The 72,089-nt window shown below is 41.2% G+C and overlaps 1 protein-coding gene and 2 pseudogenes across 1 annotated transcript; 2 read left to right on the top strand and 1 right to left on the bottom strand.

Moving 5' to 3' along the window:
* The first annotated feature begins 22,744 nt into the window (after positions 1-22,744).
* On the top strand, positions 22,745-23,489 carry LOC130134983 (protein FAR1-RELATED SEQUENCE 5-like; annotated as a pseudogene).
* Positions 23,490-23,918: 429 nt separating this feature from the next.
* LOC115682655 (protein FAR-RED IMPAIRED RESPONSE 1-like) lies at positions 23,919-25,795 on the top strand (annotated as a pseudogene).
* Positions 25,796-35,411: 9,616 nt separating this feature from the next.
* LOC115682634 (pentatricopeptide repeat-containing protein At5g14080-like) lies at positions 35,412-37,535 on the bottom strand. The gene is made up of 2 exons (XM_030606914.2): positions 35,792-37,535; positions 35,412-35,683 (listed from the first exon to the last, which is right to left on the bottom strand). Exons 1-2 carry the CDS (start codon positions 37,533-37,535, stop codon positions 35,412-35,414), a joined length of 2,016 nt encoding a protein of 671 aa, XP_030462774.2.
* Positions 37,536-72,089: the final 34,554 nt, after the last annotated feature.

Genomic DNA, 72,089 nt, shown 5'->3' on the forward strand with positions numbered 1-72,089 from the left:
GAAACTGGCTTGATCACATAACAACAAACATATTCATACACTTGGCGTACTTACAACATTTAATTACACAACCTTACACTAGGCCACTAACATCGAACCACATTCATAAAAAAAGGGCAGTGGTTGGTTAGCGTAGCTTCTCTACCATAATGGGTACTCCAAAAGACGGGATCACTAAACCTACTAATCATCTCCATGGTACCCTACCAGCATCCTCGGATCTTCCACATCATCATAAGGCTCGGGGTTCTGAAATGTTTGTAATTCAACAATGAGAACGAATCTCAATAAGTGAACAACCTAAGCCCCACATATGCCAACATGTACTCTCAGACAAGTCTAAACACGAGATTTAAACAATCAACATGCCGTGACAAACATAGACATCCTTACCTCATCTCGGAACATACACAAGCCCTACATGTTAGTCAAATCCCAATAATGCAGCAATAACTCACGGACACATATAATCCCGAATATGACTTACACATGCATGTATGCCAGCAATAATCTGAACATGATCACATCTCAATCTCGATACACTGCATACACCAATGCACAACACACACCCGCTCTTCCATTCAGATTATTCACGACCCGCGTAACACACATCAGGCCCTGTGGCACAACCCGCGTAAAACACATCAGGCTGGCAGTGTTTGGGCTTAACTAGGCATCGTCCTGCGTAACACGCCTCAGGATGGGTTCAATGCCCGCGTAAAGACGCATCAGGGCTTAAGTGATCACACGTACACTCCGTCACATAATTTATTATCGTTTCCCACCGTAAAGACGCATTAGGGCACTTAGGTGATCACACATGCCACATGACTCATTCAATTCCATGTCATTCACGCGCTTGAACATCACTCGAATGTGCTCAATCACCAGCAATGCAAATCAATTTACAGGCCCACCAAATCAACCACGGTTCCACCATTTAAAGCCATGAATACACATTCACAATCAGTCACCTATGCCAACAACAACCAGCCATCAATTCGTCACATCTAACACACAAATCGAGCATTAAATCAGTCCACTAAGCAAGCAACAACCACATCGAAAAGTTCCTGAGAGAGAGAAATTAAATTTGCACAAAATCAGGCTTAAAATTGACAATTACACAGTAATCGGAACTCTTTTGAAATAAATAGTAATTCAACTCCAAAAATTCTGAATTTTGGATATGTTATTGAAAATATCTTGATAAACATTTTTTTATGAAGGACACCAAATCCAATTCCAATTGTAAACACCCCTTTTTATCACCAAAAGTCAGATCGAAATTAATCCACCAGGACAGACAGTTCAGTCTTCAAAATCTATTTGAATCAATACCCAAATTTCCTTGGAAAACCTTGAAATTTTTATATGTCATATACACAAGTGTCATTGACAACTTTCATGAAGGAAGATTGTTGAAAAGAGGTCTGGAAAAATTTATAAAAATTCAGAAAGACACGCTGGTCAAGTGAACAGTAATTCCGGCAGAGTGGTGATGGTCCGAAAATGGACTCCTAAATACCCCAAAACGATCTCCAAAAATTCCAGATTTAATATATGACATATTTTAAGATGTTAGGGTCAACTTCCATGAGAACACTCCGTCAAATTCGGTCCACGTTGATCTCTACAAAAAAAGAAAAACACAGATGCATGGCAGCACGAATCCGAGAATCAACCAACATGAACCATTCGGCAATTCAAGCTCATCTAACTACTAAACCAACTATCCACAGCTATGAATCAGCCCCTAACATATCCATTAGTAACCCCTTAGCCTAGTTAAGGATTAAGAAGCCACTTACTCAAAGCTTAAGCAAGCAAGACCAAGCATTAAAGGGCAGCACAAGGTCTGTAGAACAGCAGCAGCAGAGCAGAAGCAGAAGTCAATGGAAGAAGCATAAGCAGATGCTAGCGGAAGAAGCAGCAACAGAAGCCAACGGAAGAAGCAGAAGCAGAAGCCATTGGAAGAAGCAGAAGCAAAGCCAGTGGAAGAAGCAGCAGCAGATGCTAGCGGAAGAAGCAGCAGCAGAAGCCAGCGAAAGAAGCAGAAGCAGAAGCCAGCGAAAGAAGCAGAAGCAGAAGTTAGCGGAAGAAGCAAAAGCGGAAGTCAGCGGAAGAGGCAGAAGGAAAAGAAGAAGAAAAATAAGAAGAAGAAGAAGAAGAAGAAGAAGAGAAGAGAAGATAGTCAATCATGAGGGTTGGTGGGGAGTTGGTGGTGTCAGCCGAAGGGGGAGTCAACGGGGGATGGGGGAAAGAGAGAGAGGAGAGAGAGAAGAGAAAGTTGGGTCAATCATGATCCCACATAAATATCTTCCAATTTTTCTCTTTTCCTTTGTAATTTTCTCCAAATTTTGTCCCCCAAATTATCACTTTGTCCTCGGCCCGGGTGCCGAATTACAGGTCGACTTGTTCTTATCAGGCCTTGATGGCTGGCCTTTCTCGGGCGCAAGGCCCAACGGCTTTGCTCGGCTCACTTCCGTTTTTCACGTCAAATTTCAGATTTTGAAATTCTTTTTCCGAGATTGAAAATTTCTATGGCCAATTCGTAAAAATTACGTGGTGACATCCTGTGGTTCGGGTGTGAAACCCTTGAGCATTCGACACTCAAAATCTTATCATACTTCGTGGCTGAAATCGATCAATCGCAGCTATAGTACATCTCGAACTAACGGGCAGCTGTTAAAAATAAATTCTTCGATAACCTTTCCCCTTTGGTTAGTATTCCATGAGTGATCAGGTCGGGGTGAGAATTAACTAATAGAGCGTTGACGAAATCGTCATTTCATAAAATCACCAAATTGAGTCGAATTTTCAGGATATCACATTTAGCTTCCATTGTTGAGAGAGCACCTGTATGTTGCTTCTTTGAGAACCAATAGATTAGCATATTTCCTAATAACTGATACGTACCAAATGTACTTTTTCGATCAACCTTACATCCTGTATAGTCAGCATTCGAGTATCCAAGCAGTGTAAAGTCTGAATTCTTGAGATACTAGATACCTAACTTTGGATATGAGCCAATGTATCGAATGATACGTTTACCAGCTAATAAATGATATTCTTTTGGGTTAGACTGAAAACGTGCGCATAGACAAGCTCCAAACAATATATATGGTCTAGATGCTATTAGATATAATAAGGAACCAATCATACTTCTATATAGCTTGGAGTCAACATATTTACCTTTCTTATCCTTGTCCAGCTTAATAGTAGCAAACATTGGTGTTTCTATCTTTTTGCTTCCTTCTAGACCAAATTTCTTTACAATTTCTACGGCGTACTTCTCTTGATGGATGAAATTGCCATTTTTTGTTTGCTTTATTTGGAGACCGAGAAAGTAATTGAGTGATCCAATCAAGCTAATCTCGAACTCGCTTTTCATGATGTTTGCAAACTCCTTGCATAGTTCTTCGTTAGTGGATTCGAAAATGATATCATCAACATATATTTGTATGATAAGAAGATCTTTATCTTCCTTTTTGATGAATAGTATAGTATCCACATTATCTTTCTCAAAATTATGTTCTTCCAAAAATATACTTAATCTTTCATACCTGGCTCTCAGTGCTTGCTTAAGTCCATACAGGGCCTTTTTCAAGTGGTAGACATCCTTTGGTTTGCTTGGATCTTCAAATCCTGGAGGTTGCTCAACAAAGACTTTTTACCTAATATAACCATTAAGAAAAGCACTCTTGACATCCATTTGATATAAATGGATATTGTAGAAACATGCATAGGTAGTTAAAAGTCGTATAGCTTCCAGTCTAGCAATAAGAGCATAAGTTTCGTCAAAGACAATACCTTCCTGTGACATTCCGAATTTCAGCCCATTTTTGGGATTTATAAAACGTGTATTTCGTTAGTGCGTTTATAGTTAAATCTTGCCCAGAACTGATCACTCTCGAGTTATTTTAAATTTGAGATTTCGCTAAAATCGCATTTGATCGAATTTGGCCAATATTTAAAGCCCGAATTTTGGTGTCGAATTTCTCGGAATTTCGTGACAAATTTAAATGGACGGTGTCGATATTATTGTGGCCAGCGTCAATATTACCCGGATTGGTGAAAAGTAAAATTTGGACTGGGTGCAGATTTGGACTAGTAGACCTCCCTATTAGTGTATTTTATTTATTGTCTTTTGGCCAAATCCTAATTTATAATTATGATTTTTCGTGGACTGTTGGATCGATTTCAAGTTCAAACGTGGGCCGTTGGATCGCACTCATTACTTTGATTCTCTCTCTCTCTCTCTCTGTGTCTCTCTCCTTTGCCGTGCCCCAGCTACACGCGCGTCCCCCCCTCCAGCTATGCACGTCCACTCCCCCGCCTTCCTATGCAAACTCCTCTCTCTCTCTCCTCCTTTTTCTTCTTCTTCTTCTTCTTCTTCTTCTTCTTCTTCTTCTTCTCCTTCCATACCGCTGCATCTGCTTCTTCTTCTTCTACTCACTTGACCAACCGACCACTACTCGTCGTCCACCTTGTGCCGCCGCTGGCTCGACCAGCCACCACCTCAGCCGTCACTGCCGCCCAGCCATTGGACGTCATCACCGTTGTTGGCTCCCTCGCCCAGCAGCTCGTCCCTACGACCCCAGTTCCCTGTCTGCCTACTCACAGCTTGCCAGGCCGAGCTCGTCGCCGCCCAGCATCCACTCACTCATCGTGTCGCCATCGCCAGCTCACCAGGACCAACCCAGCCGCCGCGACCGTCCGCCTCAGCCGCCACGAGTCTCGCCGCCCCTGTTGTGTGCCGACTGAGCTCCTGATAGCTCAGCTCGCCACCAGCTGTTGCTATGTACGTCGCTTGGCCGAGACCATTGCCACCGCCATGTCGCCTAGCTAGCCGGCCGGCTTGCTCACCAGTCAGCTCAGCCGCTCGCCCAACTCGCCGATCGCTTGCTCAGGACGTGGCCGAGCATGCCTGGCCGTCTCGACCGTGGCTGAGCCCGTCGCCAAAGCACCTGGCCACCATCCCGGCCGTGGCCAAGTAGCCCAGCCACTCGCCCATCGTTGTTCAGCCGCTCGCCATCGTGCCCAAAAGTCGCCTGTCCGCCTAGGCCGCTCGGCCGGCCATGGCCAAGGGCTGTGTCGAGCCGTGGCTGGCCACCGTGCCCGTTGCGCAAGTGCCGCGCCGAGCCCGTCACTGTTCTACCGGGCCATTTTGGCTCGTTGCCGGTTTCCCTTGAGCCAAACTTAGGTAAGTGACTCCCTAAACCCTACTTAGCATAATGGATATTATTAGACTTGTTTAGGGGTTGATTAGTATCGGTTTAGTGGCTAAGTTAAGGTTATTATTGATGTTTGAATGTGGCCCGTTGCTAGACTAAATTGCAATGATATTGTAGCTTAATTAGTGGCTGAATTACGATGGGTTCAATGGCTAGTTTGTTGTGGTATTTGTGGGTGAAAATGGATGCTTGATTGTGGCCAACTTGAACGTCGAATTGGTGAGCTTATGACTGGAGTTTGGATGTTATGATGTGCTAGAATGGTGATAATGTAAGTATGGCAAATTATGTTGTGGCGCTTGTGCTTGATAAATGTCCTGAGGCATGGTTAAGCAGGACTAAATCCGAATTGATCGGAGAGCTGCCAACCTGAGACGTGGTTACACGGATCGAGGGAAAATGTCCTGAGGCGTAGTTACGTAGGACTAAGCCTGGATTGATCGGAGGGCTGCCAACCTGAGGCGTGATTACGCGAGACTAAGCCCAGATTGATCGGAGGGCTGCCAACCTAAGGTGTGGTTATGCGGGTGTGACGAGAAAGGCTAGAAATGACCTAAGGCATGGTTACGCGGGTCAAGAGAAATGTCTTGAGGCGTGGTTACGCAGGACTGAGCCCAGATTGATCGGGGGGCTGAACCTGAGGCGTGTTGACGCGGATCGTGAATAGTTGCTTGACCACGCGTGCGAAATGTGTTTGGTTAAATTGAGTGAATGTACGTGATTATGGTGCTTGAGTGTTTATGTTACGTTCTTGAGTTATTATCGCATTATGGTGATTTAACTAATATGCAGAGTTGGCACTTGTTTTAAGGCGAGGTAAGTATGTTTGTGTGGATTCAAATGTGTTGGCTGTTAGATCGCATGTTAGACTCATCTGGGTACGCATTGGTCTAGGTGGGGTATAGGTTATCTGCTTATTGAGATTTATTCTCATTGCTATAGTGCAAACAATTTCAGATCCCCGACCCCGACCTTGATTATGCCGCTGCCTCAGTGTTTTGGGGTCCCTATGCATACTGTGCATGAGGAGACCAAGCATCCGGTAGATCCCAATCAGACTTACACATTACTTCAGTCTGGATAGATGTGGGCTTGGCGGACTTGCAGCGTCACACTTACTTGGCCTGGTTTCATCGTGTCGGGTTAAAGACTACTAGGCCAATCCATGGTTTTGAGGGGCTACAGTATGGTAGTGAGGATGCGGTGAATTGGGAGCCCTGGGACAAGTATGCCCCCGATGGCGAGGTGACGGACCTCGATGATCCACCGGAGAACCCCAACCCCGAGCCCGTACCAAAACCTATAGCACCCGCGGACCTCGAGCTCGAGGAGGTATTTGAAGAGCCCGAGCCTATGCCAAAGCCCGTGCTAGAGCCCTTGGAGTCCGAGCACGAGGATGAGCCGATCGAGATCAACTTTGACATGGAGTCGGAGTCTTTAGGGCCCGATTCAGATATGGCACCATAGGAGCGTTTGGGTGCCGGGCTTAGAAGCTTTTTGGTAGAGTCCTTTTTGTGCAGCTAGCTAGCTTACCTCTTTTTTTTATGATGATGGTCGATGTAACCCTAGGGGCCTAATGTCTGACTGATTTCCATTGTTATGAAATTATTGTTTTGTGCTGTTCCTCTGTCATTTTCTTTTGTCTGGGTTGTTTTATTTCGCTTCCACTTGCGTATGTCTTCGCGTGTGTCGTTTAGGTCGACAACGCATCCTGGGACGTTGCGTTCAATGCAACCGTCGTGGGGGTGTCGCGAGCCTGTTAGCGTAGAGTGCATGTTCCCTTAAAGTCTGTAGAACCTTTTCCAAATGTAACTCGTGCTCGGCGGAACTCTGTGAGTATACCAAGATATCGTCTATGAATACGATTATAAACTGATCTAGAAATTCTTTAAATACCCTATTCATCAAATCCATGAAGGCTGCAGGGGCATTAATCAATCCAAACGGCATCACCGTAAACTCATAGTGCCCGTATCTCGTCCTGAATGCCGTCATCGGCACGTCCTCCTTCTTAATCCTCAGTTGGTGATAACCTGTCCTCAAGTCGATCTTAGAAAATATCGATGCTCCTTGCAGTTGGTCAAACAGGTCGTCTATCCTTGGTAGTGGGTACTTATTATTAATGGTCACTTGATTTAACTATCTGTAGTCAATGCACAACCTCAAAGACCCATCCTTCTTTCTCACAAATAACACTGGCGCTCCCCATGGAGACGCACCCGGGCGAATAAAGCCCTTATCCAGTAACTCTTACATCTGAACTTTCAATTCCTTCAATTCTGATAACGACATCCTACAGCACTTTATCATTCAACGGAGTAGTCACACACAGCATAACTTTAAGTGGTTTCGGCTTAATTCCAGTCAATTTAACGAACTGCTTAGATATAAACGAATGCGACGCCCCCGGATCAAATAAAGCATATGCAGTATGATCACATAGAGAGACCGTACCTATTACCACGCCAGGCGTGTCCTCAGCTTCCCTTCTCACCATTGCATATACTCGTCCTTGGGCCGGCGGCCTATTCTGATTAGCTGGCTGGATAGCTCCAAACTGATTTCTATACTGGGACGGCAGTTGTAGTAGTGCAGGTGACCTAGCCTGCCTGTCGTTGGGACAGTCCTTCATCTGATAGCCCCTTCCGCCACATCGAAAGCATGCTCCGCCCCTATTTGGGCAAGGTACATTCCTATGTCTCCCTCCATATAACCTACATGGGCCATTCTGAAAGCAATTCGGCTTCCTGATATTTCTCAGAACAGGGGGAACAAAACGATTATTTCCCATCATACGTCTCATTCCAAAACGACGGTTGTCCCAAGTCAAGGCCTACCGCAATCCAGAGGCGGTAGCCCGATCCATCAAATCACGCTCAATTGCCTGAGCCCGGTCATAAATCTCATGATAGCCTCTCAAGTTCAGTGAGATCATCTAACTGCGGAGGTCCGGCTTTAGTCCATCTCGGAACCTCCTGGCTTTGTCCACTGGGTCCTCTACCATTCTTGGGGCAAACTTGGACATCCTTGCAAACTCGACCTCATATTGGTCTACCGACATCTAACCCTGGCAATGTCTCATGAATTTGACCAACTTCTACTCTTGGACACTTTCCGAGAAATGATTACCATTAAACGTCTCAGTAAAAATGGTCCAAGTCGGAGCAATACCAACAGGGAACACTTGGCCTCTTGTGGCTCTCCACCAGTCGCTTACATTTTCCTAAAGCTGGTTTACTGCTAGGGTTACTTTTTCCTCTTCAGTGCATCCCAGCACCTCGAAAGCCTTTTCTAGCTCTTCCACCCATCGAGGTGCAGCCTCAGTATCACCTCTACCACAAACCTCGGAGGCTTCAGCTTCAAGAACTGTTCAACCAGTTTAGCTATCGGCCTATTTGCATTTACTTGGCCTTGAGCGGGATGCCCACCATTCCCGTCGTTCCCATTGTTTCCATTATTTCCATTGGCCCCATTAGCGGCGGCTACAGAGGCCTCAGCAGCAGCAGCAATAGTAGCATTCCGCTCTTCGGTCTATCTACCCATTAAAATCCCGACTTCTTGTAGTACTCTCAGAATTCCATCTACCCAGGGATCCTTTGCAACTCTAGCTTGCGGGGCCACACGACCTCGACCTCGACCTCTTTCTCGACTGCTCATTCTCATTAGGTTCTTACATTCGTCTACCTGCTATAATTCTATTTAGGAATTAGAGACCTAGGCCAACTATACCAATCTAAAGCCCTAGGCAATGAATCACAACAACAATTCACTAAGCAAGTAGCCAATCACATACAGCACTTAATCGCAGCCAACATGCTTCGTGCACTTACAGCAAGTCCTGATGCATCTGTACTTCACATATTAATGCATAAGGCTACTCAGCAATCACAATCACACAGTCTGGAGTACGCATGGCACACGAGTCTTCCTAATTGGCTACCCCAAAGTCATCGTTCCTTATCACTCTAGGTTTCGATCAACTTGGATCGAGCTAACCTAGCTCTGATACCAAATGAACTGGGGTGTCACGCCTCGGACCCTAATGGGCTCGCTACAACCCCACGACGATCGTATTGAATGCGACGTCCCAGGACGCGTCACTGACCCAAACAACACGCGCAAAGACATATGCAAGCGGAAGCAAAATAAAACAACCCAGACAAAAGACAATGACAGAGGGATAGCACAAAACAATAATTTCATAACAATGTAAATCAGTCAGACATTAGACCCCTAGGGTTACATCCACCATCATCATCAAAAAGGGACAGGTGGTAGGGTAAGCTAGCTAGCTGCACAAAAGGGACTCTACCAAAAAGCTTCTAAGCTTGGCACCCAAACGCTCCTACGATGCCCAATCTAAATCGAACCCTGAAGACTTCGACTCCGTGTCAGAGTTGATCTCGATCGGTTCATCCTCGTGCTCGGACTCCAAGGGCTCTGGCACGAGCTCTGGCATAGGCTCGGGCTCTTCAAATTCCTCCTCGAACTCGAGGTCCGTAGGCGCTATGGGTTCTGGTACGGGCTCGGGGCTGGGGTTCTCCGGTGGATTGTCGGAGTCTGTCACCTCACCATCGGGGGCATACTTGTCCCAGGGCTTCCAATTCACCGTATCCTCACTACCATGCTGCAGCCCCTCAAAACCACGGATTGGCCCAGTAGTCTCCAACCCGACACAATGAAACCAGGCCAAGTAGGTGTGACGCTGCAAGTCCGCCAAGCCCACATCTACCCAGACTGAAGTAAGGTGCCTAATTTAAGTCTGATTGGGACCTACCGAATACTCAATCTCCTCATGCACAGTATGCATAGGGACCCCAAAACGCCGAGGCAGCGGCATAATCAAGGTCGGGGTCAGGGATCTGAAATTGTTTGCACTATGGCAATGATAATAAATCTCAATAAGCAAACAATCTATACCCCACCTAGGCCAATGCGTACCCAGACGAGTCTAACAAGCGATTTAACAGCCAACACATTCGAATCCACATAAACATACTTACCTCGCCTTAAAACAAGTGCCAACTCTGCATATTAGTTAAATCACCATAATGCGATAATAACTCAAGAACGTAACATAAACACTCAAGCACTATAACCACGTACATTCACTCAATTTAACCAAACACATTTCGCATGCATGGTCAAGCAACTATCCACGACCCGCGTCAACATGCCTCAAGTCCATTCTCACAGCCCGCGTCAACACACCTCAGGCTTAGCCCTCCGATCAATCCGGGCTCAGTCCTGGGTAACCACGCCTCAGGTCATTTCTTGCCTTTCTCGCCACACCCGCGTAACCACGCCTCAGGTTGGCAGCCCTCCGATCAATCCGAGTTTAGTCTTGTGTAACCACACCTCAGGACATTTTCCCTCGACCCGCGTAACCACCCCTCAGGTCTATTCTTGCCTTTCTCGCCACACCCACGTAACCACGCCTCAGGTTGGCAGCCCTCCGATCAATCCGGACTTAGTCCCGTATAACCACGCCTCAGGACATTTCTCAAGCACAAGCGCCACAACACAATTTGCCATACTTACATTATCTCCATTCTAGCACATCATAACATCCAAACTCCAGTCATAAGCTCACCAATCCGACATTCAAGTCATCCACAATCAAGCATCCATTTTCACCCACAAATACCACAACAAACTAGCCATTGAACCCACTGTAATTCAGCCACTAATTAAGCCACAGTATCATTATAATTTAGTCTACCAACGGGCCACATTCAAACATCAATAATAACCTTAACTTAATTACTAAATCGATACCAATCAACCCTTAAACAAGTCTAATAATACCCATTATACTAAGTAGGATTTAGGGAGTCACTTACCTAAGTTTGGCCTGGAGGAAACTGGCAAGGGGCCTCAATGGCCAGGTGGAACAGTGACGGGCTCGGTGCGGCACGGGCGCAACGGCCACGATGGTCGGCCATGGCTCGGCACAGCCCTCGGCCATGGTCGGGCGAGCGGCCTAGGCGGATAGGCGACGGCTGGGCACAATAGCGAGCGGTTGGGCAATGACGGGCGAGTGACTGGGCAACGACGGGCGAGCGGGTGAGCTACTCGGCCATGGCCGGGACGGCGGCCAGGCACTCGAGCAACAGGCTCAGCCACGGCCGGGACGGCCAGGCGTGAACGGCCACGGCCCAGGCAGGTGGCCAGCGAGCTGGGCGAGCGACCGGGCTGGCTGGTGAGCGAGCCGGCCGGCTAGCTGGGTGGCATGCGGCGGCGACGACAGCAATGGGCTCGACCAGGCAACGCACACGGCGACGATTGGTGGCGGGTTGAGCTATCGGGAGCTTAGCCAGTACATAGCAGGGGCGACGAGACTCGCGGCAGCTTAAGCGGACGGTCGCGGCGGCTGGGCTAGTCCCGGCGAGCTAGCAACGGCGACGTGAAGGTCGAGCGGATGCTAGGCGGCGACGAGCTCGGCTCGACGAGCTGCGAGTTGGCGAACGGCATACTAGGGTCGCGGTGACGAGCTACTGGGTTAGGGAGCCGACGACGGCGACAGCTGCGACGGCTGGGCAGCTGCGACGGCTAAGGTGGTGGCTGGTCGAACGAGCGGCGACGTAAGGCGGACGGCGAGTGGTGGTCGGCTAGTCGAGGGAGCGGAAGAAGAAGAAGCAGAAGTAGCAGCGTGGAAGGAAAAGAAGAAGAAGAAGAAGAAGAAGAAGAAGAAGAAGAAAAAGGAGGAGAGAGAGAGGAGTTTGCATGGGGAGGCGGGGGAGTAGATGTTTGTAGCTAGGGGGAGGGGACGCGCACGTAGCTGGGGCGTGGCAAAGGAGATAGGAGAGAGAGAGAGAGAGAGAGAGAGAGAGAAAGTCAAACGTAATGAGTGCGATCCAACGGCCCACGTTTGAACTCGAAATCGATCCAACGGTCCACGAAAAATCCTAATAATAATTTAGGATTTGGCCAAAAGATACTAAATAAAATACACTAAGAGTCTACTAGTCCAAATCCACATCCCGTCCAAATTTCACTTTTCACCAATCCCGGACAATATCGACGCTGGCCACAATAATATTGACACCGTCCAATTAAATTCGTCACGAAATTCCGAGAAATTCGACATAAAGTTCGGGCTCTAAATAATGGTCAAATTCGATCAAATGCGATTTTAGCAAAATCTCAAATTTAAAATAACTCAAGAGTGATCAGTTTTAGGCGAGATTTAACTATAAGCACACTGACGAAATACACGTTTATAAATCTCAAAAATGGGCCGAAATTCGGAATGTCACACTTCCTCCTATGAGTAACCTTCTCGCAACTAATCTTGCTTTGTTACGAGTGACTTTACCTTTGTCATCAAGTTTGTTTCGGAATACCTACTTTGTTCCGATGACAGGATGATCTGAGGGTCTTTGCACTAATTCCCAAACTTCATTAAGTTTGAATTGCTGCAATTCTTCTTGCATGACCTTTATCCGGCTTTCGTCAAACATAGCTTCTTCAATCCTTTTGGGTTCTTGTTGAGATATGAGAGCCAAAGAATTCATCAGATTTTTTAGTGAAGATTTGGTCTTGATTCCTTCATTTATGCTTCCAATGATTTGTTCTTTAGGATGCTCGATTTTGTATCTCCAATCTTTGGGCAATGCTTTTTGTTCAAAAACAATAGCATTTTGATGCTGTTGTTGTTGCTTATTGATGGGAGAAGGCAAGAGCATGACTTCATCACAATCATTTGCTTATATTCCCTTTTGATGATCCTTGAACTTCATATTTATAGATTCCTCAACTACTTGTGAGTCTTTATAAACACACAATAAGCTTTACTAGTAGTTGAGTATCCTAGAAAAATATCTTCACTTGCACGAGCATGAAATTTCCCAATGTTTTCATTCATTCTTTAATGTTTTCATTCTTATTTTTAAGAATGAAACATTTGCAACCAAATACATAGAAATATGATATATTGAGTTTTCTGCCTTTGAAAACTTCGTAGGGAGTCTTTTCTATCAATGGTCTCGGTAGTACCCTATTCAATGTGTAACAAGCGGTAGCAACTGCTTCAGCCCAGAAATATGCAGACATACTGCTTTCAATCATTATAGTTCTGGCCATTTCTTGTAGAGTGCGATTTCTCTTTTCAGCAACTCCATTTTGTTGAGGGGTATATGATGTGGAGAAATTATGTTCTATTCCATTCTCATCGCAATAGTCAGCAAACATTTGAATTTCGAATTCTCCTCCATGGTCTGTTCTGGTTGTTGAGATGTTATATCCTTTTTCATACTGGATCTTTCGGGCAAATTTCTCAAATGAATGAAATGCTTCATTCTTGTGAGATAGCAACATTACCTAGGTAAATCTTGAGTAATCATCAACAATCACCAAACAGTATCTTCTTCCTCCTAGACTCATGGTCCTTGTAGGTCCAAATAGATCCATGTGCATAAGCTACAAAGATCGGTTAGTAGCAATTGTATTTATTGACTTGAAAGATGATCTAACTTGCTTTTCTAGAGTATAGGCATTGCATGAATCACTTTTGCTGAAGTTGATTTTTGGGAGACCACACACTAGATCCTTTGATGAGACTTTAGAGATTTGCTCAGCATTGATGTGTCCCAATTTTTTGTGCCATAGATCACATTCATCCTTGATAGACATTAGACATTGAACATCATCAAAAGTCACATTTAGTAGATAGATGTTGCCATACATTTTACCCGTCAATGATTGGGATCTATCTTGACTTATACCGGTACATTTACCTTCTTCAAAGCTAACCTTATATCCTTTATCATAGAGTTGGTTTATACTTACAAGATTGTGACCTAGTCCTTTGACTAGTGAAACATCTTCAATAATCAGATTTCCTAACGTAATGTCTCCTTTACCGATGATCCTTGCTTTGTCTTTTCCTCCGAATGTGATAGTGCCTCCGTCTAAGGTGACAAGATTTATAAACTTGGAACTATCTCCTGTCATGTGCCGTGAGCATCCGCTGTCTAAGTACCACTTGTTTTTCTTCAAAATTACCTACTTAGAGAGAGATGCTCATCTTTTTTTTGGTACCCACTTAACCTTGGGTTCATTAGCGTCAGATTTAGAAACATCATCAAATCTTTTGTGTACCTTTTTTAGCATCATCTGCTTGTTTGGGCATTTTTAATTTAAAATGACCATATTGATTGCAGATTGAGCAATCAGGAAATTGCTTGTCAAAGGCTGTGGTGAAGTGTCTTGCATAATGACTCTTATAAAGACATGCGGGAGGTCGTTTAGCCAATTTTTCTTTGAATTTGGGAAAATGATTCTTCTCATCTTCATTTTCCTTATGTCTTAAACCACATTTATTGTAGTGAGGAATTTGAATCAAGAGAATGTGCTCCAAGATTTCTGAACCGAGAGAAAACCTGGTACTGATTTTTGAAATTTCTTCTTTGATAGAGTCATTTTCAACTTGATAAAGTTTAACTTTCTTTTCTTGGAGGTCATAGTCCTTTTTCAAGTTGTCAAATGCAGTTTTGCAAGTAAGCTTTACTGTGGTAAGATCAAGTACTTCATTTTTCAAAATAGAAATTCTTTTTAAAGCCTTTTTGTGTTCATCAAACATTTCCTTTAAAAAATCCAGCAATTCTTCATAAGAAAGTTCAGGCTGAATTACCTCATCTTCTTCTTCATGATCGGCAAAAGGACACCAGAAGTACCATAACTTGTGTACGGAGATCACTTTGGTGCCATAACTTTTTTTCAGATCACTTTGGTGCCAAGTCAGAGGAAAATAGATCACTTTAGTGACTCCGGCCAAAAAGCTGACCTGGCATTTATATTTAAAAAAATGGTCTGACTTGTAAACGTGGAAATTAGGTGGCTTTTTTCAAATTTTTTAATTTTTTGATTAAAAAAAAAGTTGCAGCAGCTGCGAAGGAGCCCTCGCCATTGCTGTCGCCAACCCACCACCGCCGGGAAGGGCCGGTGGTGATGGGCGGAGTAGTTAGCGAGGGTCGCCGGGCCCCGGCCGAATCCGGCGAGGCGAGACCTCGTTGTCACGACCCAGGCGTTGGCGAGGTCTGGCCTCGCCTTGGTTAGGCGAGGCGAGCGAGGTGAGACCTCGCCGTCGCGACCCAGGCGATGGCGAGGTCTCGCCTCGCCCAACCAAGGTGAGGCCAGACCTCGCCGTTGCCTGGGTCGCGACGGCGAGGTCTCGCCTCACCGGATCGGGCCCTCGTTGGGTCTCAGCGAGGGTCGCCAGGCCCCGGCCAAGGGCCGGCGACCATCGCCGACCACTCCGCCCACCACCGCCGGCCCTTCCTGGAGGTGGTGGGTTGGCGGCAGTAGCAGCGAGGGCTCCCTCGCCGCTGCTGCAAATTTTTTTTTATAAATTTTAAATTTTTTTTCTAAAAAAGTACACGTGAGCGAGCTAAACGACGTCGTTTTTGGTTTTTAATGCTGACTGGACTTCTCCGGCGAGCCATGTCAGTGCCACATCGGATTTTCGGCGAGCCATGTCAGCATTGGCACTAAAATGATCGTTTTTCAAAAAAGTTGGTACCAAAGTATTCCGAAAAAAAGTTATGGCACCAAAGTGATCTCCGTACATAAGTTGTGGCATTTCTGGTGTCCTTTTGTCCTTAAAGTTGTGATTTTTTCTTCTTTTTTTTTTGGTAACTGACTTACAGTTGGGAACTTCATAAGCCAAATTTTAAGACTTGAACTTAAAAATTTCTCCAGTGCTTACATTGTGCCTCTACCTGATGGTCCAAGTTCTTGAATGATAGATGAATCGATTGCTATCACAATACAGTTTATCTTGAGTCATTGGATTGAATGTTTTTCACATGCTAAAGTGGTCGTGCCGACATTTTCTCATGATTTGTATGTCATAACTAGACAGTGTTTAGTTCGGCTACTATTCAGTAATTGCTTTCTTGTGATACTTCATTGAAGATTGAGCTTGTTGAATCACTTGGTGAGAGGTGTTGTTATATTCTGGAGGATGAAAATGGGCAAAAAAACACCATAAGTGCCACAACTTGTGTACAGAGATCACTTTGGTGCCATAACTTTTTTTCGGATCACTTTAGTGTCAAGTCGGAGGAAAATAGATCACTTTAGTGACTCCGGCCAAAATTTCGACCAAAAAGATGACCTGGCATTTATATTAAAAAAAATGGTCTAACTTGTACACGTGGAAATTATGTGGCTTTTTTTTCGAATTTTTTAATTTTTAAAGAAAAAAAAAGGTTACAGTAGTGACGAGGGAGCCCTTACTGCTGCTGTCGCCAACCCACCACCGCTGGGAAGGGCCGGCGGTGGTGGGCACAGTGGTCGGCGAGGGTCGGATCCGGCGAGGGCGAGAACTCGCCGTCGCGACCCAAGCGACGGCGAGGTCTCGCCTTGCCCAGCGAAGGCGAGGCCGACCTCGCCGTCACCTAGGTCGCGACGGTGAGGTCGGCCTCGCCGTCACCCCCTTGGTCGTGACAGCGAGCTCTTGCCTCGCCCAGCGAAGGCGAGGCTGACCTCGCCGTCGCGACCCAGGCGACGGCGAGGTCTCGCCTCGCCGGATCCGGCCCTCGCTGGGCGAGGCGAGGGTCGCCGGGCCTCGACCAAGGGCCAGCGACCCTCGCTGACCACTGCGCCCACCACCGCCGGCCCTTCCCAGTGGTGGTGGGTCGGTGGCAGCAGCGGCGAGGGCTCCCTCGCCGCTGCTGCAGCCTCTTTTTTTAAAATTTAATTTAATTTTTTTTTAAAAAAAGTACATGTTAGCGGGCTAAACGGCATCATTTTTTTGTTTTTAATGCTGACTGGACCTCTCCGGCGAGCTGTGTCAACGCCACATCGGATTTCCGGCGAGTTACGTCAGCATTGGCACTAAAATGATCGTTTTTCAAAAAAGTTGACATCAAAGTGATCTGAAAAAAAGTTGTGGCATCAAAGTGATCTCCGTACACAAGTTGTGGCACTTCTGGTGTACTTTTGCCCTTCATGATCCGAGTCAGCCATCAAATAGAGGTTTGCTTCTTCTTCGTCCCTAGTTTCGCATTCTGATTCACTCCATATTTCAGCATTCAGTGATTTCTTCTTTTTCTCATACTTTCCTCTCTTCTTTTTGAGTAATAGGCAATCTGGCTTTATGTGACCTGATTTTCTGCATTCATAACAAACAAGATCTCTACCTTTGAGTTCTTCCTTGCTCTTGTAGAATCTTCTTTCCTCAGGAGCCTTCACTTGTCGTTTGCTTTTGAATTTTTCTCCCTTTTTCATAAGACTATTAAACCTTCGAGTGAACAACGCCATGTCTTCATCATCACCTTGATCCTCAGATGACAATTGATCACCTGTATCATTGTTGTTAACTTTAAAGGCTATGACTTTCTTAACTTTTGAGCTACCTTCCTCAATTTGTTGTTCTACTTCATAGGATGTGAATGTTCCAATCAATTCTTCCAGCGTGATTGATTGAATCCTCGTTGTTTCTTGAACTAAGGTTTTCACATTGTTTTATTCTTTTGGTAAGGCTCTCAGTAGATTGTTCACCTTTTCTCCATTGGTGAATATTTTTCCTTGATACGCAAGTCCATTCACTATGTTCGTGAACCTGTTGAACATTTGAGCTACTATTTCATGTGATTTCATCTTGAAGATCTCGTACTGTCCAAGAAGGATGTTTAGCTTTGTCTCCTTTACTCGGTTAGTCTCTTCGTATGTGAGTTCCATTAGATCCCAAATTTCTTTAGCTATGACACGTGCAAATTTTGTTATACTCAGTCATAGATAAAGAGCAATATAGAAGATGTTTAGCATTAGCATTATGTGCTACTCTTCTTCTTCGTGTTTCCTCTGCGTTATGTGCTACGGGAACATTAGCAGCATTCTCTGCTGGAACTTCTTGATCAATTCTTTGAGCAGCAGCAGGTACAGGTACTTCCACGCCATGTTGGATCACGTCCCATATTTCAAGATCAATTGACTCAAGATAGGCTTGCATTATGTTATTGTAGTAGCTGTAATTGCTTCCATCAAAGTACAGAGGCTTGTTAGGCGCAAGAGCATCACTAGTGATAAAACCACCAAAATTAGCCATAAGAGAAGATCTTTATACTTAGAAGAAATACTCTTCACAAGATGAGCAACTTGGCTCTGATACCAATTGTTGGGACTAACTATGCAACCTAAAGGGGGTGAATAGGTTGCTTTGGAAGAATTTAAATTTTTTTGCGGAAAACAGCGTGTAACAAAGAGATATTGAAAAACACCAGATATATGAGAGACAATGTATCACTTGTATGCTAGAGATGATAAACAGAAGTATAAGCAGCTGCACACAAGGATATATAGTGGTTCAGCTTTGATTCCACGCCTACATCCACTCTCACCATTAATAGCCACAAGTTGGGCTGAATTGCACCAGTAATTTGCTAATCAAGTTACACTCAGCAACCATCACTCCTATCAGTTTGTAGATCACACTACCAGGAGGTGGATGCTGCTATCACTTGGTACACTTGAAACTTCAACACAATTATAATGCAGCAAGTGCTATCGACAACAGAAGCTTTTTTCTTAGTACACAGCAAGTAAGAGATTTCAAAAATATTGTAAGCACACACTTTCTCTCTCTCTAACCTGTTGGCTTCAAAGACTTTCTCTTTTATAGGTATCTTCAAACTAGTCGTTGCTGATATCTTGGAAGGGCATAGTAGCCATTAAAGTCATTGGAGCTGCTATCCTCGAAACTGACTACCTATACAGCCTATTCCTGAACTTTTGTAGATTTTCCTGAAATAGTTTTTGCTGCTTTACTATAGCTACGATCCTGACTACTTGTCAGACCATCAATTCTCCTTTCTGCCGGATCTTTTATTGTGCCTGTCCAGTCCCGACGGCTATTTTAGTGACATAAACGGTCATATTAAATGAACTATTACCTAAACATCACCAATTACTAGATCTCTTCAGCTTGAATAAGACATCGTCATTTAGCTGATCTTTGAGATCGATGGTGCTTTTTATATGATCCTTCAAGGACAGTCTTGTGATCTTTTCTTTAATGAATAACATTATGAGTATCACTCAGTCCTTTGAATATATATGCACTTTAGACAATGTAGATATTATACCAAGGATAGTTTGGGTATCATCAAAATTCATTTCAAGATGTTTCTCCAACAGTATCTACTTAGGTGACCCAAATGACGTATAGATGATACCAAAGAACCTTCAACTCGGTTCACATCGAACTTGGGCAGCACGCTACTCGTCGATATCCCGGCAAATATAAGACACATACATGCAAGAATTGGATCAAATGCGGTTTGTTCTTAGATGACATGCAAACCACGTTGAACATTCCTCATTAAGATCAAAAGTCGAATCTGGACAGCAAGCCTCTCTATCATATTCAACATGTATACAATCTCAAAATGTGACAATTTGACTAGAAACGAACACTGCTACCACTACGACACTTTCCTACATGAATTTACATGTTCAAGTTATATAAAAAAAAATGTAAATACAGTCAAATGTTGATGGTTTGAGCAAGGAATGAGCGCGGACAGCAAGGATCAACATCACCGTGCATCACATAGACATGACAAAACGAAATTAAATCATCGTGGAATTCACACCCAAATTTTACATCACCATGGGTGGTCAAAGCAACACAGTAACAAAGCTAGAATCTCCATACTTGAAGCTCAACACATCGTGACCAGCAAACCTTTGAAGCAAACCAGTGAGTAGACAACAGTAAACAACGAATTTAGGGGCATAAAAGCAAACGCGAGAACTACTAAACGCACATAGACGAAAACTAAAGGTTATTCCTACAGTTTATTGGCGAGTAAACAAACACACCAAAAAGACACTGATACTAAGGTAGGCATGAACACGACGAAGTGAAATAGAGGTCCTTGGAGTGCTCATTCTCAAACTCAACCGGTCCTGCACCGGCGGAAACAAAGCCTCCCATCTCCTACCTCAAGAACATCAAGATGCAGCAAATCCTACCTTTTTAAGACTTTTTCCAGCAAAATAAAATGAAGTGAAGGTCTCCTTTTTTTCTCTCGTTCGGCCCCCCGTTTGCTTCGTGGCTTGTGTGTATATAGAGACATCCTTGCGAAGGAGTCTGAAGTCGTTTCTTTGTTCCTCCATGGATCTCTCTCCAAATCTGAGCATTTAAGAATGACGATCTTCTTTGCTTTGACAAAGCGATCCAATCCAAAAATCGCCGCCCCAGAGTTAATGAATTGCCCGTGCGAATGCTGATCCACGGAAGCATGGTCATGAATCTTGATTGAATCTTCTTAGTATGACAACCATGATTTCTACCTTTGCTCTGCATTTCTCTCCCCTTTTTCTGCTGACATCTTGCTGGAGACTGTCATTTATGAGAGAAAATATTGGCTGAGTGGAATACTCCACGTAGGCTGTGCATAACACCATTGAGCACGTGACACGTGGCCAGCGAGCCCACAGGTCAGATTTTTTAAAAAATCTGACTCTTTCCCTTCTCTCTCCCAATCTCCGTTAGCCTCCCGTTAACCCTCACCGCTACTGTACTGCTCAAAAGTTTTCACTTTTCACCTGGTCTCTCTCTCCCTCGCTTCTCCCGCTCAAAATTTCTCCAGCTCCCGACCTCCTCTTCCTTCCTCCGCGACTTCGCCTTTGGTCATGAACCCGCCGCGCCTACGCTGGTTGCCTCCGCCGTCCCTTTCCGAGAAAACCCATATGCTCTCTCTCTCTCTCTCTCTCTCTCTCTCTCTCTCTCTCTCTCTCTCTCTCTCTCTCTTCTCTCTCTCTCTCTCTCTCTCTCTCTCTCTCTCTCTCTCTTTCCTCCGCAGCCCATCGATGGCCTCGCCTCCGTGCCCACCGGCCGCCACGCCGGATCGACTCCGGCCGCCCCGCCATTGGCGATTCAAGCCCCATTGGCGTCGTCTCCCCCTCTCTCTCTGTCCCGAGAAACGGCTCCGCTAGGCTCTCTATGACAAACCGCACCTCCCGAAGCCCTTTTGGCGATCTCGGGCTCCGACTTGCCCTCTGCGTTGCCTTCCGAAGCCCTATTCTCAAGTTAGGATTTTGTAGGACTTGAACTTATTCCAGTTGCTTTTGCCTAACGTAAATATCGGTGGCTTAGATCCCAATCATGCGACCGCCTATGCCGTCACCTCCAAAGCCCACCATTGGCGATTCGTCCTCTGCCCCTCTCTCTCTGTCCCGAGAAATGGCTCCGCTCGGTTCTCTGTGATGAACCGCACCACCAACATGTCCGCAAAAATGACTGTGGCAGAGACTACTCTATTGGATTGCAAACAGACTAGAAGAGATATTAGATAATGCAGGTCAGGAGCACACCAGAGGAGTGGAAGTCACAAGGTTTTAAGGTTCACTATTCTTCTGTTTTTTCCTTTTTTTGTTTGTTTTGTCTTCACGGAATTGTTTTTTTGGCCTCATTTGGAGTCAACGTGATATGTGAATGTTAGGGATTTTGGAATGACAATGGCGACCATAAAAGGGCAAAAAGACACTATAAGTGCCATAACTTGTGTACGGCGCTCACTTTGGTGCCATAACTTTTTTCGGATCACTTTGGTGCCAAGTCGGAGGAAAAACGATCACTTAAGTGTCATAACTTTTTTTTGGATCACTTTAGTGCCAAGTCGGAGGAAAAATGATCACTTAAGTGTCATAACTTTTTTTTGGGTTACTTTAGTGCTAAAATTTTTGAAAAACGATCACTTAAGTGCTAAAATTTTTGAAAAACGAACATTTAAGTGCTAAAATTTTTGAAAAACGATCACTTAAGTGTCAATCTCCGGCGAGACTCCGGCGAGCCACGTCAGCTTCAGAAATTAATAAAAAAAATGCCACATCAAATTTCCGGCGAAAAATTGTGTACAGCACCGGAGTTGGCACTTAAGTGATCGTTTTTCAAAAATTTTAGCACTAAAGTGATCCAAAAAAAAGTTATGGCACTAAAGTGAGCGTCATACACAAGCTATGGCACTTGTAGTGTTCTTTTGCCACCATAAAATTATAGCTAATCCTGAAAATTGTGTATAGAATGTGGGCATTCTGTGGTACACATGGTGATCGATTTGCCAAATTTATTGGTATTTTAATAGCTTGTTTGCATACTTCATTTAGACACAATGAATTAATGCATAAGATATGAACTTTCCTTGAATCTTTTTTTCTCTAGACATGAAACTGTCTAAGGAAAAGTAGGTGTGGCTCCAATGAGGGAAAGACATAAGTCCATGATACCCATTGAGATGATTTTTCCTGTTTGGCAGTAAGAGATTAAACACCAATAACGTTAATTTGGATTTCCCGTTCGTTATTGATGATGATGTGGAGTTTAATAATTACATTGGGTCCCTAAATAAATCTCGTGCTTGTACATTCTTTTGATTGGGATCCAAAAATGTTTGTGTGAGTGATTGTGTTTTAAAAATGTTTGTTTTGTATTTCATTAGGAGGGAACTTTATAGTCTCTCATCACCTCAGTTATTTTACACTTGTAAAGATATCAAATGGCTGACTTAGAGGTAATTCTTTACTCATAAAACATAATTTGCTTTCTTAAGTAAAGGATGAGATGTTGTTTTTCTTGAATTATTTTTTGTTCATTTGGTTGCAGCATGAAACTTCCAATCTTGCACATATAATGCGTGATATGGAAAAAGATTTTGAGTTTGTAGTAGGGATGGTTTTCTCAAATGAACTTGAAGTATATCATAAGTATGTGGCTTATGCAATCGGCAAAGGATTTCGAGTGAGAAAGGATAATATGGTTAAAAATAGAAAAGGTGAAATAACCCGACGGACTTTTTTGTGTAATTGTGAGGGGCATTGGTTGGGTCATCTGATCAAGAAAAGAAATATGAGAGATTTGAAGTTAGATGTGGGTTTCTTGCTCATATCAAATTTAAGGTTGATAATGGTGTCTATAAAGTCATGGACTATGTTTCTGAGCATAATCATGCATTTGTACCGGAAGATCAAAAGCATTTGATAAGATGTGGAAGAATGATATCTGACACATGCAAGGGTGTTTTGGTTGACATGATTAAAGCGGGCATTGGGGGGACTGTGGCATATAAGTTTTTAGCAAATGAAGCTGGAGAAAGCAAAAACTTGGGTTTCATCCTAGGTGATTGTCAAAAAATTTTGCAAACGAAAAGATCCAAGGTTATAAGTGGCGGAGATTGTCAAAGTCTTTCGAACCATTTTCATTGCATTCAAATGCAAAACCCAATGTTTTTCTATGTTGTTTAGGTAGATCAGGATGGTAGATTGACCAAGTTATTTTGGAGAGATAGCTTGTCCAAATTTGATTACGATTGTTTTGGTGGTGTGCTAGTATTTGATACCACATATCGTACCAACAAATATAATATGATATGTGGACCTTTTGTTGGGGTTAATCACCATTGGAAGAATACTCTGTTTGGTTATGCATTTTTGCTGGATGAGGCTGCAGAATCATTTATTTGGTTATTTAAGGTGTTTTTGAAGTCTATGGGAAATAAGGCTCCGAAAATCATATTTACTGATCAAGACCAAGCCATGGCAAAAGCCATTAGAATGGTGTTTCCGAATACACAGCACCGTTTATGCACTTGGCACATCGGGAAAAATGCCAATCAAAACATTCAACATCTTCATCATAAGTCGGGTTTTAAGAATAAATATTTCTTAGCGCTTATGTATAGATGCAAATTAGAGGACGAATTTGAAGCTACATGGAGGGAAATAGAAGAGGTGTGGGGTACTGAGAACAATAATGGGCTTCGGAGATTATATGACCTTAGACATAAATGGAGTTTAGCTTTTGGTTGTAACTCTTTTACATGTGGTATAAGGTCAAGTCAAAGGAGTGAGAGCACCAATAATGTCTTCCAACATATGTTGACGAAGACATTGTCCCTTGCAGAATTTGTCTACCATTATGAAGAACAACTGAAGCATATGAGAGAAGTTAAAAGTCAAGATGATTACAATTCTTGTGGGATAGCCAAATTGCAGGTTTTAAATAATGGGATCTTGATGCATGCTGCTTCGGTATATACATGTACCATTTTTCAAAGGTTTAATGAAGAATTTTTGCAAAGCCTCTCTGAACATATTTCAAGTACTGCATTTGATGAATTGGTTTCTTTATGTACTCTCAAGTGTATGGGGATTGGGATTCAAGGTGAATATGTTGTTAGATTTGACCATGCAAACTTTTTAGTTTCTTGTGAATGCAAATTATTTGAATCAAAAGGGTGGTTGTGTCGCCATGCCTTACGCATGTTGAATGTGAACATATCGATGGTTACGGTCATTCCATCTTCCTATATTTTGAAAATATGAACTAAGGATGCCAAAGTGGGGATTGTGAATGATGAATCCCATCAAATGTCACCGGGGTCCATCTAAATTTAATCGATTTTCCATGTTAATGCATGAATCCTTTGAACTGAAGAGTTTGGGCGCCGAAGATGTACATACTATGAGAATATTGAGGAAGCCCATGGTTAAAGCAAAGGCTGAAATTTCATCATACAAATCAAGTATGGTTGTGTCTGATGATGCTGGTGATGATGAGGATAATGAGGCTTCTTTGTACGATATTTCAGTAGCGGACCCCCGTTTGAAGGAAACGAAAGGGAATAAGTTATGGAAGGCTTAAAAGCTCAAGTGAGAAAAAGAAGAAAAAATCTAAGAAAGGAACTCCCCCAACGCAAATAACAAGTCGAGGTGAGTGACATATTATTCTAGTTAATATAATTAGTTAAATTTTTCGCTTATGTTACATGATACCAATTAACATATTTATTACTTTGTAATGTAGAGTTGGTTGTCCAAGCGACACATAATGAAACTCATTTCCCAGATTATTCGAGTAATTCAAATCAGTTTCGAAGGGCCTTTTATTCTAGCAACATTAGTGGTCCTACCGTAAATCTAAATTTTCATAATTAGGTACGTTGCTCTTTGTCCTCAATTTGTATTTTTGTTTTATTAATTGATCATTTTTTATATGGATGCAGCAGCCACCATACATCATGCCGTCGGGGATTATGAGTGGATTTTGCCCATTCCCTAGTCGAGTATTTAATAGTTTGGTGATCAATCAGTTTGTTTGTATGCTATTCAAGTTATTGTGCCTATTTATGCTAATGAGGTAATTTATTTTATGTAGATGCAATCACCATATATCATGCCGCCAAGGAGTGGATTTTCCCCATTCACTAGTCAGGTACTTATTATGAAATCATTTTGGATTCTAGTGTTATTTGAACTTTTTATTACTATTGTAATATTTATTATTAATGGTTTCTTCTGGATAGATGTTGGAGTACCATAATCAATCCCATGGAATCATTTTGAGTCAGGTACAACTTACCTTTTGTTGATGTGGGATTACTTGAAACATATTGATCTAGGCATATTGTTTAGTAAAATGTAAGTATATTTGTTATTCTCTTATATAGGGGTCATCAAACTCTTTTCGGCATCCTAGGATGAATGAATCCGAAGCCCCTTTGACAGCATAGACAATGCACGGTCGCAACATAAATAGTCGAGAGGAACCCTCGTAATAAGTCACTTCATCGAAAAAAAATATTTTTTGCGTCCTTCTCTGATATGGTAACTATTGTAGTATGATTTCACTGTGACTTGGGATTTGCATTTGTGCCTTTTATATGAAAAGATCTTCCTTTGTATTTTCTTGGCTGTTACTTGGAAGAAATGTTTTTATATTTCCAATTTTGTTAGTTGGGCTATAAATCTAGCAGAAACCAAGTTTGATATTCATTTGACATGATGTAGTGATTTACCGGGGGCATAGTTTCGATAGACATTAGAAAAGGATTGTTAGAGTAGTAAAGATTTAGTTCTATGTAAGTTATGATCTTATCAAACTTGCTGAGAGCTTCACCCATATGCAGAGATTCATTCTTCTTCTGAGTATTCACTATGTTTTCTCATTTCTGCAGTTATGGGTATTCCAAAGAAAGATTTGTTTGGACTTTGATATATGCTATTGGCATTTTTTTTTATCTTGGATCTGGTGCTACAATTGTTAATGGAATTCAAAGCTTGTGGATTGCACACGTATTCTTCTTTTTTTTTCTTATCCTTTACCATTCTTCTCAAGTTTTAGCCAGTTCATAAAATGGGCAAAGTTGTTAGATATTCAGTAGGAACCAAGTTCGATATTCATTTGACATGATGTAGTGATTAACTGGGGGCATAGTTTCGATAGACATTAGAAAAGGATTGCTAGAGTAGTAAAGACTTAGTTCTATGTAAGTTATGATCTTATCAAACTTGCTGAGAGCTTCACCCATATGCAGAGATTCATTCTTCTTTTGAGTATTCACTATGTTCTCTCATTTTCTGCAGTTATGGGTATTCCAAAGAAAGATTTGTTTGGGCTCTGATATCTGTTGTTGGCATTTTTTTTTATCTTGGATCTAATGCTACAATTGTTAATGGAATTCAAAGCTTGTGGATTACACATGTATTCTTCTTTTTTTGTCTTATCCTTTACCATTCTTCTCAAGTTTTAGCTAGTTCATAAAATGGGCAAAGTTGTTCTTCATATATAAGTTCATTGTCTTCTTTAGCCTTCGGAAAATATCCAATATGCAGCTTTAGTGATCGGAGGCTCATTCATGATTGAAGGTATTTCGACTTACCATTTGTTTTGGGCTGCTTCTTATAATGAAGGGTTAATACCACGAAAAACCCCAAACTAGTACACCTGTGACAAATTTACCCCAAATTATTTTTTTGACCATAAAAAACCCTAAACTGGTACACCTGTGACAATTTTACCCCGAACTATTTTTTTGACCATCAAAAACCCCACACTGGTATACCTATGACAATTTTACCCCCGAACTAATTTTTTAGCAACCAAAAACCCCAAATTGGTACACTTGTGACAAATTTACCATCCGTTAGTTTCCGTTAAATTTTACTGTCAAATTGCTAAGTTTAATGACACGTGGAAATTGACATGTGTACCAATTTTGGTTTTACCCCTCTGCTTCACAAGTTTATTAATTTTGTGATTTTTTGTGATATTAATATAATTTAACGGACACTAACAGAGGGTAAATTTGTCACAAATATACCAATTTGGGGTTTTTAGTGGTAAAAAAATTAGTTCGGGGGTAAAATTGTCACAAGTGTACCAGTATGAGGTTTTTTATGGTCAAAGAAATAGTTCGGAGTAAAATTGTCACAAGTGTACCAGTTTGGGGTTTTTGGTGGTCAAAAAAATAGTTCGGGGTAAATTTGTCACAGATGTACCAGTTTGGGGTTTTTTGTGGTCAAAAAAATAGTTTGGGGTAAAATTGTCACAAGTGTACCAGTTTAGGGTTTTTCGTGGTATTAACCCTATAATGAAATCATTGGTATTTCAACTTACCATTTAGTGATTGGAGGCTCATTTACCTGTAATATTTGTTCAGTGATGTGCAGATCAAGAATGATATGAAGCTGCCAACTGGTATGAAGTATTAGTGTGAAGTTTCAAGAATGATCTAAAGGAACAAGTTCATATGGCGTTGTCTCACAATTTAGTATTTGGGTCCAGAATGCGTGAACTCATAAACACCATGCTAGAAAGCCGCCAACTGGTATGGAGAGCATCAATGTGAAGTTTCAAGAATGATATGAAGGAACAAGTTCATATGGCGTCATCTCGCAATTTAGTATTTGGGTCCAGAATGTGTGAACTTCCTGAGTCTGGAATTCATGCATTTCAATTCCTCTTCTGCTATAGTAGATATCCCGGTCATCTCATGGTTAAGCTATATGAGTGTATTTATTGGTTTGTTTCCATCTTTGTAACTCAATGTCTTATCTCTCTGGAAAAGGATTGGAAGACTTAAAGTTGTATATATTACAATTATTTTTAGTGCCATAGTTTGAGTTCAGAGATGTTTGATACGTTGAAGGAGTGAAAGCAATGCAAAATTGGCTATCATTTGAAGTAAATGATTATGGCAAAGCTATGCTTTTGGACTTGAAGAGGAAGTGATCAATAGCTTCTCTATCTCTTGTTCTCTTTTCCACCCCCCAATGCAGATTAATATGTGTTTGAAGGACAATTATGAATCCTCCAACAAAGGCAAAAAGAGGAAGAGAAGTAGAATAACCAAATCTTGAAAGTTCTCTGCTCCAATCTTTGACATGCTAAAGTCAGGCATTAATGTTTGTTATTGATTCCGTTAGAAAAGAGGAGGATATAGGCATCGATTTTGGTTGAAAATTCAAAGGGTAAGATATTGAAACTTGATTCAATCATGAGAACTGTAAGGTAACTCTAGATAATGCCCATTCAATTATAATGGAGTCAAGATGAAAACCGGTAAATACGAACTTAGATAATGCGATTGTGTTCATTAGAGCCAACGCAACATAATGTTTGATTCAAGCTTGCAAAATTACAAGTTCCAACCATCTAGTTTTTCTGGACAAGTAGTCCTAATAAAACATAATATACATAATAGACAAACAAAAAAAATACACCTAACTTGCAAGACACTTAAATTGTGCACATTATGACTCAATCCCCACAGCTTCTCATCAATCTTCTTGTGTTCATCTTTCAAATGCTCAAGCAAATACTTAATGCTTCTCATGTTATCTTCAAATATTGCAGGTGGAGCCTTCGTGAAAGAATAAGCCACATCGTTTGTAGGAAAACACCAAGAAAAGAAGTTACACATCTTATCCTCACAAGTATAGTAGAGCTAGTGTTTTTTTTTATATAGATTCTGAAATTCTCACGGCAGCACGCTTACCACACTTGCACATTCTATTTTAAAAGGTCAATCTGCTCCAAATATCTTCATTCACACTGGATGAAGACATCATGTACCTGCAAGACATCACCATTTACAACTTTCTTTCACTTCTGCTCAATTCAATGAGCACTAGCAGTAAGTAGTCCACAAACACCCACAACTTCTTATCTCGGAAAACTTACGGGAGGTTTCAAGCTACCTACGAGAATCCTGAGATCGGTATCCTTGTCTTCAAACTTTTTTATGGAAGGATGACTCTAAAATGACGAAAGCATTCATTGTCAAATACCCATCAGGCAGAACGTTAGATTTGAAATAGACAGTTAACAATTACATATCACTTACCAAAAGGTCCAAAGAAGAAGATCTTTCTTGACGGTCCTTTTGTATGTTGAGAACCACAGGAAAGTGCACGTCAAAAAACAATGTTGAGCTTTAATACTACAAGGAGAAGATGAGGAGAAAGTTGAGGGAAGTATCATGATTTATCTTTTGCATTTGTTTTGGCTCATGCCCAGCCTCAACAAGCACCATGGGTCACTTCCAAATTGATAGATCTAATTTATACCGAAAAGGAAGAGTGGAGAGTTCAAATAATAGCGCAATCTTTTTATGAGTTGAACCTAACTTGTTTCTTTAGGGTAAAGGCAAATCAATTTGTCCCTCCACCTCAAAGAAGATCATAAAATTGTCCCAAAACAAACATTTTTAAAACACAATCACTCACATAAACATTTTTAGAGCACAATCAAACACAATCAGCAGAATGTACAAGTACAGGATTTATTTAGGGACCCAATGTAATCACTAAACTCCACATCGTCATCAATAACGAACTCGAAATCCAAATTAACGTTATTGGGGTTTAATCTCTTACTTACTGCCAAATAGGAAAAATCATCTCAATGGCGTATCATGGACTTATTTCTTTCCTTCATTGGAGCTACACCTACTTTTCCTTAGACAATTTCATGTCTAGAGAAAAAAAGATTCAAGGAAAGTTCATATCTTATGCATTAATCCGTTGTGTCAAAATGAAGTATCTGGACAAGCTATTATAAAACCAATAAATTTGCCAAATCAATCACCATGTGTACCACAGAATGTCCACATTCTATACACAATTTTCAGGATCAGCTATACTTTTACAGTTGCCGTTGTCATTCCAAAATCCCTAACATTCACATATCACGTTGACTCCAAATGAGGCCAAAAAAACAATTCCATGAAGACGAAACAAACCAAAAAAGGAAAAAACAGAAGAATAGCGAACCTTAAAACCTTGTGACTTCCACTCCTCTGGCGTGCTCCTGACCAGCATTATCTAATTTCTCTTCTAGTATGTTTGCAATCCAACAGAGTAGTCTCTGCCACATTCATTATTGCAGACATGTTGGTGGCGCTGTTCGTCACAGAGAGCCAAGCGGAGCCATTTCTCGAGACAGAGAGAGAGGGGCAGAGGACGAATTGCCAATGGGGGGCTTTGGAGGCGACGACGTAGGCAGAGGCTGCCGCATGGTCGGGATCTGAGCTACCGATCTTTCCGTTAGGGGTAAAACGACTGGAATAAGTTCAAGTCCTACAAAACCCTAATTTGAGAATGGGGTTTCAAGAGGCAACGGAAAGGGCGAGTCGGAGCCCGAAATCGCCATAAGGGCTTCAGGAGGCGACGATGGAGGCGCAATTTGTCACATAGAGCCGAGCGAAGCCATTTCTCGAGACAAAGAGAGAGGGGCAAAGGACGAATCGCCAATGGGGGGCTGTGGAGGCAACAACGTAGGTGGCCGCGTGGTCAGGATCTGAGCCACCAATGGGCTCCGGGAGGCGATGGCAGAGGTGGAGGCGCGGTTCACAAAAAGAGCCACGCTTCGCAGAGGAAAGAGAGGGAGAGCAGATGGGTTTTCTCGGAAGGGGACAACGGAGGCAACCGGCATAGGCCCAGCGGGTTCATGACCAAAGGAGGCGAAGTCACGGAGGAAGGAAGAGGAGGTCGGGAGCGGGAGAAATTTTGAGCGGGAGGAGTGAAGGAGAGAGAGACCAAGTGAAAAGTGAAAATTTTTTAGCAATAGCGGTGAGGGTTAACGGGAGGCTAACGGAGATTGGGAGAGAGAAGGGAAGGAGTCAGATTTTTTAATAAATCTGACCTGTGGGCCCTCTGGCCATGTGTCACGCGCTCAATGGTATTATGCAGCCTACGTGGAGTATTCCACTCGGCCAATTTTTTCTCCATTTATGATGGTGTACCGGCTGCGCCAATGTCTTCTCTTCAGCCGTGAGAATTGACAATACACAGCCATATCTCCATGCTTCAACGAGAATTCCCGATTTGTAGCTGAACAAATATTGACTCTGCCCTCTGATTTATTTTGTCTGACACATGCTTTCTTTTTTCTTCATATGTGCACACACCTCTTTTCTTTTCTTTTTCTTTTTCTTTTTCTTATTTTTTTCTTTGGTATTATTCACCTCACCGACCGGTTTGATTTCTTCCTCGTTCTTTTTGTTGATTCGTTCAGCTCTTTTTCTTTTGACCACCGAATACCCATGCTCCTCCAGCAGAAATTTTTCTTTTCCTTTGCTCTTTAAGATAACAATGTCGACGGTGTGGCCGTGCTCGAAGATCTTGAGCTCAACCATCTTCTAAGCATTTGGTCATCCGTCGCAATTTACTTCATTCATGAGGAGAGACCCTGATTAAACATTCGGTCACGAGCGCAACCTCACCTCTCGAGTGCCACCACTGTTCACAGGCACAGACAATTGTTTGCGAGGAGAGCTATACTGCCTTGAGTGACGGAATGGGCATAAGTTTCGAAAGTTTGTAATCTCGCCATAAATCGATGCTTTATGTGGACACTCTATCTAAAAAATTCCTAATTTCTAAATGCAGAACTGCAAGACCATGCAATATTGAAATTTTTTTTTCAAAGTAGCCTTCAAGAAGAATAATTCCATTTAAAAATTATGAAATATTTTTGTGGAAAAACAAGTTCCAATTTTTCGAAAATGATTTTTGGGCCGAAATTTAGGTGTCAACATCGGGATGGAAAATTCTTGATCAAAAGGCATTAGGTGCGATTCGTCTAGGGTTGACGAAAAATACAGGGTACCACATCGTGAAAGCAAAAACTGCAAAAGAAGCCATGGATATTCTTACGAATATATATGAGAAGCTGTCCACATCAAATCAAGTATTTTTGCCGAAAGAAATTGGTTAATATGAACACTACAAAAAAACATGATTTTTGCGACGATTTTTGCGACGAAAAATTTGGAAAAATCCGTCGCAAATCGAATTTGCGACGGAAAAAATTCCGTCGCTAATAGGTCGTCGCAAAATTTCGTCGCGAAATTCGTCGCAAATTTCGTCGCAAAATTCGTCGCGAATTTCGTCGCAAAATTCGTCACAAAATTCGTCGCAAATTTCGTCGCGAAATTCATCGCGAAATTCGTCACAAAATTCGTCGCCAATTTCGTCGCAAAATTCGTCGCAAAATTCGTCGCAAATTTCGTCGCGAAATTCGTCGCAAATTTCGTCGCAAAATTCATCGCAAATAATTCGTCGCAAATTTCGTCGCAAATTAGCCACGAACTTTATTCGTCGCAAATGTAGTCGCAAAATTCATCGCAAATATCGACGCAAATTTCGTCACAAATTTAGTCGCACATTTCGTCGCTAATTATCTATCGCAAAATTCGTCGCTAATTATTCGTCGTAAAATTTGTCGCTAATTTGCAAAAAAAAAAAATTTGGTCAGTAATTTACGACGAACTTATTTGTGGCAAAATTTGTCGCTAATTTGCCATAAAAAAATTTTACTTTTGCCATTAACATTATTCATGATCGAATTTAGCGACAATTTTTTATTAATTCTTTAGCGACGAACTCCACTACGAATATCGTTTAGCGACGAAATTTTATTTTTGCATTGAACTTTTGTAATTTGTGATCGTACGATAAAATCATTTATTTTATTTTTCGATTTTAAACCTAATTAAAAGCAAAATTAATTCTTGAAATTTATATTTAACATTGATTAAGCACTTAATAACATCAAAATATTATAATAATATGAAAATGAAATACATTCATCTACATTTTCCACAAGAATGATAAAAATAAAGAACCAAACTGAAAGTTGCATTCTTCCTCTTCAAGACAGACTTTCTCAATTGAGGAACTATCCAACCAAAAGGCGTTATCAGCCTTGTTATCAGAAAAAAGTTCACAGAATATGTTCTTGGCTCCACCAAGTCTAGCAGCCAAACCTTCTAACTTTCTCCATGTCAACTTAAGTAGCTTCATGTCAATGGTTGCAGGTGAAGTCCCCAGATTTGACATACCAAGACAGTTCCTCTCGTCCGTCTTCTGCTTCTAATAACCTCTTGAAGCAAGTGATCGCCATTAATCTCCACAGAGGGAGTATTTGTTAAACGAACTTGTCCTGATATATGATTACCGTGGAGCACCTGGATTCGTGCTAAAAAAAGTTTACTGCTCAGAAATAGATACAGTCAACCAAAATGAAAATAACAAGTTGTCACTAATAACACTCAAAAACAAAGGCCACAGAAAACTTGAATCTTTCTTCTGAACAATGACAACATATTACATAAGGGAGGTAAAAAAGGGAGTCTCAGACAAACCTTCCCTCAACATATACGAATATAGAGAAGAACCCAGACCAAGGATGACCAACATTGACAAAAAAGGGCAGTTAAAATAAAAAATAAACCCTGATCACAGGTTACAATTAGAATTTTATACTGGTGCCTATCTGACCTATTGCATGATAGTATTAGATGATAAAATAGCCAGTGTCCAACTCAAGAACCATCCACAAAAATTCAATCCAAGATACACACACACAAGTAGAAAATAAAAGTTCTACCTATCCAAAGAGGCACATCTTTAGCACAGATATATTGTACTGGTGAACGGTGACCTACGATAAACAGCTAGGACAGAAAATATGGACAAATATTTCTCTTTAAAAGTAATACCCGTGAAACCTCATATGGATTGACCCAGAAATTAAGCCTTGAAAAAAAAAAACCGTTGTTTGTCAGTCACTAACTAACATATAATATCTAACACAAGGATCATCACCATTCAGTTTCCAAGTTACTTGAAGCATACAATCTGGCAGATGGAAGATGTATCATATAATATATCAAGCCCATAACGGCCATGACATCCATAAGCTCAGAGAATACTATTCTACCATACCACATCTTAATTGGAGACTATTCAATCATTGTTCAGCGCATAATTAGGTAAGCATTCACATTCATATTACATGAGCATTACCGTGTGTGATAAACAGAGAAACATGAACTTCAACAGGCTCGTGATTCTAGATAGGGAAAATCATACCAGCAGGTAACTATGAAGTTCAACATGCAAATCATTCTGAAAAAAACAACAATCATGCTTTGGTTCTACTAGTAATTAGAATTTTCTCGTAACTAGCGTCTGCATAAAACCTTATCAGCTTATCATAACCCGAAGGCCTTGTAACGCATTTGGTGGCTTGGTGTTATGGAGAACAGAACGATGCATCCTAGCTAAATGCTGACTCTAACATTTGTTTCTCTGATGATAATAATCTCAATTTCTGCTTTGCTAATTCAAACCCTAGAAATGCTCAAAAAATTGTGATGGAGAGTTCATGATCACGAAGGCGATACTTCCCCAAATTACTTGTATTGATGGACCATTAGCTGTGCACTTTCAACAAAAATCAAACAAGCAAAAGTTTATAAACAGAAGCTAATGCCAGGCAGTAGATTATTCTCGCCATTACAACCCACAAGATGGTTGGATTTCAGCCAAAGTGACTGTGGATATGACAATAAGCAAATATTCAAACACAAATTTTTGGCAAATAGTAATTAGACTATAAAGCTTGATGTTGCCTAAGATGCAGATTCTCCAGGCATATAGACTACAATCTAGCATGAAGATTTTTAAGGAACAGAGACACCACACAAAATGCGAAATGTGGCAAAACCATCTTTGCAGGATAAATCAGCCTCCACACAGCTTGAGACATTGAAATATTCAGGGCAACATAAACAAATTCAAGACAATAACCCGGAGATAGTCGAAGGTCATGTGCCGTTCAACTCAAAAGAGCATATAAACTAAGATAGCAAGTAACTCCCCGCAAGAGAAGTACTGGGCAAAGAGGCGGCAGACCCACTGTAAACCATGAGGAAACAATTAAAGCTGGAAACATACCATGGGGAATGTCCTTAAGCTGTATACCACGACCCCGAAATACCAGCAAGCCATTAATCCCTTGGAAAAAAAGATTAAAAAAGAGAGTCCAAGCGTGCCAGTTCAAGATTGGTATATCGCTAATATCGCTACAGAGAGGTATTATTGACCGGCAGGCAATTCCTTCGCTTGCATTCTGTCAAGCCAGTTCAAGATTGGTTCCGATTTAGACGCAGAAGAAACTAGGAATACAAGTTCTGATGAAATACGATTCATCATCAGAGAAGAGTTTTCCCTAATCCATTTCATGTGTTCAAGGGCAAGTCTCGCCTCGTCCGCATCATTTAAGTATTTCAGGAAAGTGACATGGGAGTCTAAATTGCCCAAATCACAATTGAAACGTTGGAGCAACTTTGAAGCGGTAACAAAATCACCTGCATCAAGCATGTCAAGACATAGAACCAAGACATTATCTGTTGGTGCAATTATATGAGATCAAGAATACTCAAATTCAGTATTTACCGAGCTCGTCAAAACTTTACCTTTTCTGCAGAGACACAGGATGAATGCACTGAGGACACTACTGGCAAGAGTTGCATCCTGTTCAATACACTTATCGAAAATATTAAAGGCAACTTCAAAGTTTGCTTCTTGACAAAGCCCTTCTATGAGAGATTTGTAGATTGAGGAATCTGGTTCCAACCCTTTCTCCAACATGTGGTAAAACAGCCTCCTCGCCTCTTCAACTTGCCCAATTTCAGAGAACTTCTTGATCAAGATAGTATATGTTCTAAAATCTCCAGAATACCCACTTGAAAACATCTCATCCCACAGCCTTTTTGCTGGACGTATAAGATCTTCCCGACAACATGCTTCCAGAACAGAATTATAGCCAACCACATCTGGGCCCAACCCTTTCTTCTTCATCACCTGAAGGATTCCATAAGCTTCTCTTACTTTTCCAGCCCTGCATAAAAATGAGACCATCACAGTGTAACTCTCCGCATCAGCAAAATAACCACCAGAATCCAAGACTTGATACACCTGCATCAGTACATCAGTTTGGTTGTGCTTGCATAAGTTCCTACACAAATTGCTCAATGTCAAAAGGGTCGGGAACTTTCCCTTCTTAATCATGAACCTAAAGAAGGCGATAGCTGATTGGGGATCATCAGCTGAGATTGTTCCGATCAATGCATTGAGGATATCATCCTCCAGGGGAAAGTCCCCACTAACGATGACTTCACCCAACTCTGAGGCTTCCTTCATTAGTCTTTCAGAAATCAGAGTAAATAAAAACTCTTTATAGTCATTCGCCCTCGGAGCTACTCCTAACTTCCGCTTCAACTTCAAAACTCTCTCTTTCTGCACCACATCACCCATTTCTCGAAAAGCTTCCGCAACAATTCTATACGCCATAAAATCAGGTTTGCAGCTTCTACTTCTCAGCTCGTCCAGCACCCAGAGAGCCTCTGATACCCTTGAAGCTTGACAAAGACCATGAACTACCAAAACGGCAATAACTGACCCGTTAATCCCTGCATTACGCCTCCTAACTTCATCTAACGCGCTCAGAACCTCGGAAATTTCCCCATTACCACAAAACTTCCACAAGAACACGCCCAATCCCAGAGTGCTCAAACGAACACCCCACTGCATCATTTCATCGAACACCTTCCTTGCATTATCGATATACCCATCAGACGCGAGGGCAGCCAGAAGCAAGTTACACACGTCGGGCCCAACGTCCCCAACTAACGAACCAATCTCGCTGAAAACCAAAAACCCGTCGTGGGTCCTCTTGTTCCTGACGAAACAGGCGATGACGTGCCCGTATGCCGAGGCGTCGAGGCTGATCCCGCGGGCCCTGACCCGCTTCAACAGGGCCTCGACGGCGTTGGACTGTCGGGAAGCGGAGAGGGACTTGAGGACGGAGCGGTACGTGAGGGGGTCGTGAGCGAAGCCGGGCTGCTGGGAGGCCCAGTCGAAGAAGCCGAGGGCGAGCGAGGGGTGGGGGATCAGGAAAGGGTCGATCACGCGGGCGACGAGCTGAGGGGTGAGCAGGTCGCGGCAGCCGAGACGGTGGAGAGCTTGCTCGAGCGAGGCCGTCCATGTGCGCGCCGAGACGGTGCGGCTGGAGGCTGAAATGAGAGCTCTGCTTATTCTTCGCCGCGCTCGATTTCCTCCTCCTCTTGGGCACGCCCTGTTTCTCCACGGAGCTCCCTCCTTTCGGATTCTCCTCGCTCTCCTTCCCTTTCGGGGGGGCGTCGTCGTCCCTGTCGTCATCTTCGGCCGTGGCCTCCTCGTCGGAAGCCTCAGCCTCCTCCTCCTCCGGAGCGGCGATCTCTCGGTCCTCTTGATCTGCCTCCTCCACCTCTGATTTCTCGGGGAGCTCCTCCTCCTTGCCCTCGACGGGGGGAGGAGCCGCCGCCCCTTCGGGCTCCGCGGCCTCTAGGGTTCCGGAGGCCATGGGCGAGGAGGAGTCGCGGGAGGAAGCGCGAGCGCGAGAGGTTTGGGGGTGTGGGGGAGAAGGAGAAGGAGAAGAGGGAGAGAGAGGGAGAACAGTGAGCGAGAGAGAGAGAAATTGGGGGTAAGGGCGGGGATTTGGGGCGCACTTTTTTTAATTAAATTTGGGACGAACTTCATATTTCGTCGCAAATTTTAGCGACGAACCTTTTCAGTTCGTCGCTAATTTGCGACGAACCTTATGTTCGTCGTAAATTTTTACGACGGATTTTATTTTCGTCGTAAATTTGTGACGAATTTTTTTTTTTTCCGTCACAAAAATTTACGACGGATTTTGTTTCCGTCGCAAATTTGCAACGGATTTTTTTTCCGTCGCAAACTTTTGCGACGGATTTTGTTTCCGTCGCAAACTTTTGCGACGGATTTTGTTTCCGTCGCAAAAATTTGCGATGGATTTTGTTTCCTTCGCAAATTTTTGCGACGGATTTTTTTTTCGTCGCAAATTTGTTTCCGTCGCGAAATTGCGACGGATTTTGTTTCCGTCGCAAATATTTGCGACGGATTTTTTTTTCCGTCGCAAATTTTTGCGACGGATTTTTTTTTCCGTGACAAATTTGCAACGGACTTATTTTTTCGTCGCAAATTTGCGACGGACTTATTTTTCCGTCATAAATTTGCGACTGATTTTGGGACAGATTCCAAAAATAAAGAGCATTTTCCAAATCTTGCGACGGAAGTGATCTTCGCGGCACATGGCGCCCATTTTTTCAAATTCGTCGCTAATTTGCAACGGAATTACCGACGAAAATGTTTATACCGATCAATTTTTCGAATCCGTCGCTAATTCCATCGGAACTTTGAGTAGATATGCTTCTTACAATGACACATTACTCATATTTGACGAATTAGTAAATGTCATGATCTAATTCATCTAAGGGTGGCAAGTCTGGTGATTTTTTTTTTTCATTAGAGCAGCGGAGGAATGTCAAACAACTACGGGAGGTTGTTGCGAAATGGGCCAATGTGACTAGCATTACGAGCACTGTGGAGAAACATGACTGATGTGGATGTTGTTGTTACAAACAGACTCGATTGACGATTTCTCAAATAACAATAGGGCTCTGATACCAAGTCAAGAATGTGATAAAAAAAATTAAGAGCAATATATATATATCATTGTCAAATGAAGAGTACACGAACCTATTTATCGGTTTTATAGGATGACTATCTAAAAGGGAAAATATCAATTACAATCAATTAAACGAAATATAGGGAATCTTCTAAATATTTATCTAATGGAATGCATGCCCTCTATTCACTCATCATTCGGATGTAATCCTTTAGAAATAATTCATCTAATTGGTTAGATCAAATTGGTTAGGTCTAAATAAGAATATCTCTTTTATATGATCTCCTATAGATATCCCCATATAGATACATTGACTTTACATTTCATACATCCACCTGATTCCGATCTATTTGAAAATTGCTATAATTTATTTACCCATATATTTACGCATACATAAGAGCTACGTGCGGAGGAAACCGCCATATTCAACTAAATGGATATCTGCGTTATCTATATCTAAGTCTTGAAAAAAAAAAGAAGATAAGATTTGCACCTATCGAATCTAAAAAAGCTTATTTGGGACGAGAACATTTTAAGAGATTATCTAATATCTTGAGTTTATAATAGATGTTCTTATCTAATTTGAATTTGTAATATCTAATATCTCTTAGAATTGGACGTGTAGCAAATCGTCCAATCTCTTTTGAATTTGAACTTGTGACAATCATCCAATTCGTCTCTACTTTCGTCGCAAAATGGTAAATTTTGTTGCACAAATTAGTGACGGAAAATAAATCCGTCACAAAATTTGTCGCAAATTTGCGACGGAAAATTAGTCGTCACTAATTTGCGACGGAATTAGCGACGAAAATTTTCCGTCGCAAATTTGCGACGAATTTTGCGACGGATTTATTTTCCGTCGCAAATTAGTGACGAAATTTGCGACGGAAAAGCTAATTTGTGACCAATTTTGCGACGGATTGATTTTCCGTCGCAAATTTGCGACGGAATTTGCGACGAAATTTTTCCGTCACTAATTTGCGACGGATTTATTTTCCGTCGCAAATTTGCGACGGAATTTGCGACGGATTTATTTTCCGTCGCTAATTTGTGACGGAAAATAGATCTGTCGCAAAATCCGTCGCAAATTTGCGACGGAAAATTTTCGTCGCTAATTTGCGACGGAATTAGAAATCCGTCACAAAGTTTGTTGCAAATTAGCGACGAAAAATTTTCGTCGCAAATTTCCGTCGCAAAAATCATATTTTTTTGTAGTGGAAGTTATTTGATAGAAGTTCTATGGCATAGCATATCAATAGTTTCACACAAGTCACAGGTCAATTGGAATCCGCAAGCATAAATCTGGATATGAAGCTTCAAGCTTTCTTATTTTTATGTTCTCTTCTGGAAAGCTACAACACCACAATGCGAGGAATTTCAAGCACCATGAAGGATGATTTGACTCTGGATGATACTATGAATAGCATCATGGATGAAGAGATGCAAAGAAAAGTCTCAGGTGGAAATAATTTTTCGCCATCTACATCGTTCACGACACTAGCAGTGAAGAACTGTGGGAGAAGTAAAAGCAAAGGAAAATTCAGCGGGCATGGCAGGTCACAGTCAAGGGGAAATAAAGAGGTTGCAAAAGATGAGTCTTGGTTTTGTCACTAGACTGGACATCGGAGGTTTCAGTGTGAAGTCTACAAAAAGAAGCAGCGGGATGAGAATCAAGGAGCTAATGTGGTTAGAGATGAACCTTTGCTAGAGAACTTGTGTTTATCTGCAGGGTTTGACTTGACCACAGACAAGTGGTTTATTGACTCCGGTGCTTCTTTCCATTGCACCTCGTAAAGAGACATATTTGTTGATTGTGACATTATGAATTTTGACCTTATTCGGGGCCTATGAAATGATTATTTCATCGATGCACTTTCAGTTAAATCTCACTCGGAATTGATCACTCTTGAGAAGATTAACCATTAGGGAAAAGCTAGCCAGGAATTAAGTACGTGGACCTAAGAACTTGATCAGGGATTGACACTTCGATCATAAGGATTGACGATGGAATGTTTAGGGCCATTATAGATTGATCCAAAGATGGTTATGGAATGATTCGCCGATGATATACAATTGGATCGCGGGTGATTCGGCTTGACCGTTGTATGAATTGCGAATGACAGTAAACCTATTCCGAACGATCGCGTCCTTCAGAACTAGTGACTGACCCTCGCAATTACATGACAATCGAGGTCGTCATGGTTTAAGTAAACTTAAAATGTGGTTTGATAATTGAATCCACCATGGGTCGATACGCGTAACTCCTAAAAGCCACCCGTTAGTTTGAGATGCACTAAAGTCGCGATTGATTGATTTTGACCACGGATTAGAATCCGGATTTAGATAGTGAACTTTCTAACGCTCCACAACTAATTTATTGGATGTCGCCTTGTATAGCATGGCTGATTGTCGAACCGCTCAAAAATTAACGGAAAAGTGAAATTCGGACCAGAAATTGGAAAAGACCATTTTACCCCTAAGATATCTTGGACTTCTTGGTTATGTTGAAGGACAAATTGGACATTGTGCACTCCCCCTCTCTTGCCCGAAAATTTGGACTACTTTACCCCTCCCCTCCTTGTTTATTTATTTACTTGCCATTAGTATTTTGGATGAATTAATTTGGGAGATAAATTGTAGACCTTTGGATCTTGGCTTGGGGAAAAAGAATCAATCTTGACCCTTGGATTGCTGGTGGGGTGGTTGATGGGGTTTTGATTGGGTAGACTCTCTCTCTCTCTCTCTCTCTCTCTCTCTCTCTTACACACACACACACTTGTCTCTCTCATTTGATTAAGTCTCACCCTCTCTCCCTCTCCTCTCACCTTCGGCCACTACCACCAGCTCGACCAACCACCGTCCGCTACTCCAGCCGTCATGGTCACCGCCATTAAGCGCCCGTCTCAGCCGTCCGACAGCCGCTCGCCGCCACTTGTTTGCTGCGGCCTTAGCTGCTCACCGCCACCCTTGCTTCATCTCTCTTACTCGGTCAACCACGATCACTATCACCATCTCCCCGTCCCCTTTTCAGCCACCGTTCACCACCGCCACCACCTGCTGCCATCACCATCATGCCGTCACCACCGCCCAGCCGCCGTATCTCACCACCACCATCCCTCTCTCCCTCTTGTTCAACCGCTACCAACTCACTACTATCACCACCATCACGTGTCCATCTCAGCCCACCTCGTTGCCGTTTCCGTCGCCCTCAAGCCGGACCCGTGTCAGCCGTGAGCCGCTTCACGATGCCACTATCCGCCATTGCCACTTGCCGACGCCGCCGGAGCTGCTAACTGTTCCGCCACCTTGTTGTGGTTGTTGGCTGTTCCTTTGGCTGGGTTTTGCATAGGTTTTCTTGTAAGTAACTTCCTAATCCCTGGTTAGAGTAATGGGTGACTAATGGACATGTTTAGGGGTTGATCAATGGTAATTTAGTGGCTGATTAGGGGCTGAATTGGGGATTAACTTGTGGCCGGCGTGTGAGTGGATTAAGTGGTGATTGTGGATTGAATTGTAGGCAGATTAGTGGTTGATTGAATGGATGATCATGTGCTAATGTAGTGGCTGTTTAGTGTCAGTTTTGTAGCCAAATTGTGGACTGAATTGCGGCTAGCTTAGAGGCTAGTATATGGTTGAATTGTGGCTGATTTTGGGTTTGGTTTAGTGGCCATTGTGGTTCGGTTTAATGGCTGACCTTGTTTAGTTCTTGGTTGATCATGCTTGTTTAGTTAATGGTTGGTTTGTTCATGGCGCGATTAGTAGCTGAATTGGGGCTTATTGGCTAAGTTCGGATCATTGGTGGTTGATTTGGCTCGTATGTTGGCTAGACATGTTATCCGTGTTTGGAATTAATTGCGTTTCATGGCATGTTCGTTCTTAGTGATTTGCATGTCATAAACACTCAACATTGGCTAATTATAAAGATAAGAATTGGCATTGAGTGAATGATGTGTACACATGGTCATGATAAGTGCCGTCTAGGCGGGAGCTCTAAACGATGCCTGGCGGGAGTTCTAGACGATGCCTGGCGGGAGTTCTAGACGATGCCCGGCGAGAGTTCAGATGCCGTCTAGGCAGGAGTTCTAGAAGTTACCGATCGCGGTAGAGGACGGACCGATGCTCCATTATGGAATGCCGTTTGGTACTCGGCTTGCCAGAGGGTGTTCGATCCCAGACGTTGCTGTGCCCGATGTAGCGGGACGGTGCCCGGCTAGACCGAAAGGCCGGCGGGGGTTCGGTGTGGCCCGAGGAGTCGTTAATAATCTGGCCAACTATGAGTGTGATATGCATTGGGGAATGCTATACTTGAGCTTAATGTTGAGTATGTCTGGGTTATTAATTATGTTATGTATGCTCATGCAACAGTTGTCTCGTGTGTGCTCGAGGAGCAACTTGCCATGCTATAATGATTTCTAACGTGCAGGGTTTACGTATGTGCCAAGGCGAGGTAAGGGCGTCTGTGGTTGTTCATGGCATGTTAGTCGCTAGAATTGCATGTTTAGGGTTGTCCGGAGGTACGCGTTAGCCTAAGCGAGGTTTAGGGAGTTTACTTATTGAGATTTTATCTCATTGTTGTATTCTAATTGTTTCATATCCCCGACCATGAATTGTCCTCCGCAACATTTTGGGGTACTGATGGATATGAACTATTAATTGACAGAGTACCCGGTAGGAGAGGATAGGGTTTACATTAGGCATGCCACGACTTTAGGGGTGGACGAAGGGTTTGCGTTTTGGAGGCTGCACACTTCCTGGCGTGGTTTTATCGAGATAGGGATGAGTTGCATGGTTCACTCTAAGGATTTGATGTTCCCCCTGTTGATAGTGTAGGGGAGTGGGATCCCATGGAGATAGATCCTCCCGATGGGGCCGTTATCGATCCTGACATCGGCCTAGAGGACTCAGACTCCGACTCGGTTCACTCACTGACTGACCCGGGAACGCCTCCAGGGTACCACGGGGATTGATGATAGGCTTAGTCACCCCGCCTTTTTGGAGCGCCCTCTTTTAGTAGAGAAGCTAAGCTAACCGATCACCCGATCCTTTTTGCTTATGCATGGTCCGTAGATGCGGCCTTTAGTAAAGCTTGTTTATTGTATCTCCTATGATTAACTCTATGTTTATATAAATGGCTTCATTCTTTTGAGTATCATTGTGTATCCCTTACTATCCCTTGCTTGGTAGTTGTTTGGGGTGTTCAAAGTTTGCTTCCGCTTGCGTTCTTTCGTTGGTAAGTTGTTTGGGTCGTTGACAAGTCCTGGGATGTCGCATTCTCAACGACCATTAGTGGGATGTTGTGAGCTCGTAGGGTTCGGGGCGTGACACTTATTATGCTAGTAGAGATTTTGGGCAAGTGGTTGTAGGAAACGGTCACATGTGTCCAATTATTAGAAAAGGAACTGTGATTGTGAACATCTCAAGTGGAGGACGTCTAGTTTTGCGTGAAACTAGACATATCCCAGAATTAAAGAAAAATCTGATCTCAACTAGTAAACTTAATCAAGAAGGTTTGGTAACAACCTTTGGATGCGGAGAGTGAAAGATAACCTCAGGAGCAAGAGTAGTAGCAAAGGGAAAGCATAAGAGTACGCTTTACCTTCTCCAGGGAGACAATATCAGTGATATGGTTGCAATTACAGTGGTTACAAGTAATTTGTCTACTCTTTGGCATTATCGATTGGGACATCTTGGTGAAAAGGGTGTAAAGCAATTATACTCTAGGAAGTTTCTTTCAGGTTTGCAAAAAGTTGAGTTAGAATTCTGTGAGAGTTGCATTTATGGAAAAAAAAAAACAGGCAGTTAGTTTTTAGTTGAATGGGCGATAGAATAAAGGTCGAAAGTTAGAGTTGGTTCATACGGATATGTAGGGACCTACTCAGGAACTCTTGTCGTGACCTACTTCACAAAGGCTAAACTCGATGAAGCGGTTTAGAGTTAAGTGTTCATGAAACGGTCCATATTGCACATCATAAAAGACGACTTATCGAAGCATCAATCTTTTGGTCATCCATACGGTCTATTCATCATGAACGTGAATTTTCCTTAAATCCATACCTCGCGTAACAGTGGATCGATTTTATCTTTTTAAGGAGTCGCCACTAGCCTAGGTCGGGGGTCGGCTAGAATACCCAACCGAAACGCGGGAGTTTCGTTTCGGTTTCTATGAAAACCAGAAATCTTGGGTTTGGGGACTAGCTTACGTTAATATATCTATGAACGCATTTTTTGTACCGTTAAACTTATCATAGTTGTTATCTAAGTTGTCATGCATTTATTTTTTACCGCTTTTCATACCAAAGTCTTAGTCCACTAGGTGATCATGCATCTTATTTTTGTGTTTTCATTTAAAACTCTAAACTAATCCTATCTTAGTCTAGAAAAGAAAGAAAGAAACAATTATATTGAAAAGACGATGCGCAAAGTAAATAACCAAGGTATTAAAATTTGCAAGCTAGTCTAAGTACGAGAAAATAAAACCCGCAACTCGTCGGGTATTTATTGCTACACTAATTGAAAACCCAAGACATGGTCGGGAACAAATGAATTGAATACAAATTGAGGCCGAATTGGACATCAGTATTAAACCACCATCTTTGAAGTTGTTTGGCCATCTTCTCCATGGACTGCCTCACGGGTGTCGATTTTACATTCAATTCACACATCCAAATGACATTCCAAACAAAGTCAAGCACGAACACTCAAACATCAACTCAAGAACGAAGTGATTCAGGTGTCATTAGAAAGATAATTTCATGAGGATCAAAGTTCATACAGAATACTTTTACTAATTCCCCAACGATTTTCACAAAAAATGACAATTTCACCCTTGGAGACAGTCTAAACCCGGTTTGAATTTGAATTCAGAAAAAATTTCGGGAAAAATAGTGGCTGTGATCAAAACCCTGCCAAATTTTTTGGACAATTAGGATTCGCCGTGTGTGATGGCTTTCATATTTTGAGTTTTTGCTAAAAAGCCCCCCAATTTTTTTATAAAATTCGATTTATTTTTAAGGCTGGGAGGACCTTACTCGAGATTGTTAGCAAATTGACCCTCTAAACATTGGTATTAGGTCTCCAAACTTTCCAATCTACATAATAAGACCCCAATGAACAACTTTTAAGTTTTGAATTTTTATAAAAAAGGACTCCAAGTTATCAAATTCGGAGAAATATGTTTTGGAATTCGGAGGAAGGAATTTCAGATCTGAACACAGAATCTGATTAAAACATGAAAAATTCCTTTGAACATCCAAATGAGCTCCGATTTTGATAAAATGGGTATCATCAGAAAGATCTAGACCTCAGTGTAAACTTTTGTGAATAACAGTTTGCCAGATTTTAAACAGATGAATTTATAAAAATCGAAGAAAACGTAAAGGTCAGTCAGAAATTCATCTATCACAGGAACTGAGCCTAGATGACAATGCTAATCGTCATAACCTAATATGCTTGGAATTTTATAAAAATTTTACCGTGGATAGATCTAGATGTCTCTTACAACTTTCTCGAAGAAAGTTTTCTCAAATGATGAAAAAAAAATCAGAATAATCAAAAAACTGAGCAAGGTCATTCAGTAGCATATAAGAACAAAACTCAATATACTCATTCCAGATTCTGATCTCAACTTTCGAAGGAGTTTTGACCTAGCAAAGGATGTCCGTTCAAGGCATACAACCTATCAAATCGAAGCTTAAGACATGCATTTCGATTCTATAGTTCATCATTTCACAAGATTCCTACATTTCAGAGGACAAATTAGCATTGCAAGCAATCAGGTCATCAGGATCCGAGAATCACATGTTTTGAACTCACCTTGTGTTTTAACCTTTCAACGTATAACTGAGCGATCTGGCCTCAGTATACAGCCTTAGGACACCGTGGAGAAGCCTCAGAAAGCTTGACGAACCTCTGAAAGTAGAGTGCACGAATCACGATGAGAATTGATCCGGTTTGATCAAGTGAACTATCAATGGAAAATCAAGTAAAACAAAGCAATTCGGTGGCCGTTCGGAGGGAGGCCGGCCACTACAGCCACAGGAGGACGCCAAGGAAGACCACTAGAGGCTCGGACTCGCCAGAGGGAGCCATCAGCCAGCCGGTTCAGCCGCTTGAACCGGCTGGAATCAACACCTGCTCGGTTGTTGGTGTTGCGATCAAGAGAGAAAGTGAGCCGGATCAGAGAGTTCCGACCACCAGCGGCGGTGGCCAGTCTTGTGACTGGCTCTGGGATGCTTAGGGGGTCGCTGGAGTGGTGGTGGCGCGCCGAGAACCGCCCGACGAGCGGTCGGACCGGGCGAGGGGAGTTCTGGCCGAGAGAGAGAGAGAGAGAGAGAGAGAGAGAGAGAGAGAGAGAGAGAGAGAGAGAGAGAGAGAGAGAGAGAGAGAGAGAGAGAGAGAGAGAGAGAGAGAGAGAGAGAGAGAGCTTTTGAGCTTATAGAGAGAAAATTCAAATCTGAAAATGAGCCCTCCCAACTTTTGGAGGGAAAATCCTTATATATCTCCTCAACTTTGAATCCTAGCCCTTGAATCAATCTAATGGCTCTAAATATTCCCTTAATAATTAAAAATATTCCTTATGGGCTAAGGATAAATGACATGGCACTATGGATGACCGTGATGCATTCTAAAAGAATGGCCATGATTTATTTACTTAACCCCTAAGTAATTTTGCTAAACCCTTAAACAAGGGCATTTTGGTAATTTCACTTAGGGGCATTTTTGTAATTTCGTTCAAGGGCATATTTGTTATTTTGGGCACAAAGGGCTGTGGCTCAACCTCGGCTGGTTGGAATGGACCGCTGGCCGCCGAATTTTTTACTGGGAAACGGCCATCCGATTGGGCCGATTCAATTCTGGTCAAACCGAGTTGAACCGGTTGGACCGGTTTGACCTGGGTTTGACCGGGTTGAACCGGTTCGATTGTCAGCTCAATTTGGTTTCAATTTTAAGCAATTGCATCCCTATTACGTTTGATTGACCCAATTGAATTGAATTTGATTAAATTGGATTGAACCAATTTGAAATACAAGTACAAATTGATCCAATTTAACTTGTTTGGCCCAATTGCTCTTCAATTTGAGTTAAATTGCATGGCTAAGCTAGACTCATGAATTTAATTGAAGTCCAATTGGCCAAATTGAGCTTCGATTCATCAAATTGGATGTTAATCTAGAATGGGTCAAGTTGAATTGTACTAATTGGATCAATTACTCTTGGATTTCTCAATCATTGGATCACTAGATTGGTCAAATTGGCTCAAATTCATGTGAATCTTCCAAATTTGATTTCGGATTTGAGTTTCATATAAGAAATTAGGTTCATTCGTGTCTCAATTATGCAAATCATGAAGAACCGATTGGAATCCCTAATTGGGGGTTTTCATCATTGGCTTGGAATTCTAAAATCAATTTGAAAATTGAATGTAATACGACCTCTAGATCAAATGTTGTGAAGGAAACTATCCTTAAAAAATGACTAGAAATGACGTAATTTCATTTTTGGCCAATTTGAACCAAATTCCGCAAATTGAGAAAAAGTTGATTCTAAACTGATTTTTGTAAAATCGATAATGCCAAAGTGAAATTAAGCTAAAAATGAGTTGATTTAGGGGTTTTGAAATTTTTTAATTTTTTTGGACAAAGTGTTAACAAAAAGTCAACATTTTAGTACTTATGTACAAAAATGTCAATTAATGGGCCAAACTTTGAATTTTTTTGAAAATTGATTATGCAAAAGTGAAATTGACACTATTTTGGGGATTTTCATTTAAAAAAACCAAAATTTGACTTTGGGTTGACTTTTGCCAAAAAGTAAACTCAAAAGTCAACTCTTTGACTTTTTGAAATTGAAATGCAAAAAGATAGAAAATGAATGGCTAATGCTAATTCAAATGCTAAATGACTATTTTTGGTTGAGGATTAGGTTCTGTCGCGATCAGAAACCATAATCTCAAGTTTTTACCTTTGTAACGCGTCGGCTAAAATCAGGTGTCAACAACTCTCTTATAGTGGTAAGAGATATTTTGTCACATTCATTGATGATGCGACAAGGAAAACTTGGGTCTATGCTCACAGAATAAAATCAGAAGTATTCGGGATGTTCAAAATATAGAAGGCCATGGTAGAAAAAGAGACCGATTATCAAATTAAACCTCTAAAGTCTGATAATGGTGGTGAATACACGAGCATGGAATTTGCAAAATACTCGAGCCGGGAAGGCATATACAGGTTGAAGACTGTTCCTAGAACTCCTCAAGAGAACGGTGTAGTTGAGAGGATGAATAGGACTATTTTGGAGCACGTAAGATGCATGAGGTTACACACGAGTCTTCCACTACACTTATGGGCTGCTACAGTTGATGCAGCTGTTTATCAAATTAATAGGAGTCCATCTAGTGCGTTGGATAGAGAAATACCGCAAGAGCAGTGGTCAGGTAAAAAGATTAATTATTCATATTTAAAAGTTGTTAGTTGTATTGCATATGCTCTAATTGATATGGAAGATAGGAAGAATCTTGATACTAAGTCCCAGAAATACGTCTTTATCGGATATGGTGGCGGTGAGTATAGGTATAGGCTTTGGGAATATAAGAATAACAAAGTCATCCGCAGTCGGAATGTGGTATTCTATCAAGAAATGGTGTACAAGGATCATCAAACAAAGCATGAGAAGGTAGTAAAACCACAATATGTTGAGCTAGACACAATGGCCGTGAAGATGGTTTCAAGGGATCAAAGTGCACTTGAAGGGGAGGTTCGAGATGAACCTATCATCAATGAATAGGCAGTTCAAGAGGAACACGGTGATCTAGAACAAACTAATGACCCTAAAGTATTGTCTTGAGGAGGTCTACACATGTGAGAAAGCCAAAGGTAATTTTTTATCCATCAGCTAATATTATTCTAAGCCATGTCTTATTTACAGATTCAGGAGAGCCAGAGACTAATGATGAGCCAAAGAAAGACACATCTCACATGCAGTGGGAGCGTGCTATGAAAGACGAGATGAGCTCATTACTTCAGAATAAAACTTGGGAGTTAACCAAGTTGCCCACAAGTAAAAAGGCTTTGTTAAATAAGTGGCTATACAAGATAAAAAAATAAATGGTAATATCAGATACAATGCGAGACTTGTGGTCAAGGGCTTTTCTCAAAAAGAAGAGATCGACTACTCCGAGATATTTTCACCAGTAGTAAAGATGATATCAATCAGAGTTTTGCTGAGTATAGTTGTGGTGGAGGATCTTCATCTCGAGCAATTGGATGTGAACACAGCGTTTTTGCATGAGAACCTAGATAAAGAGTTATACATGGCGCAACCTAAAGGTTTTGAGGTCAAAGGTAAAAAACACATGGTATGTTGCTTGAAGAAAAGCTTGTATGGCTTGAAGCAAGCTCCGCAGCAATGGTACTTAAAGTTTGATGATTTTATGGAAGAAAAAGGATTTACACACTGTGAAGCTGATTATTGTGTTTATTTTTGCAATTATAGCGATGGTGATATCGTATATCTTTCTTTATATGTGGATGACATACTGGTGGCTAGTGCCAATATGAAGAGAATCGCGAAAGTGAAAAAGATGTTGATATCGCAGTTTGCTATGAAAGACTTGGGAGAGGCCAAGAATATTTTAGGCATGAAAATCATCAGAGACAGGAAAAATAAGAAATTATGGTTGTTGCAAGAAGACTATGTGAAGAAAGTGTTAAAGGGATTTAACATGGATAAGGCAAAACCGGTTGTGACTTCTCTAGCGAGTCACTTCAAACTTTCTAAGGATATGTGTCAGAGTAGTCAAGCTTTGAAAAATGAGATGGCGGCAGTCCTATACGCATCAGCGGTGGGAAGTTTAATGTATGCCATGGTGAGCACGAGACTAGACATTGCACAAGCAGTGAGAGTTATGAGTTGATATTTGCAAAACACGGGCAAAGAACATTGGAATGCAATAAAATGGATATTGAGATATCTAACAGGTACATCAAATTACTCTCTTTGTTATGGAGGTACATCTCTAGAGTTGCAAGGTTATGTAGATGCAAATCATTAGGGTGATCAAGATAGTGGTAAAAGTACCACTGGATATGTTTTTACAGTTGTAGGTATAGCAGTGAGTTGGGTATTTCAACTACAGAAAGTAGTGGTTCTATCAACGACAGAAGCAGAGTACGTGGCGATCACGGAAGCCTCCAAAGGAAATCATGTGGTTACAAGATTACATGGATGAGCTACATCGAAAGAAGTCAGTGAGCACACTATAGAGTGATAGTCAAAGTGCAGTACACTTAGCAAAGAATGCAGCTTATCACTCAAGGACTAGACATATCAAGAAGTGTTATCATTTCATCAGGTCAGCATTGAAAGATAATGAGTTAAAGTTATAAAAGATTGATGGCGTGAAGAATCCAGCTAATATGTTTATCAAGGTAATAGACAGAGAGAAACTTATTTTCTGTACTACTACCATTAGCATTACTCCATGTTAATTGATGAGGAGTATCGCAGAGGTACAAGTTCCAGTTACTAGCTTTTGAAGTATATTGATGCAAAGTTGCTTGGTGCATCGGGTGTATTTGTCTTCAAGTGGGAGATTGTACGAGGATAAAGCCAAATATTATTGTTAAGGGCTTTTTTTATCTTTTTTATTAATTTTTATTTTAGGTTAAAAGCTACATTTTATATATTAGCTATTGATAGAAGCTAGCCGTCAAGCGCTAGTAAAAAAATAGAGAGAAGAGAAAAGAAAGAAGAAAAAGTGAGTTTTTTCTTTGTGAGTGTTTGTTGACACTTGATTTTTAATCAAATTTTCAATTTTACATAAAAATCACAAAATTAGGTCTAGGAACCTTGGCCATGCTTAGGAACCTATTTCTAAACAAAAAATAATTTATCTAGATTTTTCTTTAATTTTTCCTTAAATCCCTTTGATAAAAATGAGAAGAAAATCAATAAAAATACCAAGTAAAATCCAAAAAATTTCCAAAAATAGTCATTAGTCCTCTTTTAATTCCAATTGTATCCCCGCAACTTCAATTTTACAAAATTTCAATTGGAAATATGTTTTCCCCAAATTTGGGTCATTCATATTTTCATTTAACCAAAAATCCAATGAAGTCATTTCTAGTCATTTTTTGGGCTATAGTACCTTCACAACAATTGATTCTGGAACCTTGAATTACATATTGGTCAATCCAATTTCACAATTTGACAAAGGAATTAAAAAGCCCCAAATTTAATTGAAAATTAGGGATTTTAGGACGCAAATTGGGATTTCATTCAATTTGAAATTTTCAATCAAAGCCCATACCTTCCCTAAGGGTAATTGATCATGGGAAATCCAATTTTGGCCTTGGAATAGCCTAATTAGGTCATTTGGACACTTAATTGAATAAAAACCCAATTGAACAAAATTCAAATTTGAGAATTTTAGGTTTAATTGAAATAAAAATTCAAATTGATCAAATATTTCAGGATAAAGTATGTCAAGGAATTGAAATTTGGGGTCAAAATTGTGAAAAAGGGTCAAATAGGGGTTTAATTTGCAATATTAATCAACCTGGGTCAGCTGGGTTGGTCGAATCCAACCCGACTCGACCCGGGTCATCATCTTCCTTACATGACTCAATATTTGATTGGGAAGGGAAGGAAGAACTTGGTTTGGCTCGCCCTTTCACTGACCTAATTCCCCCTATTCCAAAACATGCTGAGGAAGGTTGGACAGCTGGGGGCCTCCAGCTGTCGTCGAGGGGCTGTCATAACGGCTTCCCGAGGCAGTTAGAGGTCGGAACCGCCCTGGGGAGGTGGACAAAACGGGCTAGAAAACCAGTTTCCCACACACGAGCTGCTCGATAGAATTCCCAAGAGAGAGAGAAATTGAGAGAGAAAGGGAGGGAGTAGAGGTCCCTTAGGCTGAGTGACCGGCGCCGTCCCGACGAGAAAGGCACTGGCGAATCAGCCTCTCAGGTGGACCTTCTTCCCTAAGTAACTAGAGAAGAGCTTATCGAGAAGCTCTAAAATCGAACTCCGACCAGCCAATCTAAGACCTTCCCAGAGAAGCTGAGGCCATAGACTTGTAGAGGAAGTGCAGGAGAATCAGTCTAGCATCCCTAGCCGGTTTGGAATTTCATATTCGAGTTCCGGAAAAGAAGGTAAAAGTCCTTCCCGATCACCTGCCACATGTTTGATGAAATTTCAAAATGAGTGCCCAAGCCACTTTGAGTTTGATTATGTGATTTTCTTCTTGATTTTGTGATCATTGATCCCTTAAAACATGTTTTTGATCAATTACTTACTTGTTTGATACATTTTGGATCACGTTTGTGCATAAACCATGAGTCGATCCCTTTAAACCACCTCGTCGGAGCCCCTTTCCACGGCCATTGGCCATCCAAGTTAGTAATTTATGGTCCCCTTGGTTGTTTTAATTGTTGTTTTGATTGTTAGATTGATTAGGAAGATTAGGATTAGTTGAAAATGTCAGAAAATCCTAGTTAGAACAGTTTCGGATTAGGTTTTTTAGGCCTAGAATTTGTCGGCCGGCAGTGATCCGGTGGGGTTAGGTTGTTAGAGGATGATGGGTAGATGGCCTAAGACTAATGGCAGTGTCCAGAGCACCATTGGAGGGTCGTCGGAGATCAGCCCAGAGTGGCAATGTTGAAAATGTAATATCAAACTTAATGCACACCAATATTTGACAAAATGCCCCAATGAAGAAGGCCTAAAATGGTGCCATTTTGGCACCATCCCCGCCGGAGTACTGATCTGCGGTGGTCAAGCCGATCCAACGTGGTTGAACCGGTCTGGTTTAGTCCCGTGAATAAAAATTAAAAAAAATTTAAAAAAGAAGAAAAATCAGAAAAATTACAAAAATACGTAAAAAAAATTCATAAAAATCATAAAATCATAAAAAATTTAGAAATTTCGGGAAAATTCAGAAAAATTCCAGAAAATTCAAAAAAAATTGAGGAAATTAAAAAAAAAACAGAAAATTCAGTAAAATTAGGAAAATTCCAGAAAATTCATAAAAATCAGAAAAATTCCAGAAAATTCATAAAAATCAGGAAAATTTCAGAAAATTCGAAAAAAAAGTCAGAAAATTCAGAAAATTTTGAAAAATTCGGAAATTTCATAAAAAAAAAGTGAAAAATCCCAAAAATTTAAAAAAAGTCGAAAAAAAATTTCAGAAAATTTCGAAAAAATAAAATTTGGATTTCTGGGAAGTAAGAAAGTCAAATAAAAAAATTTCCCAAAAAAATATAAAAAATTCACAGAATGACTCAGAATACTTGTAGCCACCCATTGAGTGAAATTAGAATTTCTTTTTTTTGGGTGCACAAGTAGTTCTTTTGAAGAATCCTTAATTTAGAGATTAAAATGGGCTTAACCCCTGAAAAACCCTAACAAGGGGCTTAACCCCCAAAAGGGGGCCTAACCTCTAAATAATCCAAAAACCCCCAAAACTAATAAAATCCTTTAAAATGAACAAGCCTTTAGGGCTTCACTAGGCTTTGATTGTTTTGATTGATTTTCTTTTTAGGGATGATATTAGTTAAGGTGAACGGTCAACATTTGAAGCCCTACATCGAAGGTGGTAACAACAAGCAGAAGATCACCATTGAACTTCATCCTCCAAAATAGCGACATCTGAGATAATTTGGCTGAAAACTATAAAGCAAGCACTTCTTGGGAGGCAACCCAAGCATTTTTATTATGTTTCTTCATTAATTTTTATGTTCCTTTTTTAAAAAAAAAACATGATTAATTTTTTTTAATCTAGGTTAATTTTCTTTCTTGAAGGATCACCTTTTTGGAATTTAGTCATCAAGACCATCCACGGACACATCCCACGGTAATGGGAGTGTTCATGTTCCTATTTTTCCTTTGTTTCTTTTGTTTTTCGCATTGAGGACAATGCTTCATTCAAGTTTGGGGGGAGACAAAATATTTGCTAAATCTGAATTTTTTTTTTTCATGATTGCATTCCTTGTTGTGAATTTTTGCGTTTCGTAGGAAAATTTAAATTTTGTTCAAACTTGCGAATGATATGTGAGTTAATTTTGATTCTGATTATGTTGATCCACTTACTGAGCACTAAAAGTCCTTAATTTTTTAGTAGTGTGTATATCTAGAGAACATTCATGTGAAGTATGTGCTTTTCTTAGATCTCACCAAATCTTAGAGTTTGTTTGATTTTCTCTTGAGGCGAAATCCTAGGCTACATCTAACTGAGAAAATGATTTAGGCAATTTTTGGATCAATTGAGCCTTTCAAGCCAACCCTATTTATTTATCCATAGTCACCCTGTTGAGCCATAATTCTTATCCAATCTTTCATTGGTACCCGCATATTTTTTAGCTTACCTTTTGCCAAATTATTATATTGTCCCACGCCCTATGAACATGTTGCTTTTTTTTTAGGATAAAAGTGTATTTGACCATAATAGCAATTTGGGAGGAAGGGTGGAGCATGGATTTAATTTGATTGCTATGGTTGTTTGGGGTGTATCGTTTAAAAAAAAAAAGAAAAAATAAATAATTGCTTTTATGGTTCCCTATCCAACTTTCAATTGAGTGAGCCTTTTGGATACTTGATGGGTTGGGAACATTCACGTTATATTATGAGGGACTTAGGGAGGAACTCCACCATAAAGCAATGAAAAAAAAAGAGAAAAAAAGAAAAAAAAAAGGAGAAAGAATGATGATACGTGGTGACAGAAAGATTATTTTGAAGATGTGAAATTGGGAATAGTGGCATGTGCTCTAATTAGATTCTAGAAATCAATGTGTTCATGGGTGATTTGAGCTTAAATTTACCATTATCTCACCATTAGCCCAGCTTTACATTACAGCCTGAGGAAAGTTCTAGTGGTTTTTGGTTGGATGATTAGCTTACATTAGTGGAGAGAGGAATGAAAAGCAAACATATGAGATTTGATTATAATTATAAAGAGTTTTTGAGAGGTTGCATACCAATGTGAATTTATCTGGATTGCATATAATTTGAAAAGAACACACACACACTTGGATCACATAGTTAGAATTGGTTTCAACTTATGAATCTATTTCAATGTTTGGATGAAATTTGTGTTTTTCTTTAAATTGTGATTTCGAGCAATTATGGAAGGAAGTCATGGAGGGGGTTGTTAGCTTGAGTATGTTTTATATCTTGCTTTTGCTCGAGGACTAGCAAAATGTTAAGTTTGGGGTTTGATAACTCTATAAAAATAGAGTTATTTTATCTACTTTAGGCAATAAATAATTCAATGATAAAAATCACTTGCAGGTTAAAAACCTAAATCACAAGTTGCGATATGATATGGGCTTGGAAGAGTTCAAGTTAAGTTCTAGACATAGACTTAGCGCGTACCAAGCTACGCCATTTTCCCTCTCCGAAGAAAATCTGGCGAGTCGCGACAGGTTGGCGACTCCGCTGGGGACTGTGATACATGTTTTCTTAAGTGGACTTAGGCAAAAAATTTTATCCCGTTCAAAATCATTTTTGTTTGGCAATGAAGATTCCATGTACGTTCCTAACTTTTGAGGTGTTAAATGTTCTTGCAGTTGGGAGTTATAAGTGGTGTCGTAATTGTAAACCCCTTATTTTGCAGGTCTGGAATTTGGGAATGAATGTTTATTTCCTGAACATATGAAGCGGTGATTGTTTATGAATTGTTGTGCATGCTTTAATAATTTAGCACTACACTGTTGCACACACAACCATGTCGCCGGACATGGGCTACGATAGGACATTTTAGGATGGTGGTAAGAAACATACGACCTCGAACGCTAGACCGCAATATAGAAACTGTCTTTCTTTTCCCCGAAATTTCTTTCTGGATGTTGTAAGTTGTTCGTAAAATTCTGCACATGTTAACGAATGTGTTGAACAAGTAATATAATAATAAGAAGAGTATCGTCCCACAGATATTGATGATAATAAACCAATTAAATATTAAAAATAGACTAATTCTAAAATTTATCTAATAGATCAAAATAGAATTGAAAGTAAATAAAAATTGACAATTTTTAAAAGCGAAATTTTAGAAACTAAAGGCAGATAATCAATCAGATAAACTATGTTAGAGCATCCGATTTCATCATAATCACTATATATGAATTTCGGATCATTATGCATACAAGAACAATATCAAACATGTGATAGCGGAATTTCCTGGTCTATTTACTATCCTATCTCCAGGTATTGCAAACCTACTCAGTTTATCAATCCATTATATCTCTATGTGAATTTAAATAAATATAAGTGCATTAAAATCTGTGAATATTCCCAGTTTACAATGAATCTTTTGGACCAACTTATCACCGAAAGATACACAAATAACATGGTATATTTCTGTTCACATTTAATTTATGGTTATATATTATAAGGAGCAATTGCATATTATCACTTCTCAGTCTCAAACATGCACATCGGATCATTCAAGTGGTGGCCAGTCACTTAAAGGCATTAAGCACAATAATATATAACTCACATGAATGAAATCACTTGCCAAGCATAAAAAGCATGAAATTCATATCATCATGATTAGGCTACATCGTAGCTTTAACAAAGAAAATTAGAACATAATAGAAGAAGAAACGAAAATATAAATTAAACCAAACATCTTGAATCAAAGGACAAAAATTCTGTCACCACGTTTATTTTCTCTTCAAAATACTTGAAAAACTTCTAAAACAGTGAAAACAAAAACGATCTAAAAGAAAACTAGCTGTTCTCCCAAGTTATCATATTTGTATGATAACATCCAAGACTCCTCTCACAAGGTAATTGCTTCTTTTTCTCATAAAATTAGGGAATAAATTGCAGAATTCCCAATGTGATATTCACCTTCTAACTCTTCTCTGGGTGGCACATTTTTTCCTTCTTTTGGCCATATTTTCCTTATTTTCTCCATTTCTCAATATTTTGCATAAACAAGAAAAATTAAATAAATAAAATGAAATCCAAATATATTCTAACAAATATTAATTTTTATCTAGGAATCGCCACTAATCAATTTGGGATGGGTCAATTAGAAACCCAAGTAAGGTGACGCGAGAATCACCCTACTCCTACGAGCCAGAGATTAAATAAGTTCGGGGACTTGGTTATACTACTTGAGTAACTAGTGCCCTTTCGGTACCTTTCATCCTGTTCATTTCAGAAAAATACTTATCAAATAGTTTGGATTGATTTTAGGACCTATCTCCTAACATGTGAGGTGATTAAACGAGTGCACAATCATTAAAGATTAGCAGTCAAACTAGATACACAGCTTAGGGTTATAACCTTAGCTAAGGCGACAATATACAACACATGACAATTTATGCAATTATATACTAATTAGAAATAACATGCATAATGATAATACAACAGTAGTAAAAAAATAATACGCAAAATCCTATCGTATAGTCATATAGGCTTATCCAATTTAAACATGATTATTAATCAAATAATTTACATAATTTAGAAAAATATTCAAAAATACTAATTTCTAAACTATTTCCTAATTTTAAAAGAAATAAAAAAAGATTTTTTTATTTTTTTTATAATTTTCAAAATATTATTTTTTTAATAAAATAATAAAATAATATTAAACCGGGTCAGGTCAGTGAATTCGAATTGGGTCAGAACCGACCCAGGTCAACGGACCCGACCCATATGCGTTGACTCGGGTCGGATCTTCGGATCCGAACCAGGTCGGGGTCAACCCGGGTCTTGAATCGGATCGGGCTCGGTCCAATGGAAAAAGACAAAACAGGATCGGTTCAACAGGGTCGAACCGGTCCTGCTTGGCTTGCAAAATTTGGGCAGAGCCGGCTCCCGTGTGCAAAGGCAAACGAGAGCGTCGGTCAGGCGAGATCCGGCGATTGGCTGGCCATTTCGCCCGGTCGTTGACCGCAACTGCCTCGGCATCTCGAGCCGGGGAGGGCCCCTTCTGGCTGATCAAGGTGATCGGCCACAGTGGCCTCCGGCTAAGCTCCGACTAGGGCTCTTCAAGACCAAACGTTGGTCGGAGCTTGGCCTATGGACCCAGACCAATTTTTGGTCACTCTCGGCCTCACACGACCACCACAAGGCTATCCACGAGGGCCACAGCTCACCGGATGCCTACCTGCTTGTCGGCGAAGACCAAAACCAAACTGGCCTCACTAAGGCATTTCATCAAACACCTGGTGTTTACGACCAAAACGTGGGAACTCCGACTTGTTTTAGTACTCCGGCCTCCTTCGATGACCTATTTTTACCTTTGAAGACAATGTATGGACTATGGGGAGTATCGGTATGGGCCGGGATTTGCGCGAAATGGCCGGCGTGAGTCCCGGTCAACTGGTGAATCAAAACAGGGGAAAACAGGGGTCGGGAAAGGCTTACCGGTCGGGATTGTTTCTGGGGAATCGCCAATCGGCTCGCAAGCGACGGCGAGGCCGTGTGGGACTTCCTCATGCTCTGTACTCACTCACTCTCGCTTGGTTTGCCCTCTGGCTCTCTCGTTTCTCTCTAAATCTCTCTCTTTGCTCTGTTTTTTTGGGCGACCGCTTCTCTTTCCTCTTTGCTGGCTTATATAGCAGCCGTCGGCTGCTTCCTTCTGCCCCAAAAGTCCACCACTTAAATGCTCTGCACCGGCCTACCCTGCTTAAGACTTTGGTGGCCAATTTTGTGCGGTGGAGCAGCTTCTCCATGTTGTCCCAGGCGGCGATCGATTGTAGGGGGAAGGAAGGAGGAAAGGAGGAAGAGTGGCCGGGCTGGGGGGGAAGGAGAGAGAGCGGGCTAGGCCGAGCCCAGCTTGGTGCATGAGGAAGAGAGAAGGGAGCGGGCTGGGCCCGCGCGGGGGGGAGAAAAGGAGAGGATCGAGTCAACCCGGCCCGATCCGAGTTTTTTAATTTTTTTTTCTTCTTTAAAAAAAATAACTTTTTTAAGTAAAAGAGGAAAAATATATTCTAATATTGCAAAATGTACCTAATGTCTATATGCAATGCAATTGAAACTAAATAATTTGTTTGGTTTAGGAATTAGGGACATTAACCCCTAAATTTTCTGTAATTAATTTTGGACAATTAAAAATAGGTGTCAACAATATGGTTGAGCAAGAAGATGGGCATGTGTTTTTAAATGCGTGTGAATACTTATTGTCATGACCAATATGAAGTCACCTATGTGTATTGGCGACCATCATGATAAGTATGAACTCATTTGTGTATATTAATAAGGTTCATGACCTGTAGAAAGTTACTTGTGCGTGTTAGTAGACTTTATGACTTGTATGAAGTTGGTAAGCTTCATGACCAGTATGAACTCGGTAAGCTTCATGACCAGTATAAACTTATTTGTGTATATTAGTGAACTTCATGACCAGTATGAAGTCACCTATGTGTATTGGCGATCGTCATGATAAGTATGAACTCATTTGTGTATATTAATGAGCTTTATGACCCGTATGTGTGTGTTGGTAATCTTCATGATCTGTATGAAGTTGGTAAGCTTCTTGATAAGTATGAACATATATGTGTATATCAGTGAACTTCATGACTAGTATGAAGTCACTTGTGTGTGCTAGTGATCTTCATGACAAGTATGAACTTATCTATGTGTATAGGTAAGCTTCATGCCCAGTAGGGAATAAATATCCTCTATGTATAGTATGAACATATATGTGTATATCAGTGAGCTTCATGACCAGTATGAACTCACTTGTGTGTGCTAGTGATCTTCATGACAAGTATGAACTTATCTATGTATATGGGTAAGCTTCATGACCAATACGGAATAAATATCCTCTATGTATAGTGGTGAGCCAATATGATAATGTTTGTACATCATAAGAGAATATCTCATTTGCTTGTATTTAAGTGAATGATCTTAAGCACTGTTGTTATTAGTTTCCATCGATATGAAAAGATAATATAATTACTCATGCATTGTCCTACATGAGTATTTTATATTGTTTTGAATTCACGTTGTTTGTTAGTACCAGGTGAAGTGGTAAAATGAATTTTACTAACTTAAAACTAGAGATTTCATTATTGGGATTCGACTTATTCTTTTATTTTTCAGTGTGTAGAATGGTCCCCTAGAACATAATAAGGAGGGGCATAAGATGATGTCTGAGGCCATCAACCCCTGAATTGGATGATGGTTCGCTTTTTGGGTTAATTTGGGAGTAGTGGCTCTAATTGACCCGACTTTCTTCCCATAACTTTTGTATTTTATATTTTGCTTGAACAATGTGTCAAAGTTGTAAAACTGATATTTAATATTGTCGCGACCTAATCCTCGAGGGCCGCCTCGGGGAAGTAGGTCTAGAGGTATTCTATTGGACTCTCCCTAAGTCCATACCTAGCGTGACATTAGTTGTTTAAATCTATTTGTTCGATAGGAGTTGCCACTACCCACAGTTAAGGGTCAGCTAGAAACCCTAATCGAAATAGGGGAATGTCATCTCGAAAACATACGCAACTAGAGATTCTTAGGGATCGGAGACTTGATTACGCTAGTTTTTCAACTAATGCCCTTTCGGTACCTAAACTTGACTATTTGTTAACCAACGTGTCATGTCAATATTTCACCAATCGAGAATTTTAAATTTCATCCTAATTATTCTAAAAAGGGAAAACAACAATCAATGAATTTAAAGTGCGCAATCAAATGAAATCAAAATGAAAGTGTACAAACAAAAACCTAGCATCATCTCTAAAAAACAAATCCCTAAGGTAAAGCCCTAAAAACTTATTCAATTTGGAATCAAAATTTGTTCAAGCCTAAGGTGATCATTAAAGAAAAAACTAAACTAAGAGGATTCTACTTTTTTTTAGATTTCCTGACATTTTTATTTTTTCTGAATTTTCTGAAATTTTTTCTGAAATTTTTTATTTTTTATTTTTTTATTTCAAGAAAAGGAGTTCGGCCCTGGTCAGAGAACCCGGTCCGACTCACTGGTTTGAGCCGGACCCAGATGGTCCAGGTTGGGTCTGGCAAGCTCTTGGGCTCAATGTGAATAAAGCCTAAATTATCAAATTTTAGTTTTTTATTCATTTAGGCCCAATTCGAATTCAGCCCACTCTCTATTTAAACCATTTAATTCACTATTGCTTGTTCGGCCCAGATTCTAGCCCATCGGATCCTCTCCATCCTAGACCCGCACTCGACCCGGTTTTTGTTATACCTGAATTCTATTTTTTTTTTGTTTCTTTCTTTTCTTTTGGGTATTCTTTCCCGATGACCCCTTTTCTTCGCGCCCTCATCTTTTATTATTTTTTACTTCTTTTTTTAATTTCTTTTTCTTTATTTATTATTATTTTTTATTTCCTTTTGGCCTTCCCCTCTGCATCGTCTTCTTCCTCGACGTCTTCTTCACCGAAAGCTCACTTTCCTCACGCCTTTACCGAGCACAATTCTTCCGGCAAACTCCATAACACCGTCGACCTCAACCTTCAATCATCGACGTCAATAACCACAGCCGGCCAATAACCACCGGCCACTAGTTGGCCGATGGTTTCTACGGCATTGGACTAACTCCGGCGAGAAATTCTCAAACTCAAAAATCACGTAAACTGAAACTCAATTGCACGTAGGAAACGCATATGCAAATCAAATCATGAGAGATAGACTAACTGAAGCGGCCTCTAACCGCGAGTATCACTCCGGCAAAAGTGGAATGGATCTCCGTTGAAGGTTCCATCAATAGCCAACTCGGACAAATAATGAATATGCCACAAAATCGCAAAAATCACAGAAAAAAACACAAAGTCAGACATAGTTTGACGATTATTAGAAACTAGAATGTCCTTGAATTCTAGAGGCAAGCAAGCAAGTCTCAAGAGTCTCAAGAGTCTCAAGAGTTTTTTTACTTTGTTTGCTTCTGTTGGGGAAAAATTCAGCAAGTTACATCAGCAAAACGAAATAAGAGATTTCGAGTTTTTACTTGATCAGGCGACACCCGGATTTGAACTGGGGAAAAAGGATTTGCAGTCTCCCGCCTTACCGCTCGGCCATGCCGCCAAAATGTATGATCTCCTACAAATAGATGAAAAAAAAAGTCTCCCTTTGTTTGCATCGAGTGGGGAATTCCTAAACTTGATTCCAAGTTTAATCACGGACTTAGATTCAACCATCTCTTTGGCATTTCATCAAACATGTAATATACTGGTTAGAATAAAAGCTTCCGATTCTCATTTTACTCAATTCTCGGTCTAGATACCGTATATTAGACTGCAAATCAGCATTACTAATCATGAAATAGCCTTGGATTCACACAATAAAGCCACAAATCAGTCGGTTGAACTCGCTGTCCTCAACTTTAGTAAGGCAAGAGAAAACAACGTAGGGAAGAAGGAGACTCACCTGATTCGTGAGGTGAGTTGAAATAGTAGAAAATCAGTGTCGATGAAGATCAATACAATTGCAGAAAATCGCCGTTCTTCCTTCTTCACGATAATGAACAACTCTCGCCGATATTTCGTCTGTTTGGCCGTGAAGATGTAGCAACCAGCAATATGAAAGTCGAGGTAAAAGTTTCAGGGAACTCAACTTTGACAGGCAACCCGAGTCCTCTGGCGATGGTGAATTGAAGAATAGGGGAACTCCTCCCCCGCGTAGAACTGATTCTCTCTCGGTTTGTTATCCCCTCGCTCACGGAATCTTTTTTTTCTGTTATTCCCCAACGATCAGCCAGCTCATCAGGTTCTAGAACATCTTCTAGCTTGGATTTGCTCCCGTCACCTCTCGTGAGCTTCACGAACGCTATTCATCATCGTTGCTCACAGACTTGAGCGTCACCACCGCTCTGCTGACAATCGTGAGCGTGCTAGAGAAGAAGAAAGGCAACAGGCTGGGCTGGCTTAGCTGTAATGGGCCTTGAAGGAAAAGATTGGGCCCAAATACGAAAGAGAGAAAAAGAAAAAAAAGAAGAGGGCCGAATTCGGCCCAAGCAATGGAAGAAAGGAGGGCCAGACGGGCAACAGGCCGAACGCGTGAATTGGGCCCAATTGGGCTGGATTGAACCAGAATTTTTGTTTATTTATTTATTTAAATTTAAATTTATTTTTTTATTTTTGAAAATGAAGTGTCAGCAAATATAAATAAAGATAAAATCCATGTTTAACTCGTGCGATTTTCTTGTACTGGATTTTGTTGGAGAGATTTTATTGAAATTTCGCATTCTATTACTGAATAAATGATATGATTAGAAAGGACATGTATCGCGTGTGACGTTCTAAGACGTCACGAGTATCTTATTCAAATTAGCCCATGGCGGAATCAAAGGAGTTATCCACCATGTGCAAGGAGACCAAGCTCTACATTGCCGAGATGGTGTTGTTGGGACGCACTTCATCATCATTTGAGGCGGGTTTGTAGGAGTTGAGACCTCCGATTTTGGTATCCATAGAGGAGATGAGGAATTGCAGAGGAAGTTGAAGAGAGAAAGTCAAGAGTGTGACGGAATACTCAGTGGTTTGCGAGCGGCGCCTCAATAACTGACGTGGCATGCATTATTTCACTTCAAACCAATTACAAATTGACATGTATATACTGATGTGCATTTAGATAAACAAAATAAAAAATCTCCATCCACCTCACTTTTCCTCCTCCATCTGTAGCCGCCTTGAGCCCAACCTATACGCCTTCCTTTGCCTTTGCCATATCAGCAGAGTTGTCGGTGTTGTGTCCAAGGCAGTCGAGTGTTCAACCCTCTTCGTCATCTTTGTGGTCAATGTTCCTTTCGTTAACCTCGTTGCCATAGATCATATATGGAGTCATGGCAACAGAGTTACAGATATGGAAGAAAACCACTGTTGCTCGCGGCCTTAGATGAGCCACTGTCTCTGGAGGCATGGTTGCAAATCTAGAAGTCCCGTCATGGCCATGACCAACCGGTATGGCCAAATTAAAAGGGAAGTTTGCTCAAATTTGAAAGCTCGACAATGGGGATCTCAACCTTTAGATGTGGAAGTTTGCCGTCGAGATCTCAACCTCGCCCGTTGCCGTCATGGACAAACCTTTCCCATGCTTGGAGAAGACGAAGACGAAGAAAAGCTTCACAATTCATCCTCACTTTTTCCTTTTCTTTGTCTTTTGTTTTTGAGTTGCATTGTGTTAAGCAAGCAACATGGGACTTCAAGAGTAGCCTTCATATCTGGGCTTGACCGAAATTTTAGATCTGGAGTCGACGTGCTCGTGGCCATGGCTCTAGATTTGGCCGCTAGCGATGATGGTCATTGGGCGCCGGTGGCCATGGACGGCCCAATCTCAAGAGTTGGCCAAAAAAACACCTGAACAAGGCATCGATGGCCATGGTCACCGGCCAGATCTAAAGAAAAAAAGCTAGGTGGAGAAGGAGGAGGAAGGAGAGAAAAATTAGATTTTTATTTTTTTAATCCAACTTAGCAAACACATGTCAACCAATTATTATACAGGAATAAAAATGCACGCCAACTTAGCTACTAGTGACATAGCGCCACTAATTATAATTTCGAAAGGGAGGGAGAGAGTAAAGGTAAAAGTAGGTCCCACTTTGCACATGTGTCAATCAATTGAGGAGAGGAACATTACTTATTGGCATTTCAGGACTACCCAATATTTTTTTTTTCATTGACAACACAATATTTATTAAAAATACAGGACAAACAACATACTCTAATAGCTTAGTTTGTATAATAAATGGTTCTGCACTCGACTTAGTCGTTTGTCAAACATTTGAAATTCGATTCCTTTTCAGTCCTTACCTCCTCTGACATACAACATAAATGTCACGCCCCGAACCCCATCGAGCACGCGACATCCCTCTTTGGTCGAATCAGTACGACATCCCAGGAAACGTCGCTGACCCAAACGAACCTATCAGAGTTTAATTGCGGCGGAAACAACAAACACCCAGACAATGATTTACCATGGGTACTAGGGAGAATAAATTGCCAAACCACAAAATCTCATATTATATCTCGATTTAAGTACAATATCCATTTACAATATAAACTTATGCCACAACTGCCATTTACAAACCACAAAGCAAAATATGCACATTGAACTACTAAACTGCAAACCACCGATATCACAAAAAGATTAGTTGCCTGGGTAAGCACTACACCAAACATGGAACACTTCCAAACTCTTCTTCTGCTCCAAAACTAATCCCTACGCCCTCTAGATGACGTCCACTCTGTCTCACTCTCTTCAGAATCCTCATTCGAATCCTCATCAGGCACATGCTTATCCGACGACTCCGAATCGGCCTCAATCTCGATCGGGTATTCTACAACATCATGATCAGTGTGCATAACAATCCCAAAACGCTGCGGCGGCAGCAGCGGAAGGTTCATGGCTCGGGCGGGTGCTCTGAAATGGTTTGGTTGATACAACTATGAGACACTTCTCAATAAGTACACAACCTAAACCTTACCTAGGCTACCACGTATTCCAGACAATTCTAGACACCGAATCAAGCAACACACAAACAACATCCACACAATCGTACTTACCTAGTTCTCGATACACGCAACCTGGACGTTAGTCTTACATTCACATTTACAAATCGCATGCAACTTCCAACCCAATCTCATGCTCGAAGGCACATGTCGAACACACTACATTCCCGAACTCCACAATTCACACTCGTTCACGCACCACCATATCATTTCATTTAACTTGCCACATCGCACCATCTCGTGCTCAAACACTTTCCTCAGCCTGCGTAAACACGCATCAGGCCTACATGATCGCGACCCGCGTAAACACGCCTCAGGCCCGATCCCATTCTCACTTTCTTTCCTCAGCCCGCGTAAACACGCATCAGGTCTACATGATCGCGACCCGCGTAAACACACCTCAGGCCTGATCCCATTCTCACTTTCTTTCCTCAGCCCGCGTAAACACGCATCAGGTCTACATGATCGCGACCCGCGTAAACACGCCTCAGGCCCGATCCCATTCTCACTTTCTTTCCTCAGCCTGCGTAAACACGCATCAGGTCTACACGCCTCAGGCCCGATCCCATTCTCACTTTCTTTCCTTAGCCCGCATAAACACACATCAGCCTACATGATCGCGACTTGAGCATAACACGCCTCGGTCCGATCCCACAGTCGTATCACGACCCGCGTAAACACGCCTCAGGCCGGTTCAATTCCCCGCGTAAACACGCCTCAGGGATTTAGTGATCACACGAACATACCAACACACCGTATTTTATCTGTACCCCGTGTAAAAACGTCTCAGGGCATTTTAGTGATCACACGCACATCGCACGCCTCAAATCTCACACGTGCACACACTCGGGCATCAATTAAATGCACATCAATGCATCAATTCCAACCATTTCATACACACATACAACCATCACAAATCACGTCATTTTCTCAACAAATCACAGCACAACAAATCCCGGCACCACACGACAATTTCACGCAATTACGAACCGAATCAAATTATCCACTCGCCAATCCAAACAGAATTTTCCAGCACCTAAATCAACAATTTCCAGCCCTTAATTGGCCTCTAAATTATCACCAAAACACCTCAATCTCGTCCCTAAGGCCCGCAATTAAATCAGTCCCTAAATTACCATAAACCGCGTCAAAACGGGTCCGATAATACCCGATGGCCTAGGCAAGAGTTAGATTGCGACTTACTTGGAAATTTCCAAGCAAAATCAACCTATCCAAGGTTGACTAGGTGGTTGGAACGCGGCAGCTACGGCGGTGACCTTGCAGCGGCGACGATCGGCAACGGCGGCGGTGGCTCGGCTTGGGCCAGCTTATCCACGACCACGGGAGAGAGAGAGAGAGAGTGTGTGTGTGTGTGTGTGTGTGTGTGAGCCGAGAGAGAGAGAGAGAGAGAGAGAGAGGGAAACAGCGGTGGAGTGAGGGTGGTGAGGGCGAGGCTTGGCGGTGGGACGGAGGTGGCGCGGCGGATGGCGGCAGCCCGGCCAAGGGGAGAGGGGCAATCGGCTGTGAGGGGGAGGAGAGGGAGTTGCCGAGAGAGAGAGAGAGAGAGAGAGAGAGAGAGAGAGAGAGAGAGAGAGAGAGAGAGAGAGGAAAATGGGTTTAAAAACCAATAATTTGTGCCCCTAATCGCAAAATGACCATCTTGCCCCTCTCTCTACTTTTCAATCGACGGCCGAGATTCGTTCTTATCCTGAGATCGACGGCCGAGATCGAATCTTTTCCAAAAATATCCAAGGGTAATTTGGGAATTTTAATAAAATTCTAAGGGCAAAATTTTCCAAAAATTGTCATTTCTAAAGTTAGGGCGAAATGACCAAAATGCCCTTCCCCAATAACACTTGGCCTTAACAAAGCTCCAGGGGTAAAACGGTCATTTTCCATCTTTTGCCGAATTTCAGTTTTTCTGAAGGATTCAGACAATTCTAAGACTGAACATTCTAATAACAACATCGTCCAAATGTCCTGTAGTGACTTTCTAAATTTTTATGCCCAATTTGATCTCTAATTAATAACTGAATTTTATATAACGTAACTTGAGCGTGTCTCAGACTAATGGGCGGCTTTTAGGAAAATTCGCATATTCGACCCGTGACTGATACTAAATCAAGTCACGTGCAAGTTCATTCGGATCGTGACGACCTCGGTTGTCAATTTAATCGCGAGGATCGATCGCTAGTTCCGACGGGCGCGATCGTTCAGTATAGGTTCTGGATCGTTCGTCAACTCACCTCGTAGTCAAACGGAATCACTCGTGATCCACTCGTATGATAATGATGAACCGGCCCATAACTATCCTAAGATCGGCCTATATTGGCTCAAAATGTCACCTCGACGATTCTATGGTCGAAAGTCAGTTCACGACCGAATTTTTTTAGTCGCACAAATTTAAATCCCTAATTGGCCCTTCCCTAACGGTTAGTATCCCAGGAATAATCAGTTCCGAGCGAGACCTAATTACAAGTACGTTCATAAAATCACTCATTTCATAAATCCCAAGTGGGTCGAATTTCAGAATGTCACAATAAATCTTCATGTAAATCTACGTGAGGGAGGTTAGTGTTTTATTGTTAATAAATGCACTGACCTTAGAAAATTTATTGATACCCCTTGAGAAAATATTAGGTATATTCAACATTGCACATAAGATATGCATTGAATCATCTAGAGATGGACACGTTGCCATAATGGGCCCACTTTTTAGACCTTTTTTTCTCCCCTAAGTTAATCTCTCTCTCCTCTCACTATTTTCTTCCTTTTCTTCTTGCCTTTCGATGCCATTTTTAGACCTTTTCTCTCTCCTTAGTTATTCCCTCTCTCCTTCGTTACTCTTTCTCCTCTCATCATTTTCTTCCTTTTCTTCTTGCTCAGTTATTCCATGAAGGAGAGAGAGAGATGGAATAACCGAGGAGAGAGAAAAGGTCTAAAAAGTGAGCCCATTATGGCTACGTATCCATCTTTGGATGGTTCAATGCATATCCTACGTAGAGTGTTGAATGCATCTAATATTTTTTCACCTATAGATTTTTTAGGAGAAAACTGAAACTGATTTTTATAAATTTTAGAGCAAAAATTTTATATTTAATCTCAAAAAATTTTAAATGCATCCAGTTAAGTGAATTTTTTAGCCATACTAGCTTTTTCGACAAGCTAAGTCATTGCAGATACTAAAATGATCACTTTTCAAAAGTTGGGACACTTTAGTGATCATTTGATAAGTTTTAACATCAAAATGGAGAGACCATACAAATATTGTGGCAACACCGTCCTTTTCCTGGTTGTGATAAAGGAAACCTATTTTGAGGTTATGTATGTTGTTAGACTTCGAGGATTTCGTAGGTTCCTAGTCACTACAAAAAAACACCGGATTAGCGACGAAATTTGCGACGGAAAACGTGGAAAAATCAGTTGCAAATCGAATTTACGATGGAAAAAATTCCGTCGCTACTCGGTCGTCGCAAAATTTTGCGACGGAAAATTCACAAGTTCGTCGCAAATTTGCGACGAAAAAAAATTCGTCGCAAAATTCGTCGCAAATTTGCGACGGCACATAGTCAGTCGCAAATATTCCGTCGCAAATTTGCGACGAATTTTGTCCGTCGCAAATATCCGTCGCAATTTCGTCGCAAATTTGCGACGAACTCGATCCGTCGCAAAATTCGTTGCAAATATCCGTCGCAATTTCGTCGCAAATTTGCGACGAACTCGATCCGTCGCAAAATTCGTCGCAAAAATCCGTCGCAAATTCGTCGCAAATTTGCGACGCACGTTTGTCCGTCGCAAAAATCCGTCGCGATTTCGTCGCAAATTTCCGACGAACGTTTGTCCGTCGCAAAATTCGTCGCAAAAATCCGTCGCAAATTCGTCGCAAATTTCGTCGAAAATTTGCAACGAACTTTGTCCGTTGCAAAATTCGTCGCAAAAATCCGTCGTAATTTCGTCGCAAATTTCGTCGCAAATTTGCAACGACTCTGTCCGTCGCAAAAATCCGTCGCAATTTCGTCGCAATTTTCGTCGCAAAATCGTCGTAAAATTTGTCGCGAATTTCGTCAGAAAATTCGTCGCGAATTTCGTCGCAAATTAGTGACAAACTTTAATGATAGCAAAAGTCGGCTTAAAATATTCGTCGCTATTTTTATATCATTTCGGCCATAAATTCTTGTCCATATCAATCAAAGGAGACAATGATATATAATTGAAACAGAAAAACGAACAAACCATAAATTCTGACAAACCAGCCACAATGACATATAATTGAAACAAATAACAGAAGGAAAGTTGTAGAGTCTGACATGATACTATTTGATATCCAATCTTACAATACAGTCAAAACATGAACTAAGAGACGGGACAACCATAGAAGACGCAAAAAAACCATACAGAAGAAGACGCGGCTTTGGTACGATGGCAGGACACCAAAAGTAGTCACTTTTGTCGAGACCTGAAGAAATGTCGATACATAAATCAGTCAAGAATATAAAAAAAACGTTTATGCATGGATGTGGAACTAGGTGTAAAATAACAAAAGGGTTAACAAAAATACGTTTCGGGACGAACATAAATGTTCTTACATATGAATATGAGTGAAATTATGAAAAACCAAGATTATGAAGTAAGCTTACCCCCGATTTTGAGAATTTTAACTAGAAAGACCGGAGAAAATCTTCATCATCATCATCATCAGCAGCATTCTCGACATCAATGTATTGGTCATCATTGTACCCATCACCTACTGGATTGGCTGGAGGTACAGGAGGATCGCCATAGCGATTGATGTTAAGGTGTTGCATAACGACTCTCATTTGTTCTTCCAAGTTATGTATTCGTTCATCCTTCTTAACAAGTAAATTATTCAGACGATGCACTTCTTGGGTCAATTGCTCGTCTGGTCGTGACCTCCTTCGACCAGTTCCAGTGGATGATGAACTTCCAGGACTATTCGGCATGAACATCCTTGATAATGATCCCATCCCAAATATTTTCCCTTTTTTCGCCCCACCCGTTGCCTCCATCCATAATGCCATATTATCAACTGGTGGCCGGGACTCAGGACAATCATCACTACCACTAGCACTACTCATTAAAAGTTCATCATATTTTTCCTACATTAACAATGTAGATGAAAATAAAATCACTATATATATATCTATCAAAAATATTGAAAGCATTCACAGTTTTCATTATAGTTTACATATGAGCCAAAGTATAACCTTACATACCTTAACAGCTTTTGCTCGATCGCCAGTCCATGTCTTATCTTTCTTTTGAAATGTGCGTTCAAATGTAGCTGCAAATGTCGATTCCGTCCCCAATTCATGTGCCTACAAATTGTAAACATGAGTAATTGAATTAAATTAACTTATAACTCATTTAACAGACTTACTATTCGTTTACGATGCTCCGCAATGTTGATAGAGCCCCCAGCATATGTGGCTGACCCATCACTAGAACTAGAAGATCGATTCTTCTTATTCTGCTCACAGAGTTGCCGACTCTGTTCAGATGCCCAAAATGTGTTAATTGCCTCCCAATTGTCAGCTGTAAAGAAAGACGGCTTCGCTTTCTTGCTCTTCGCTCTATTCATGACATTTCGCATAAAATCACTTATTTTCTTATCGAAAATTCTTCTGACTTCATTGTCTTCCGCTTCCTCCCACTTGAACTTCCGCTGCAATGAATAAAAACACAAAATGAAAATTATTATGATGATTACATATCCATAACCATGCACCAGACAAATATAGACAGATTTTGTAAAGTTCATGTCGGGGAAAATATCTAGTCCTTTAGGTATCGAAAACTACAGAGTTGTTC

This window comes from Syzygium oleosum, unplaced genomic scaffold (genome assembly GCF_021117445.2).
Source record: "Syzygium oleosum isolate NSW1041296 unplaced genomic scaffold, Sole_v2.1 Sole_v2.26, whole genome shotgun sequence".
NCBI lineage: Eukaryota > Viridiplantae > Streptophyta > Magnoliopsida > Myrtales > Myrtaceae > Syzygium > Syzygium oleosum.

Excerpts from the sequence above, each read along its gene's own strand:
- LOC115682634 (XM_030606914.2), bottom strand. The coding sequence starts at position 37,535 with ATGACGACAGGGACGACGACGCCCCCCCGAAAGGGAAGGAGAGCGAGG. Across the intron at positions 35,684-35,791 it reads CCTGTGTCTCTGCAGAAAAG|GTGATTTTGTTACCGCTTCA; the intron begins GTAAAGTTTTGA and ends TGCTTGATGCAG.